This window comes from Xyrauchen texanus, chromosome 37 (assembly GCF_025860055.1).
Source record: "Xyrauchen texanus isolate HMW12.3.18 chromosome 37, RBS_HiC_50CHRs, whole genome shotgun sequence".
NCBI classification, from domain to species: domain Eukaryota; kingdom Metazoa; phylum Chordata; class Actinopteri; order Cypriniformes; family Catostomidae; genus Xyrauchen; species Xyrauchen texanus.
Window position 1 is genome coordinate 19,064,315 of NC_068312.1, and position 72,089 is coordinate 19,136,403.

The following is a 72,089-nucleotide window of genomic DNA, read 5'->3' on the forward strand; positions in this document are numbered from 1 at the left end:
CCAGGCCGATTCTTAAGATCTCCAGTTGATTGGAACATGTTATTTATTGCACTGATGGTGGAAATGGGCACTATCAATGCTTTGGCTATTTTCTTATATCCATGTGGCACGGGTGTCCGGGGTCGCGGCTGCGGCTGGAGCGGCCTCCTGGCTGAGGAGGCTCCGGATGGCGTGCCGGTCCTCTGCTTGAGCCCGCATGATTTCAAAAAAACGGCGATCCTGGTCTTGCCGGAGCTCAAGCAGGGATTGTTGGTGGCTCTGGTGGAGTGTCGCGAGGGACTGGAGGACTTCAGCCAGCTGGGAGGACTCTATGGGGCGACTCTGTTCCATTATTAATTCCCCCGGGTTTCGGCACCAGTGTGGAACTCTCACGGGAAGCAGGACAGGAAACGAAGGTTTCAACAAAAAAGGTAAGGCTTTAATGGCCGTATGTCTCACAATAATTTACACAGAAGTTCACACAAGACACAAGCGCACTGGGTTGGCTTGCACGGTCGTCTTCCCTCTGCTCTGAGGCTGCTGGCTTTTTAACCGCTCTCCTCGCTCTACTGCAATTAGAGACAGGTGTTAGTCATAATTTGGCCCAGGTGTGAGCGCCCTTACCGCTTCTCTCTCCCGGACGGGCGCTTGACCACGCCCCCGCTGCCACAATCCACTTCCCATTTTGTGAAGCTCAACAATGTTGTGCCTCACATCAGAACTATATTATTTTGTGTAACTCACTGTGATTGAAGATTAAGGGAATTTGGCTTGAGTGTTACCTCATATTTATACCCCTGTGAAACAGGAAGTCATGGCTAAACAATTTCATGTTTCTAGTCACCCAGCTGCACTAACAAATGTAAAATATTAATGGGAATATACTTCAGATATATTTTACTCATAAGAATTTCTATGTTTGCCAATAATTGAAACCAATGTGTTTTGGAGATATATTTATATTTTAAATATTTATTTAATAATGAGATATTTCCCCTCTATCAATTGTTTTTACTTGAACTAAAGGTTAATTTTTTTATTATTAATTTTTTTATGAATGATCAAAAGGATAAACGATGCAGTTTTTTTTCACAGCCTTTTTTTGCACAAATTTACCAAGGGTGCCAATATTTTTGGCCACTACCTCGCATGCTTGAATTAAATCTCAGTCGTGCACATAGGAGGGCAGTAGAGCGCTTTATCGGTCATGTAAATTCAATAATAATAATAGATGCTTCGGAAAAATCCCTAAAAAATGACATGACTGGGATGCTTACAGAAAATTTTATTATCTTTTATATTAAGCTTTTAGAGTATATAGTATGTAAAGTATATTAAGTTTAGGGTACATTTCTTAGGGTTTGTTGGCCTTTGTATCGGTTCCAAACAGCCGGTCAACCAACATTAATAAAATATAAACGTTTGAAACGTATCATTTACAAGTCAAGAAATCTCGTAGTTTGGCCGCGTTGCCCCAGTATAAGCACGATCTGTCATCTTCGCGCGATAAAACCCTTTAGTAGAGGCTTCTGGGAACTCGAGGCCAGAGCAGAAGCGACCGCCCTTTTCCGACGAGCGGAGGAAAAACAGCACATTGATCGCTACAGGCCTCCGACGCGTATAAACAACCGCACTAAACATCAGATCACCACCCGGGGTAAGTTTTCCGGGGCGTGATGTTCTCGGTGTCCCCTATTGTTTAAACGAAAATGAAAATGTCTGATTAAAAGTGCATTTTAATGCGCGATTTGATGACGTAACGACAATGCTCCAAAAACAAATGGCGAGTGCGTTACCTGCCACAGGCCTAGCTTGCAAGTAACTTGAACCTGATTGGCACACGATACAGCTTTTACCGTTTGTGCATGTCTGTTGGATCTCTGTACAGTACTGTCGGGCTGTTGGAATCCGTGGCTTTTGCAGCAGTTTATCTCGCACGGTGCAAAGCTGCACATCTTGCGTAGAGAATCTGCCTGCAGAAATGCGCGCTTATTCGGCATGCAGCTTACAAATGCCCGCTACTCTATGGATCTGCTGGAATAGGGGCCATTATAAAGTATGTTGGTCATTTTCTTAAACTATTCTCTATGTTCAAGGAAATATGCAATATGTCTCTGAGAGATGGTTCGATTGGCTTTCAAAATGCGTTGACAGCCAGCCAATTTAGCCCAATTCTTTGCTGCAGCGTAACGTTAAATATTTTTTCTGGTTTTTAAAAGTTAAGCTCAATCTACAGCATTTGTTGCATACTGTTGATAACCTCATAATAATAATAATAATAATAATCGTGCATAGTCTATATATAAAAAAGTAAAATCGCTGTTAAAGTAAGGGATTTACTATATAAGTGAACGGGGCTAGTCCATAAACATTAAAATACACACTGTTGAAAACAGTATACGCAAGATGTAAAAATAATACGTGCTGGCATGGTTTTAGTGTGATAAAATTGCTTTCTAAATGTAAAGTTATATCTAATATTACACCTTTGTTGTCATGACGACATTTCAAACAGAGTTTATTTAAATGTTTATGGACTGGCCACATTAATTTACACTGCCTGGCCAAAGAAAAAAGAAAACAAAAAGTCACCGTTTGGATTTAAGGCAGCGTTATGATCTGGGGTTTCTTCAGTTGGTCAGTTTTAGGCTCAGCAACATTATACGGCAATAAGATGAAATCAGCTGACTACCTGAATGTACTGAATGACCCAGGATATGCCATCAATGGATTGTTTATTCCATGACAGCATGGGTGTATTCCAGCATGAAAATTCCAAGATTCATCTGGTTCAAAATAGTGGTTCAGGGAGCATGAGGAATCATTTTCACACATGAATTGGCCACCACAGAGTCCTGACCTTGACCCCATTGAATATCTATGAGAATATCTATGAGACTACCACCCTGGAGTTTGAGTTCAAATCCAGGGCATGCTGAGTGACTCCAGCCACGTCTCCTAAGCAATCAAATTGGCCTGGTAGCTAGGGAGGGTAGAGTCACATGGGGTAACGTTGTGGTCACTATAATGTGGTTTGCTCTCGGTGGAGCACGTGGTGAGTTGTGTGTGGATGCAGCGGAAAGGCCTCCACACGCGCCAGGTGTCCGCGGTAACTCGCTCAACAAGCCACTTGATAAGATGCGCTGATTGACGTCTCAGACACGGAAGCAACTGAGATTTGTCCTCTCGGATTGAGGCGAGTCACTACACCACCACAAGGACTTGGAGTGGGCATTCCAAATTGGGGAGGAAAAGGAGAGCGAGAAAAAAACAAGATCTCGGCCGAAAATGAATGCAGCTCTGGATGGAAATAAATGTTTTGACATTGCATAAGGTTGTCGATACAATGCCACAACGAATGCATGCCGTCCAACGGAATATTAGAGTATGCTATTTTTTTTGGTCAGGCAATATACATTGTAAATGTCTTACTGTAACTATGATTTGTGCTTTTATATATAAGCATGGGAAGAGTCAATTATTTTTTGTGGTAATCAATGTTATGCCACAAATGCTGTTAATAAAGCCTAAATAGTTTTGATCCCTAAGTTTTGAAGCTTCTGATCTAGAGGAACTTTTATTTAGCCTGACGTCTGAGTCACATATATTTTTATTCCGATTATGCCAATATTTACAAGCTTGGATAATCTATATTGGGACATATATTAGATTCTATTTTACATTAGTCATATTTGGTAGTCTTATTTTCTTAATCCATAATTTTTTTTCCCTATAGGATTTGCATGAGCAAGGAAAGGGCTGAACCATGTCTGTTGATGGTGGTGTTGATTTTGATGACTGTGGGCACGAGTTTCCTGCCCATTATAAAGTCATGCTTGACAAACTGAATGAGCAACGACGGCTGGATCAGTTCACAGACATCACTCTCATTGTGGATGGTAAGATTACCAGTGTCTGGACATCTCACTCCAATGCCTTTCTGAGTTTAGCATTTTTATACAGTTAAATATACAATTGAAAAAACTGGATGTTGCTGATGATTGTGATTACTTTAACAGGACATCAGTTTAGGGCCCACAAAGCTGTACTTGCAGCCTGTAGTCAGTTTTTCCACAAGTTTTTCCAGGATTTCACTCAAGAGCCTCTAGTGGAGATTGAGGGTATGTAACAACGAATACAAGCATCTGTGGAATTACATAATTTAGGAATAAGTATAGGAAGAGTTTCCCCACTTAATCTTTATATCTGTTGTATTGAACAGGGGTAAGCAACTCTGCCTTCTGCCATCTGATGGAGTTCACTTACACGGCCACATTAGCTGTAAATGGTGAGGCAGAAGTCTGTGATGTCTGGAGAGCTGCAGAGTACCTTCAAATGCAGGAAGCAATCAAGGCCTTGAATAAAAGGTTACTTACATATGGTAGTTTTTGAAAGTTTACTTCTGCCTGATTTTATCTTAAAGGTTCAATACAAGTCAAGCTCAATCAACAGCATTTGTGGTATTATGTTGATGATAGGGCTGTGTCAATACAGTCAAATATCGATATACTGTATCACAATACTTTTTCTCATGATAATGTATTGATTCTTAGATCCATGTATCGTAATATATATAGTAATATTTTCAGTGCAGTCAGAGATGCTTCTAATAGGCACGAAAGAGATTGAAACTGATTCTGCAGCATTTGCTGTTTCTCTCACGGACATGCTGGACCTCTCTCACGCGTTTGTATCTAGGGCCGCACAAAAATACTGATTTTATACTTAATCTTCATTTGTGCGATCCCAGTGTCAATTTTTTAAATGCCAAGATCACTCTTTTTTTTTTTTGATCTGCAATCCCCTACAATCATATGTGCGTAAATACTTCCCATATGCTTAAAAAAAAAAATCTGTGACTTGCCACTGGCTGGTATTATTTTTTTATATTTACCTCACCAGTGTTTGAGTGGTGTAGTGGCGAAGAAGTTCAGCACCGAGATCTTTTCACTGTGTGCTGAGATTTAAAGTTTTGACTATTTATGAGTGATGTGAGTCCAAAGACTAGATCCAAGCAAACATTTGTCTCTTTTAATATAATTTTTTTTCTCTGCAGTCAGTTATTTATCAAAGCAACAAAAAGAACATTTAATTCTAATCACACATAGCCTGAATGATGTAAAGAAGAGATTTGACCAAACAAACATTACTGTCAAAGTCCCTGCTACATTTCTTAAAGAGACAGTACCATTTTAGCACTTGTTCTACATAATCAAATTAAATAATTTATGTAATAAATGGACTATATTTTCAAAAAAGCTAAAATGTCAGGCCTGGGTAGCTCAGCGAGTACTGACGCTGACTACCACAACTGGGGTCGTGAGTTTGAATCCAGGGTGTGCTGAGGGACTCCAGCCAGGTTTCCTAAGCTACTAAATTGGCCCGGTTGCTAGGGAGGGTAGAGTCACATGGAATAACCTCCTCGTTGTTGCTATAAAGTGGTTCTCTCTCTTGGTGGGGCGTGTGGTGAGTTGTGCATGGATGCCGCGGAGAATATCGTGAATATTGCCTCCACATGTGCTAGGTCTCCACGTTACCATGCTCAACAAGCCATGTGATATGATGTAAGGATTGACGGCTTCGAATGCGGAGGCAACAGATTCATCCTCCACCACCCGGATTGAGGCGAATCACTATGCCACCACGAGGACTTGGAGCACATTGGGAATTCCGAAAAGGGGAGAAAAAACAAAAAGAGAGACCTTATTCACGCTAGTGCTATCTTTGACAACGACAACGAGGCTGAAAGGGATATACTTTCCATATCTGATTTTCCACAACTCTGTGGAGTTGTTTGTATTCGGAATGTCCTTGAAAATATATTTTGTCAATGTTTTGCTGTGGAACACTTCGAAAACTTTTTAAACTGCAGTACAGCCCATTGAGGAGACTAAGTCTATGCCTCACAGCCACAATGTCATTCCCATTAAAAATCAAAGAAGGCGCTAGCGTGAATGAGGTCTACAAGGTAACTCGCTGAAAGATCATTTCTTTCATATTGTATGTAAACAAAATGGACATTATAACTGAAATATACCCAAATTAATTGAAATTAAAAGCAAGATCAAAATCGAATCATGATATCGTGATATATCGCTATATACCATATATATATATCGAATCGTGACGTGTATTGCTATATGTATCATATTGTGAGGTGGCTGGCAATACCCAGCCCAAATTGATTACCACAAAAAAAAATTATTAATCTTTTCTTTAAAAAGGCAAAAATCAAGGTTACAGTGAGGCACTTTCAATGAAAGTGAATGTGGCCAAGATTTGGAAGGTTTATAAAAGCACTTTAATTTTTCTGTAAATCTCATGTATTATTTGAGCTGTAATGTTGTTTTAAATCATAACTTTTTCAATCATTTTTGGTTTTACGGCATTACATCATCGTGGTAAAGAGGCACAAAGTCTATTTCTTGATCATTCACTCTCTCTGTTCCTATGTGGTTGAATGAGTTTCCAACCTCCACACAACCTCCATACTATCTCAGCAATCAAAAACAAACACATTTGTTCCGTGAGCACTAAACTAATCCACAGTTCCACACTAAATGCACTTACAAACAAAAGAAATTATAATTGAAAAAAATGATTTCTTCAGCACTAGTATCCATATTACTCCAACAACTTTTAGAACATAGCAGTGGGATACTGCAGATATTGTTGACTTTTGTATGTTACATTGCGTATGTTCCTTAGTTGTAAGTTGCTTTCGATGAAAGCATCTGCTAATTTTATAACAGAGTTGTAAAAGGAGGAAGTCAAAATGATTTGTTTTGTTGTAATCAATATTATGCCACAAATGCTGTCGATTGAACCCAGAATATTCCTTTAAAAGGATAGTTTGCCCAGAAATTAAAATGCTGTTATCGTTTAAGCACCTTCATATTATTCCAAACTATCCCATTAAATAATGCAACATTTTAACAATTTTCTATTTCTCCCATTCAGAAGGAATGGTACATCATCACTGGACTCATCCCAGGCCTTGGAAGGAAAGAGCAAGGCTAAGAAGAGGAAGATTGCAGAGACCTTCAATGTGATCACTGAGGCTCTTCCTTCGGTGGAATCAGTTGAAATTGAAGTAGAGGTTGGTGAGGAACAGATCGAGGTGGTGGAAAGTGGCCTGGTGGAAGTAGTAGATGCTGCCAGGAGTACCGAACCCTCCTCAGATGACTCAGCTTTGGCTTTGTTGGCCGACATCACCAGCAAGTACCAACAGGGAGAGCAGACACTCCATGTGGTGAAAAATGATGATGATGAGACGGTTGTTGTGGAGGAAGAGGCTGTGATAGCCTCCAAAACCCTTGAGAATATTGAAGTGGTAGAGGTCCAAATTTCTCAGCTTGACAACCTTTTCCGCTGTGACAAGTGCGACCGCTCTTTCAAACTTTATTACCATCTGAAACAGCACATGAAGACTCACACGGCTACCCCGGACAGGGGCTTCGTCTGTAGGCACTGTGGCAAAGCGTATGCCCGAGAAGGAGCTCTTAAGCAGCACCTGAATAATTACCATTATGAGGCAGAGGAGCAGTCCCGGAGGCAGAAGAAGAAAGTGCATGTCTGCGATTACTGTGAAAAGCAATTTGATCACTTTGGACACTTCAAAGAGCATTTGAGGAAGCACACAGGTGTGTGGTGAGCAATGGAGATATTATGAAGATGAAGATGTTGAAATGTTTTATGTTGAAATACTACTGTTTGTTTGAGCATCCCAACACAGCAACATCTGGAATGGCATGAGGGTGACTAAATGATGAGACAATATTCGTTTTTGGATTAACTATTCCTTTAAAAGTTATGCAGCTGTAGCACAAGCAAACGTCCATTTTTGACACATGAAATAATAATGCAAGTTGAAAGTTTCTTCATATCTTAACTATCAATCTTAACTATCAATGTTTGTATAGGTGAAAAACCCTTTGAATGTCCAGAATGCCATGAACGTTTCGCAAGGAACAGTACACTGAAGTGCCACATGTCGGCCTGTCAAAATGGCTCTGGAGCCAAAAAAGGGCGAAAGAAGCTCTATGAATGTCAGGTAGGTTTGCACCAATAGCAGTATGGTAGTTTCCAAAAATACACTTCTATTGTACCTTCTTGATATTAATTTGTTTGTCTCTCTGGCTCTTTAGGTCTGTAGTAGTGTGTTTAACAGTTGGGAGCAGTTCAAGGATCACTTGGTCACCCACACGGGTGAGAAACCCAACCACTGTACCATTTGTGATCAGTGGTTCACACAACCCAAAGACCTACAAACTCATCTACAAGATCTCCATGGCCTACAGGAGAAGGTTATTGTCACAGAGGAATTAATGATTTCTGACCCAGCAATTGTTTTAGCAATGGCAGATGTGGAGGACGGAGAGGAGAGGGTTATTCTGGAGGATGGGATGAGTGTGGAGCATGTTACAGTGGAACCAGTAGACGTTGTTGCTGTTGAGGAGACTATTGTGGTAGAGGAAGGGATGCAGCTACAGCCTTCTCCATCATTGGTTGGAGTGGAAGATACAGTGGTTTTACAAGTAGACGGCGAGAGATTGAAAGAACAAGCAATAGAAATTCAAATAGAACATGTGACTGTAGCCGAGCCAGCGGACTCTGAAGGTCAACAAGCGGCTGTGGACAGTTTGACTGAAGAAAAGATTGCAAATGTATGAAAGACATTTACTGCTCATTGACTCTTTGAGAATGGAATGGGGAGATGAAACTGGCCTTTTCTCCTTTCCCACCCTCTTATTATAATTCAATAATAGATGTAGAATGGCATTTGGTCAGTGTGGTGTCATCCAGCTGAAGTTGGTTCACCTGCGTTTTTGGGTTGTTGTTTTTTTCAGCTTTGCTCTTTGCCTCAGACAGCTCGCCAAGAAAGCTCTTTTACTCAAGTCTGTCATTTGACAGCATGGCCGATATGAATTTTATCACAGGTTTAGTCATGCTTTAATGTGCATTGTGGTTAAGATCAGTTGAAAGAGGTGTAATTAATTTCAAGAATATTGCACATCGCTTCGTCTGTTTATAAGATATTTCATTTTTTTAAGTTATCTTAAGGATGTACAGTGTGTTTATAGTGTGTTAGAAGCTTATTTTTGTAAAAGAATAAAAGGGCAAAATGTGTCCCCAAATCATCCAGCTATTCTGGCTTGTTTCGAACCTTTCTCATTCAGTCAGTGCCCATTTACAAGGGTATTCTTTCTGATGTTTCACTTTCAGTCAGAAGCAGGAAGTCTTGAATGTACGTGCTTGCTATTGAGCTGTAAAGAGCAATAAAATATTGTATGAAATGTTTGTGTCACCACCTTAGATTTTCTTAATTATAAAGCTTATGTTTAGTTCAGTAGTGCCATTTAATGTGAACTTGAATGTGAACGTCAAGAACCAAGTGCACTGTCAGCCATGGATTAAAAGGTCACTAGTGCTCCATCGTTTGCAGAATGCTGGTGGTACCATTTACATTTGTAAAATTGATACTTAGAAAATCAATCCTGTTTTTAATCGACTTGCCGGTTTAAATAAGGTTAAAAGAATATTACAGATTCAATACAAGTTAAGCTCAATCGACAGCATTTGTGACAATGTTGATTATAACAAAAATGTATTTTGAATCGTCCATTCTTTTCTTTACAAAATAAAAATTGAGTGTACATTGAGGCACTTACAATGGAGCTGGGGGCCAATTTTTGGAGGGTTTAGAAATGTGAAGCTTATAAATTTATAAAAGCACTTACATTAATTCTTCTATTAAAACTCATGTATTAATTTAGCTGCAAGTTGTTTAAATTGCCATTTTCACTATAATTCATTATAGGGTTTGTTGACATATATGAAAATATACTATAACTTTACAAAGAAAAGGTTAGTAAGTGAGTTTATTACTCTAAAATCATCTTTACATGTATATTGTTTATGTCTTGTGGCTATGCGTTTGAAATGGGGAATATTTTAAAGTTCAAAAACTGGCCCCAATTGACTTCCATAATTAAAGCCTCACTGGAACCCGGATTTTTTTCAAGAAAAGTAGGGAGTCCAAATAAATTTGTTGTAATTTTACAACATTTGCAACATAATGCCACAAAAGCTGTCGATAGAGCTTAACTTGCACTGAATCCAGAATAATCCTTAAAATAATAAAAAGAGCAGTGAGCAGGAACATGGATGGTTCAAAATTGTATTCACTTAAAAAATATTGTAGCATACTTTTAAGATTTACACATTCTAATTTTATAACAAATATCCATCTAATTGAATTGTGTAATGTTATACAGATTTTTTTTTCTCTATTAAAGATTACTAGTTTATGGAATTTTGTTGTAAAATTTAAATACGTAAATATTTTATTATTATTTTATGTTTAGTGTTTACTTTGTGCAGAAATGTCCTGCAGGATTACCATGGTAGCCTATTGGTTTAAGACAGACTTTAGGTCCACCCCCAAACCACTGTGATTGGTTAGAAGAACTATCCGTCACTTGGCCTCCCTGTTGCTCTGATGGTGCCTTGAGTCCTCACGCATCAAACTCCAAACACATTCATGGTGAATAGGAAGCCAACAAGACCCTCGGCGTTAAAAAAACAAACAAATTGTTTGCAAAAAAATACGCACAAATAATTAAATGAGATCGATGAGTTCCACTTAAGAAAGGTAAGAAAATGTATCGTGTTGTTATTTTTGTAATCTTCATTTCTCATATAGAGACTGTCATTACCATTTAAATAATAAATCATGAAACACTTCACATGTTTAAAAATAAAACGGCTTCTAAATATTTGTTTAGATATTAATCTACATGTCTTGATGTTGATTTACCTGACATTACTTCCAGCACAAGTTGTTATTATGGAAGCGTATGGGGTCGTTCACACCGCTGTTGTTCAATAGTTTTTCTATGGAAATATGCGCTAGATGGACAGTTGCTGTTTTTTCAGCGTCTCGCAAATGAGCGTCGCGTTCTGCTCTATTCGTGGCGCTGCGTTCTATCAAATAGTCTCTGGTCAAGTTTTTTTAGCGCAAGGACGTGTTCGGTCTGAACGGCCCCTAACCCGTGTAAACTATAACTCATCTACAACGCGGAGATGAGCGTCATCTCATTAAAACTTCGAGGCTGTGGTATAGCGTTAAATGTTGGTCAAAACAGCGCAAGCGCATAAACACAGCAAGTGAATTACAACAGTGAGCACCATGACACAGCTCTTACGTAAAATGTAAACCTGCAGACCTCGAGCACTACAAATATGATTGTGCACACAAATTAACAACTCGCGAGCAGAAATGATTGTGCACAGAAATTAACAACTCGCGAGTAGAAATAACAAAACCGCGAGTCATGATATGTCTCACACACGCGCTCAGATCTGAACACACGAGCGAGTTATTTTCAGCACACACGCGAGACATGAAAGAATAGGGCCGGATGAGCGGTCATTATAAAGCCTTTTTATTGACGACGATCATTATCGGTCATAATGTTGCTACTGACAAATCAGTATCAAACATTTCAGAGAGCCGTGTAATAAGAATCTTAATGTACATTTGATTTCCCAACCTGGCCATATTCTGCTGCACCTGTCCTGCTGTGCTTTCCCAGCCCCAAGGGTCTCAGGGCCTGACCGGGTTCCTCTCTGAACTTGCATTTCATCTCCACGGTGTCATGCACAACGATCCACCAACATAATCTCATTAGTGTCTGTATATGGTACAAACATAATCAGTGAAATTGTAGTTATATAGGAACCATAGACATTTTTGTCAAAATATTTATATTTTAATAATCTATCGTTTTATTTGTATTTCTGACTATACTAAAGGAATAGTTCACCCAAAAATGAAAATTCTCATAATTTACTCACCCTCATGCCATCCCGGATGTGTATGAGTTTCTTTCTGCTGCTGAACACAAAGATTTTTATAAGAATATCTCAGATCTGCTGGTCCTCATAATGCAAATGAATTCTGAAGAACTCTGAAGCTCCAAAAAGCACATAACAACCACTTAAAAGTAATCCATACAGCTCCAGTGGTTAAATCCATGTCTTCAGAAGTGATATGATAGGTGTGGGTGAGAAACAGATCAATATTTAAGCCCTTTTTTTTTACTATAAAACTCCACCTTTGACCAGCCCCAACCAGTAGGTGTCAAAATACACAAAAAATGTGAATCGCCAAAAAACTAAAGAAAAAGAGTTGGATATATATAAAAAATGTTTACTTAAATATTGATTTGTTTTTCACCCATACCTATCATATCACTTCTAAAGACATGGATTTAACAACTTTATGCTGACTTTATTTGCTTTTTAGAGATTCAAAGTTCTGGCCAACATTCACTTGTAACATATGGACCTACAGCTGAAATATTAATCTAAAAAGATTTGTTTGTGTTCTCCAGAAGAAAGAAAGTCACACATGTTTTAACCAAGGGGCCACTGATGTCCCATGTGAGAGGTGTTTATCTGTAGATAGAACAGGCCAAGATCCGTGGACAGGATTCATGGTTACTATTTATGTCCCATAGGGTATGGATTGAGTCACAGTTGTAGCTGGTACCATGTCCTAAATACTGCCCATAAGATCAATGCTAATGGAGCTGTACCAGAGAGGACCTAAACTGGTATGACTTTCTTACTTATGCAGATCAAAAAAGGAGATGTTTTAATGAATATCGTCACCTTGTTCACCAGTGTTGGGGAGTAGTTAACTAATGCCTTGTCCACACTAATATGTTTTGAAAATGCATCTTTTTCTATCCATATTGGCCTTAATTCCACACTGAGACAGCGTTTTTTTGTCTGTGAAAATTGAGCTTTTTGAAAACACACTACAAAATGGATACATTTTAAAACGCCATTTTCACGTTGTAGTGTGGACTATGATAACGGATATATCTGAAGATGATGTATTTGTTGTCATGTGACGCAGTCATGTGATCAATCCAACCAAAACAATCAAGATGGCGGCTCCTGTTATTGTGGCGCTGTGCACTTGATACTTACTATGATATTGTTTTTAAAAAATAATTGTTACTTTGTACAACCATCACATTGCGTTCCTTCAAAGGCGAACTGAAGTTTACTCAGAATTGGACAATTGCGTTGCAGACTGTACATGCAACAGGGATTTTCCGCATGCGCAGTAACAATGATTTAAGAGTTTTCATATGTTTCAGTGTGGATGGAGAAGTTTTGAAATGAAAACCCCGGTTTCAAATATATATATGGATTAATGTAGACGTAGCCTAAGTAAGAGATAATGCACAGTCAGCCCGACATAAAACCCGACAGGGTGATCAGGAGGGGTTTATTTTGCAATAACAACTAACTGACTATACATTATCCTGCTTATTACACGGCTACTAACAAAATAAATAAATAAATACATCGACATAAAATATTGATTCGCATTGAAATTTTGTAATTTGAGAACAAAGAAATCGTCGAGTTCTGCTGGTGTTTATTTTTTGAAAATGACCACCTGACTCCTCAATATTCAACCTGTTATAAGTCTATTTGTTAACATTGATTTGCATTGAAATTGTGTAATTATGTCAGAACAAATAAATCACTTAACAACTGAAATCCACCTCCGGTTTGCATTGAAGTTCTTTTGATGTTTTACTTTGTAAAATGGACTCCTCAATATTTAGGATGAGCGGTCTGAGATATCTTAATCTCCAGATGTGTGGTCTGAGATATCTTAATCCCTGGATGTGTGGTCTGAGTTATCTTAATCCCTGGATGTGTGGTCTGAGATATTTTAATCCCTGGATGTGTGGTCTGAGATATCTTAATCCCTGGATGTGTGATCTGAGTTATCTTAATCCCTGGATGTGTGGTCTGAGTTATCTTAATCCCTGGATGTGTGGTCTGAGATATTTTAATCCCCAGATGTGTGGTCTGAGATATCTTAATCCCTGGATGTGTGGTCTGAGATATCTTAATCCCTGGATGTGTGGTCTGAGATATCTTAATCCCTGGATGTGTGGTCTGAGATATCTTAATCCCTGGATGTGCGGTCTGAGATATCTTAATCCCTGGATGTGTGGTCTGAGATATCTTAATCCCTGGATGTGCGGTCTGAGATATCTTAATCCCTGGATGTGCGGTCTGAGATACCTTAATCCCTGGATATGTGGTCTGAGATATCTTAATCCCCAGATGTGTGGTCTGAGATATCTTAATCCCCGGATGTGTGGTCTGAGATATCTTAATCCATGGAGGTGTGGTCTGAGATATCTTAATCCCTGGATGTGCGGTCTGAGATATCTTAATCCCTGGATGTGCATTCTGAGATATCTTAATCCCCGGATGTGCGGTCTGAGATATCTTAATCCCCGGATGCGTGCTCTGAGATATCTTAATCCATGGATGTGTGGTCTGAGATATCTTAATCCCCGGATGTGCGGTTGTTACAGAGCAATATCTGACCACTGGATTTGGCCATTGACCAATCAGAATAGAGTATTCCAAAGAGCAATGTATTATAATTTGCTACACTACAAACACTAATAATGTAGCTTTTCCACTTACAAGCTTCAACAAATAGCGCTGTAGCGTCACAGAATGCTACATTTGTTACATTGTGTTTGCCAATGCGGCAAAGAAGCAGAGGATTAATAAAACACGCTAGGCTACATTGAAACTTCATGGCCTTGAGTTGATCAGATAGCTAATTGTACAGTCTGATTGCTCCAACCACATTGGGAGGCAGTTTGACTCACATGGATGCAAGTTAGCCAGGTGTAAAAGCATTTGACATCTTCTGGTTTTCTGGTTGAGATAGAAACACATGTATTATGCAGACACACATCTATGCACTTGAAAGGATTGTTTTTGTATTCCTGCTTGCTTTACTCTTTAAAAGAGAAGTATGTCAGCAGTTGAATCTTTGCAAGTGGGTAAATAATGACCAAATTTTCATTTGGGTGAACTCTCACTTTAAAGACACTTCTTCACATGACAACAGGGTTGTTTTGTCACAGTTTCTAACACTGGGAGTTTACACAGTAAGAATAAAACCAGGTTCAGTTTGGGTCTATTACATATGTCAAAGAACCCTGTTGCAAAACCAAGCTCAGCAGCTAACATCAGCATCTCCACCTGTGAGGAACACATTTTAACACTGGTGTCTGTGCAGGTGTGAAGATATTGCATCAAATCAACACTCCTGGTGTTCTTTGTACACATGCTTTTTGCACACGTTCATATTTCATCGGCAAGTAATTGCTCTTTTGGAGTGCAATCTCTATAAATCATTAAAAATATATTATTATGGTATTAATATTATTTCCATTAATCAGACATTGGTAAAAAGTGTGGGAACCCTGTTGAATTTATTATTGACTTTTGTTGATAGATTGATGTTTATGAACAAATTAACTACCATGAGGCTGCTGTGTTGTGAGTGGTTGCCATGGCATTGCTGTTGCTAAATGTGTTCTGGATGGTTGCTAGGATGTTGCTTACTGGCCCAAGTTGAAAGAACTCACGTGTTATAAGTCTCTGTTACATTCTGGTCCCTATGGCCCATATCCCACCATAATTATTGTTGGCGATTCCTGAGAAACACTGTTGATATTCAAGCTCTACTGCCAAAACAAACACACCCTCCCTTCTGTGCTCCTTTGGAAGTTCCGCCCCCCAAATTCATGCTCGTGGGACTGTTTTATGCACACCAGATACAGACACTCACATTTCTCCTGCTACTAAATCTAACATCAAAACAACAGCACATATGGGTTCTGTAAAACAGCTAAATTTATGTTACCCAACTATCGATAAGAAAAAGAGCAACTTCTGCATCCATCTTCGAGCCTTTTACCTCTCTGAGGTCTCTCCACTGCTGAAAAGCCTCACCGATGTTGATGCGGTTCCTAGCCCTCGACTTATCATAATCCTTCTATTTAAATTTAGATTCGTCTGACATTTTTCTCTTGATCTGAGCCATTTGTCCTTTTTGGAGTTTAGAAATTTCACATCAGCCAGATATGCAGTCACTCTTCTAATTAATTTCCCTCTTGCGATATTTGCAGAATTTGACAAAAAGTGTATAGGATTAGAATTACTGAGTGCACCTTTAAGTAAAAATGTATGTCTGATTGCTAGGAAAAATAATAGCCACATGATTATACAGTACTGTGTGTCTGATTCATGTAGCACAAATGGTGCAGGACAAGTTACGTGCCAAAGTTCAGTATTTATGTTTAGGTGTTTAAGCAATAGTAATAGTGATGCTTGCCTTAGCAAGCAGCATTACTTCTGATATGATTCAGATCAGTAGGTTAATAGTACCAGAACAATGTTTATAATCATTTAGGAGTCTATAAATGTTTTGCTGTCAGTAAAATTGGATATATTCTGCTATTGCAGCATGCGTCATAATATTGGATGTACAGCATGGTGTAATGAGTGTGTAATGAAGGTTTTATGTGTGCTCTGTGGCTCTAGAGAGTGAAGTGAATGCACTCTTATATTCTGCTCTTTAGGGATCTCCAACTCCATCAGCAAACTCATCCTAATTATATCCTGAAACACATGAATTCACATTCTCAATGACATCTCAAACGCGCAGTAAGAAATGAAATAAAAATGTATAGATATATTTGTATTAGATAAAATTTCATTTTTACTTTTATATTTTTAGTAAAGGTGCACTCAGTAACTTTGTGTCATCTTGGATTTACTGCAACACCTAGTGGTGTGGATGCAGCATCATTCAAAATCAATAGTTTTCAGTTACAGATGCCTTTGTAGAAATTCACTATTCACAATCAGCCATGATTAATTTAATCCAAGAGTGAAAGTGTCCAATAACAAAATGTTACTGAGATTAAGTGAGTAGTATTCAGATGGTCATGCAATTTTTAAAATGACAGCCCCCATTTGGGCACCCCTGCCGCATGTGGAATAAAACAACATTTATAAGGTTACTGATATGACTAGAGTCCTCATCTCATATGAGTGCTCATGATTTTATACATATGTTTCAAAAATAAAAATAAATATTATTTAGGAGTAAAACATTTTAATGTGGAAAAAATTATTGCGTGCACCTTTAAGTAAATAATTTTAGAAACACTTTACAATAAAGTGCCATTTGTTAACATTAGTTAACATGAACTAACAATGAACAACACTTTTACAGCATTTATTAATGTTTGTTAATGTTAATTACGACATTATCTAATACATTTTTAAAATCTGTATTGTATTGTATCTATCAAAATTTTATTTATTAACATTAGTTAATCCAACATGAACTAACATTAACAAACAATGAACACTTGTAATTTTATAAGCTAACAGTAACAAAGCTGCCATCCCTCAGTTACAAGTTGGAGATTTAAGGACCACAAAACAAATGGCAGAAATTAGGATCTGTATACACACTAATCCAGCAGAAGAGAGTGTGACCGGGAAGCAAAGAAAACCCCCCACAGATGAACAAATTCGACGGAGTGGCTGAGTTCCATGCAGGGCCCTATTTCTGACTGACCAAACAGTCAAAGATGTTAAATGAGTGGAAGCACCGTAGTAGAGGCCAGCACCAGATAGGGTAGCGTGGAGTCTCATTATAGCACCCAGGCAACAATCACAGCCCTTTCCCCTCTCTTTACTATGATCGTTGGTCTATTTTTATCATTGTTTGAGACAACACTGCAATTAAATCAGGCATATCTGATGAGGATCGCTAAGATGCAGTATTGAGAGGAAGGGAAATCTCTCTGTGTACCTGGTCACTTAGATGCAGACGACCCTTAACATCTGCTTGTTTGCACTTGGATAATTGTGTAACCTTGATCTGAGACGTGGCGATAAAAAGCTTGTTTTGCCAATTGACGCAGATGTTGAGGGACAACATTTGAAGGTGTGAGGGGTTGCACTTGTGTTTTTGTCTGTGTTGAAATAATTCATTTGAATCTATGCGAGTAAAGCTTTTTAAGTTGGCCTTTTATTGTGAATTTAGTTTTATTAAAAAATAATTTTATTTTAATCAATTTTCAATCTTTTTTTTTATTATTCACAACATATTAATGGAAAACCTGGAAATAAGAGAACATTTCTAATTTCCATGGAAATTACTAAAATCTTAAAAGATCATGGAAAATGCTATAGTGAATAAACTCAATAAAACTGAATTCGCTAAGAAGTTGTTCTTTTTGAGTGGAATAAAATGATTTAAAAACAAATCCTTATTTAGTCATTACAAACAACCAGAAAACTGGAAAATTTAAGTGTGGTAATCCGGTTGATATATCAATATAATTGACTTATTTGTTGGTAGATTGTTATTTATGAGTCCTTGTAGATGTTACATATTGATCAAGGGGAATAATTTTAGGTGAGAAAAATAGAGCAGCTGAAGTCAGATCAATAGATCAAGCCAGCTGCAGTTTCTCTATCTGCTTAGTTTTCCCACATACAGTGCATATGAAAAGTATTCACAGCACTTCACTTTTTCCATATTTTGTTATGTTACAGCCTTATTCCAAAATGGATTAAATTCATTATTTTCCTCAAAGGTCTACAAACAATACCCCATAATGACAACGTGAAAGAAGTTTGTTTGAAATCTTTGAAAATTTATAAAAAATACAAAACAAAAACAAAAATCACATGTACATAAATTATTCACAGCCTTTGCTCAATACTTTGTTGAAGCATCTTTGGGACCAATTACAGCCTCAAGTCTTTTTGTGTATGATGCTACAAGCTTGGCACACCTATTTTTGGGCAGTTTCTCCCATTCTTCTTTGCAGGACCTCTCAAGCTCCATCAGGTTGGATGAGGAGCGTCGGTGCACAGCCATTTTCAGATCTCTTTGCTGCATTCATTTTCCCCTTGATCCTGACTAGTCTCCCAGTTCCTGCCGCTGAAAAACATCCCCACAGCATGATGCTGCCACCACCACCACTGTAGTGATGGTATTGGCCAGTTGATGAGAGGTGCCTGGTTTCCTCCAGACATGATGCTTGCCATTCAGGCCAAAGAGTTCAATCTTTGTTTCATCAGACCAGAGAATTTTGTTTCTCATGGTCTGAGAGTCCTTCAGGTGCCTTTTGGCAAACACCAGGCAGGAGGTCATGTGCCTTTTACTGAGGAGTGACTTCTGTCTTGCCACTCTACCATACAGGCCTGATTGGTGGAGTGCTGCAGAGATGGTTGTTCTTCTGGAAGGTTCTCCTCTCTCCACAGATAAATGCTGGAGCTCTGTCAGTGTGACCATCGGGTTTTTGGTCACCTCCCTGACTAAGGCCCTTCTCCTCCAGTCACTCAGTTTGGCTGGGCAGCCAGCTCTAGGAAGAGTCCTGGTGGTTCCAAACTTCTTCAATTTATGGATGATGGAGGCCATTGTGCTCATTGGGACCTTCAATTTAGAAATTTTCCCCAGATCTGTGCCTCGATACAATCCTGTCTCAGAGGTCTACAGACAATTCCTTGGACTTGATGGCTCGGTTTGTGTTCTGACATGCACTGTTAACTGTGGGACCTTATATAGACAGGTGTGTGCCTTTCCAAATCATGTCCAATCAACTGAATTTATACAAGTGGACTCCAATCAAATTGTAGTAATATCTCAAGGATGATCAGTGGAAACGGGATGCACCTGAGTTCAATTATGAGTGTCATGGCAAAGGCTGTGAATACTTATGTAAATGTTATTTTTTATTTTTTATAAATTTCCAAAGATTTCAAACAAACTTCTTTCACGTTGTCATTATGGGGTATTGTTTGTAGAATTTTGAGGAAAATAATTAATTTAATCAATTTTGGAATAAGGCTGTAACATAACAAACTGTGGAAAAAGTGAAACGCTGTGAATTTTTTCCGGATACACTTTACTCTTCCAATGGTTTACATTGCGAATATAAATCTTGCATATTGTTTCACATCATCAGGTTGTGCCTTAGTTGCAGGTCTACTACCATGAGCCAGTCCCCCAGTGGCCTGTAGCAGGATGACTTCCGTCTACCCAGCTGGGGAGGTCTCGGTCGGGGTTTCGGCTGTGGCCACGGGTCCCCAGCGTTATGCACGATGGAGCCGACTGGACAGCTCCAACATCTGCACAGACAACGAGGGGACCCAGTCATGCCGACTCACTCCACTGGAGAAGCTCAATTTGGACATGTGCCAAGATGAGAATATGGTGAGAGAGCTCACGGTGGGCTGCCGCATTGGCTTCTACAAGATTTGCGGTGAGATTGGATGCGGCAACTTCTCTCGTGTCAAGCTAGGCATCCACGCTCTGACGAAAGGTGTGTGCTGATTACTGGTGTGGTATAATTGATTGTTAGAACATTTTACACTTTTGACAAGAGTCATGTTAAATCACCCCAAAATCTAAAGTATTAAATTAAAATGAAAGTTATTTTGTAATTTCCATTATTGTCATTGGTGATTCTCATTCGATTATCATTACTGTAATGAAATCAAATTACTGTAATAGTGTAAGAAATTACTGTAATACAATTTAAATCAAAGGCAGTACAACATACAACCATGAAGTATAAATACTAATTTAATGATGTATAAATATTCCAATTTAAAAAGTATATCATTGCATTACATTACATACATTACATTTACGTTTGGAATAATGTACAGATTTTGCTGTTTTGGAAGGAAATTGGTATTTTATTTACCAAAGTGGCATTCAACTGATCACAAAGTATAGTCAGGACATTACTGATGTAAAGTACAGCACCATCAATATTTGAAAAAAGTCATTTTTGATCAAATCTAGACAGACCCCATTTCCAGCTGTAATCACTCAAACGCCTTATCCTCGAGTAATCATGCTAAATTGCTAATTTGGTCCTAGAAAATCACTTGCCATTATATCAAACACAGCTGAAAGCTATTTGGTTAATTAAATGACGCTTAACATTTTCTTTATGTTTGTTTTTGAGTTGCCACAGTATGCAATAGACTGGCATGTCTTATGGTCAATATTAGGTAAAAAATTACTACAATTTTAGAAAACGCTTTCTCTAGAAACAGTCAGTCATTGTTTTGAGGAATGCTTGAAATTGCCAAAAAACTGAAGATTTCATACAGAGGTGTACACTACAGTCTTCAAGACAAAAAAAACTTTCTCTAACAAGGACAGAAAGAGATGTGGAAGGCCAGATGTACAACTAAATAAGAGGATAAGTACATCAGAGTCTCTAGTTTGTGAAATAGATGCCTCACATGTCCTCAGCTGACAGCTTCATTGAATTCTACTCGCTCAACACCAGTTTCATGTACTACAGTAAAGACAAGACTCAGGGGTGCAGGCCTTATGGGAAGAATTGCAACGAAAAAGCCACTTTTGAAACAAACACAAAGAAATGGTTAGATTGGGCAAAGAAACACAGACATTGGACAACAGATAATTGGAAAAGATTGTTATGGAACTTAAACCCATTGAACTTTTGTGGGATCAGCTAGACTGTAAGGTGCATGAGAAGTGCCCGACAAGACAGTCACATCTATGGCAAAAGCTACAGGAAGTGTGGGGTGAAATGTCACCTGAGTATCTGGACAAACTGACAGCTAGAATGGCAAGGATCTACAAAGATGTCATTGCTGCATATGGAGGAGTTTTTTATGAGAAATCTTTGAAGTAGTTTAAGAAGTTCTGAAATTTATTTTCCAAATTGTAATGATAATTTTTCACATTATTAATGTCCTGACCATACATTGTGATCCATTAAATCAGTTGAATAAAAGTACCAATTTCTTTCCATAAGAACAAAATCTGTACATTATTCCAAAATTTTGGCCAGCAGTTTAAGTATATATATATATATATATATATATATATATATATATATATATATATATATATTAGCCTCGGAGACCTAATTTCTTTTTTAGGAAGCCACTTATTAAAATATTGTTTTTAAGCATATTTTGTTATGGAGAAAACAATGAAAACAAGGGCAGTCTATAGGAAGACTACACATTTAAGCACATTTTGCTTTGAGAGGACTATTGTGTGATTTTAGCAAGCCATGACATTCAATATACCCCCCACCCCCAAGACTGTTGTTTTGATACACAATTCTTTCTTTTTTTTTAACCATAAAAATAGATATTGTTTAATTGCTGTAAACAAACATTACAATTATGCTACACTGGGTCTCTAAGGGTTAGAAAAAATATAATCCTTTTCATTTCTGTGAAAATAATATTCCCTTTTTAGACATGTTCTTTGCAGAGAGATTTGTGAGATTCACCTGACTGTACTTAGGGGTTTGTGTTATTGTGTTGATCAATATGTGCCTTGACAGTCAGGATAACATTAATAGTGTAGTAAGCATGCCCTCAGTCAGAGTCAAGCTGGATATGGATGCATATGGATCAATTGTAGGTGTCACATTTCTGTTGCATCAAAGATATACATTTACATTTAGCAGACACTTTTATCCAAAGCGACTTACAGAGCACTTGTTACAGGAAGATTCCCCCTGGAGCAACCTGGAGTTAAGTGCCTTGCTCAAGGACAATGGTAGTGGCTGTGGGGATTGATCTGACAACCTTCTGCTTAACAGTTTAGTGCTTTAGCCCACTACACCACCATCACTCCTAGATAGGTGTGCATTTACAAGGCTACATATTTGTAGAGCCGCAGCAGATCTTGAAGTGAGGGTTTAGAATGACATTCCATATCGCATGGCATGCCATAGCTGATATCTTAGGACAAAACTGCTCAGACGTCTTATTATTATAGATTGTTGTCTAGACTAAGCCATGTGTATATACGTGTATACTAAAACATTCACATACAGTATACAAAAACAATAAATGCTTACGTAAGCCCTGTCAAATTACAGAGAATGCATTAAAAGGATAGTTCACCAGACATTCTGTCATCATTTACTCCCCCCTTTTTGTTCCAAACCTATTTGACTTTCTTTCTTCCATTGAACACAAAAGGAGATGGTAGATAGTCACCATTTGCTTTCATTGCATCTTTTTTCCACACAATGAAAGTGAATGGTGACTGAAGCTAGCATTCTACTTAACATCTCCTTTTGTGTTACACGGAAGACAATTAGTCATGCTGGTTTGAAACAAAATGATGTGTGTAAAATGATGACAAAAGTTTCATTTTTTAGGGTAGTATCCCTTTAAGTCCCAAGGACAAAAGAAGAGGAATATTTCACAGTTGAGTAACTGAAGTACAGCTGTTTATGGTGTCATCCACAGACAAAGTAGCCATCAAGATCTTGGACAAGACCAAGCTTGATCAGAAGACCCAAAGTCTGCTCTCCCAGGAGATATCCAGCATGGAAAAGCTGCACCATCCAAATATCATCCGTCTGTATGAGGTGGTGGAGACTCTGACCCATATGCACCTGGTCATGGAGTATGCAAGCGGAGGGGAGCTCTATACAAAGATCAGCACTGAGGGGAAGCTTTCCGACATCGACAGCAAGATTGTCTTCTCTCAAGTTCTCTCAGCTGTGAAGCATATGGTGAGTTTTTCTGGAAGCAAATTATGTGTGTTGAGACTGTGGCCCCAAAAAGTACGCTTCGGCCACATTTCATACCCTAACAAATGTATGAATGTCTTTGAATTATAACTAAATTTCAAGCCAAATGTCATATGCTGTATGTCAACTTTGTGAACAATTTACATTGTTTTGTTAATGTGACAAACTACACTTTTGGTTGCTCTGTTAGGAAACTTGTGTGAACTTGAAGACCAGTAGGTTACGTAATTTTTTTCTCAATAAATACGTTTTATCTCTGAAGAAATGAATTGTAATTTTAAAACATATAAATAAAATCATGAGCACTACTCACTTGAGATGGAGACTCCAGTCATATCAGTAACCTTATCAAATCTGTTTCAGCTTACATGAAGAGGGTCCCCTCATGGGGACTGCCATGTTAGAATCACATAACCATTTACATTTACATTTATGCATTTGGCAGATGCTTTTATTCAAAGCGAATTACAGTGCACTTATTACAGGGACAATCCCCCCGGAGCAACCTGTAGTTATGTGCCTTGCTCAAGGACATGGGGATCGAACCAGCAACCTTCTGTTTAACAGTTTAGTGCTTTAGACCACTACACCACCAAATTCCCAGGCCTATTTCTCTTCCCAGTCCACCTCTGGTGTATAGTTATGCTGAGATTTCTAAATAATATTGAGCATTTTGATTAATCTGTTAATAAATCAGACTTGTATATCAAAATATCTTAAATGTATTGTTTACTTTCCCTTTATGCAGCATGACAACAACATCATCCACAGGGACCTGAAAGCAGAGAATGTTTTTTACACCTGTAGCACCTGTGTTAAAGTGGGAGACTTTGGCTTCAGCACCGTCAGCCGTCGTGACGAGACCCTCAATACCTTCTGTGGTTCTCCCCCTTATGTCGCCCCTGAGCTCTTCAGAGACAAGCACTACATAGGCGCTTGCGTGGACATCTGGGCATTAGGCGTCCTACTATTCTTCATGGTGACTGGCACCATGCCTTTCCGTGCCGAAATGGTAGCCAAGCTAAAGCACTGTATCCTGGATGGGGTGTACACAGTGCTTGCCTGGGTACCAGAACCTTGCCAGAAACTAATCCGGGGCATTCTGCAACCCCAACCAGCTGACCGCTACAGTGTAGAACAGATGATGGGCTGTGAGTGGCTGCTGCCAGTGGAGTTTCCCAAAGCCATGGAGCCCTTTAAATTGGACCCACTCCACCTGGCTGTGACTAGGTCAGGGCAGCTAGAGGAGCATGAAATAGAAGTGAGGAATGACCTGAAGACACTTGGCATCACCGCTGACCACATTCGTAACAACCAGGGCAAAGACTGCAGGAGCTCCATCACTGGGGTCTATCGTATTCTCTTACACTGGGCACACAAAAGACAAGCGGTAGAGAGCATGCCAGTTTTTACCCTTGTAGTGAATGGAACTGATGCTAAAAAGGACTGTTTGAAGGCATACAGGAGCCTTAGACATACATCTAATCTCTGCACCATTTTGTGATGCTAAAAATTGGAAAATCTTTAATAAGGAATGAATGTCTCACTGGAACTATGTTTTAGCTTGTTTTGTTTGATACACCTCTTTTGTTATCTTTTTTAAATTGAAAATGAGATCAGTGAATGCCTCTAATAAAGTAGTCTGTTTTAATCAAAAAAGTATGTATGATTGCTTTTGTTTTGATGTCACGACTGTCTCATTTCGTGTTCATTTTTGTAATAAAGTTCTTTGGACTTTATTGTTTGACATTGTATAAAAATGAGGGGAAAATAAAGCTCTTTGGACTTTATTGTTTGACGTTGTATGAAAATGTGGGGAAAAAAACACAAAGAGAAATGTTAATTTTGTGAAAAGTGATGATGAAATTGTGATTATTCATCACCATACCCATGATATAAGGAGACTCCCTTGAATAATTAATAATGTAGCATATGAGTAAAAATGCAGGCAGACGTGAGTAGAAGGACAGTGGGCGTTTTCCAAGCGGCTGTTTTGGGCACTGCGGGAGGGGGACGGCATTCGAAGGGTTGTGAATCCAAACGAAAGTAAGAACATTATTTTATTCACGAAGAGGCCTTTTACTAGTCTTTTTTTTTTTTTTTTTTACAAGTCTGCGAAAGGTAGCCTACATTTATCCAGTACTTTCATGCTCCCTTCAGAGTGCCCACATCAAGAGATCTGTCCTTCGAAATGAGTAGGGCATAGGGATGATCACTTTCCATTGGAATTCGCCAAATGTTTGATAATAGACATCCATTTAAAAAGACGGCAAGCCAGAATATCTATGGGGCCGCCGCGTTTGTCTGTAGGTTCGTTTCCTTGGTAGAAGGGCTGTTACATGAAACATTAAACTGCATCTCCCAGGGATCTTTGCGAAGAAGACGTGCCCTGACGTGCAGCGCTGACTCGCACATACGGAATGACGCAATTTTTGCCTTGTTGGAGGGTGATTTCACCAGGAAAAGGATTTCAAGACAAAGAGAGAAGTGACTTCCTATTTCGTGTAAATGTCAACGTGTTTTGTTTCGGTAGAAGACAAAAAGAGGTAAGCGTTTATTTTTTTGATCACAATTTAGTTATTGCTAGGCTGTCAAACGGCCAACCTGCCACAAGCTTGACCAGATATATTATTTAATTGATGTCATGTATTTCACGTATATACTTATTGATATGGTTCTGTTGCGATTATTTTATTATTATTATTTCCTCATATGTAAACACAGCGTCGCATATTCGAATTTAGAATGACTGACTGTTTTTGATCAAGTTGCAAATTAGATCACATAGGCGATAGTGTAACAAGCATCGTTGTTACATTACTAGTAGCCTTATTTTTAGATGCTTTGACCAATGAACAGCTCAGTGTTACAATTAGTCCTTCCTCCTGATTTTTATCGACTTCAGAACTATTGATCACACTTGGATGGAAGTGTTTTATGTTTGTAACAAATATTGTTATATACGGTGGATTGTTAATCCTGTAATTTTCAGAAGTTGTTTTTGTGAAATCATGTAATGTGATTAGTGGGCGGGGCTGAACTGAACTTGCTCAAGCTGCCACTGCGCAAAATCACTGCTGATACCCTGCTGCATGTGTTCTGTCTTTTGATTTGTGCTTAGTATATTTCAATTTCTTTCAGATGTCAGTAAGTGAGGATATGGATAATGCAGACCTGCTTGGTCTAATTTTCCCAGATGAAGACCCAGAATCCGATGATGATCTGTTCCTGGCAGAGGGGAATAACTTGCTGGATGATTTGCTTTCAGAGCAAGATGTATGTCATCTTTACTTTAAGTGCACTTAAAAAGCATGCACCTACATATAGATAGTTATCATAGTATTTAAACTTCATTTATTGCGATTAGATAGATATTCACAAATGCTTTTATTATTGCAGATGCTGAGTGCAATGGATACAGAGGACTTTCTCTCCAGTCTTCTGAGTGACAAAGAGTATGGTCTGTCTGACAACTGCCTGTCTCACTCTCCTCAAGGCAGTGATAGTGGCATCTCAGAGGACACCGCACCCCCATACTGTCAGAGTCCACATGATGGCAGTGAGACAGACACCATACCCAGTCCAGGTTTCGATACCTTGCCATATTCCGAGTGTGTGACGGAGAGCTACGAGGCACAGGTGGTCCAGACAGACCACTGCTACACCCTTCCGCAGTACACTGATGCACTGCTGAGTGTCCGCTCGGAGAACCCTGATTCAGATGTCTTTATAGATTTTGGTAAGTGAGTGTCATTTGTGTAGGGGCCAGGGTCTTAAACACATTGACATTTAGGAGAAGCCAACATTCTGATTCCCCCCAAGATTCTAATTAGTTATAATGTGAGAAGGGATTCTTAAACTATAACATTACTTGGTAGGGACATATTAAACATAGTAGATTATGGAATTAATACAGTAGTTGCAAATTGTTTTTATTTTTGTAAATATATTCTTTAGAGGGGTGTGGTCAAATGACAGGGTTGATTTAAAAGGATAGTTCACCCTCATGCCATCCCAGATGTGTATGATTTTCTTTCATCTGCTGAACACAAACAAAGATTTTTAGGAGAATATTTCAGCTCTGTAGGTCCATACAATGCTAGTGAATGGTGGCCAGAACTTTGAAGCTCCAAAAAACACACAAAAGCAGCATAAAAGTAGTTAATGTGACTCGTGTTTCAATATATGTCTTCAGAAGCAATATGAAAGATGTGGGCTAGAAGCAGATCAATATTTAAGTCCTTTCTTACTATAAATTCTCCTCCCTACCCAGTAGATAGGTTATGTGATAAGCACAAATAACGCGAATCGCCAAAAACAAAAGAAGGACGTGGAAGTAAAAGTGGAGTATAGTCTAGTAAAAAAGGACTTAAGTATTGATCTGTTTCTTATCCACACCTTTCAAATAACTTCTGCAATCATGGATTTAACCACTGGAGTCTTATGGATTACTTTTATGCTGCCTTTATGTGCTTTTGGAGCTTCAACATGTTGGTATTCATTTTGGTACAAATACACATGTGGGTTGGCATGAGGGTGAGAAAATGAGGAGATAAGTTTCATTTGGTGAACTATCCCTTTAAGAACTGTATCTAAGTTTTATTTTCTCCTTTCAGATGATTTGGATGTTAATATGACAGAGGACTTCTCCAATGAGCTGCCCTGCTCACTCACAATTGAAGATTCAACAGAAAGCAGTAAACTAGACAACCAGGTAAATCATAATAAATAAATAAATAAAATCAAGATAACAGCAGCTCGATTTTACCATGACAACAATATCAGACATGTGATTGTGAATTTTATGTCTCCAGTTCCAGTTTAAAGAGATCATTTTGACAGATGAGGAGAAAAGGCTTTTGGCAAAAGAAGGTGCTACAATTCCAAGTCAAATGCCGCTTACAAAGGTAAATACATTTGCATTCCTCTCTGTTTTCTGATCCATTATGATTTCATATTGAGATGTCTATTTGTTTCATAAAATGCATCTATCCTGAATGTTACATTTATTAGATGAACATAATATGACCATATTGAAGGAAACGCTGTGTTTCTTTAGGCAGAGGAGCGGACCCTAAAGAGAGTGAGGAGGAAGATCCGTAACAAGCAGTCTGCTCAGGAGAGTCGCAAGAAGAAGAAAGTTTATGTTGATGGTCTAGAGAACAGGTAAGCACCAACAGCATGCATTCTGTTGAAACTAATGACAATCAAAATGTGTTGTGTTGTCATTTTCTTTTGTTTAAATTACCTTTGATTTAAATAAATGCATTGTGTGTTCCACAGGGTTGCAGTCTGCACAGCTCACAACCAGGAATTACAAAAGAAAGTTGAGATGCTACAGAAACAAAACATGTAAGCTTTCATCTTATGTAATTGTACACCAAGTATATTCAGTTGACTCTTCACAACATCCATTTATTAATCAATTAACATTAGTAAAGGTTTTAATTAGGACTGGGTAGAAGTATTGCTTTTCTGATGTATCGCAATCTTCATTTGAATGATCCTGATAAAGATTCTTAAATCCTAAGGTCGATCTTTTACTCTGTGGCAACCTCTACAAAGTGAGTAAATCACTCGCATATGTGACCAGATTTTGTGTTATGCGACAAAAAAGATCTGTGATTAGCCACTTTCTGGTAAACTATCCAGTTTCACTTACGAGTGATTTAGTAGCATATTGATGAATAAGTTCTGCACCGAGATTCTTTCACTGCATTTTGAGAGTAAAAGTTTTGTCCAAAGACAAGATCCACGCAATCCATTTGTCATTGAATAATGTCTCTTTTAATGTCCCTTTCTATCAGTTGTTGATAAAAACAACAAAAAAAATAAACATTTTAATTCTAATTACACATAGCACTCTCGTTAAAATGCGTTCACTGGCTGATGCCGGTAATCTTAAAAAGACAGTACAGATTTGTGTAAATACATGTTTATTTTGAACATTCATAATTGGTAGTATTTACATGTTACAAAAATACATATGCAATATAATATATGCAATGTCAAGATATTTATTGATGGAATAGACTGAATTTGAAAATTTTTCAAAAGCTAAAATATGACCAATATGATGAAAAACCAATGAAAATATAATCTGTAAAATTTATATTTTAGAATTGTGCCTAGAAGGTAAGAAGGTGCCTTTTATAATTAACAGCATTAGCTGTGAGATAAATAATTTCAAATGTACGTAAAATGGACATTGTAAAACAAAACATATTGAATCCAAATCAGATTCGTATTAAGAGCTTGTGAATCGAATCAATAACTCTGTATCAATACCCAGTCCTAGTTATAATAATCCTTAATCACTATAAAACATTTTTTATTTGTTTTTGTATCTTAAGGTCACTTATTGAACAGCTAAGAAAACTACAGGCTTTGGTGAAAATGTCCACAATGAAAACCACCACAACTAGCACTTGTATTATGGTGCGTATCTGTCGCTGTGGTGTTTTTATCCATGAAATGAAATGTAAAGTACAAGGAGAAAACTTTCTGTTTTAAATCAATAAAACAGCAGAGATAATAGGATGTGTTCCTTAATTTGTTTTGTTTGTTTTCGCTTTTCCAGGTATTCCTGCTTTCTTTCTGTCTGATTGTATTTCCCTCAGTCAATCCTTTTGGCAGCAGTGGACAGAAAGATCTGTATATGTCATCAACAGGTGAGCACCGAATTTGTTTGTGTTCCCATTATGTAATGAGGGAATGTTGTTCTGCTGCTTCTTGTACATGCTTTGTTGTACTTTATTGTTCTACTCTACTGTATTTTTCTTACACATACATTGACGGCAGATTCTATTGTCTCTCTTCATTGCTGGCAAGTGATTACAATTGTGATATTCCTACTATTTTTAGATAACCATTATGTAAAATATACTGTTTTATTTTACTGCCCTGCAAAGGCAAAACACAGTCCCAACTTGTCAAAACTGAATTAAGTCTCCTAGACTATGGTCTGTCCTGTTACTTACGTAGTTTGGCTGAACTATGCTCAGATTCTGAGAAAACAGATTTATTATGACCCTGTTTACACCTGGTATTAAGATGCATCTCGATCACATGTGGTCAGGCGAGACACATCGCTGTTTACACCTGGTCGCATAAATGCATCTCCTGTGACTACTTGTGTTCGGATGTCAAGGGGAGGGTCTCTGATTTCATTCTGACATACATAAATCAAAATCACTATGTCAGTGTGTTTCGGTATGACATTAAAGCACACCAAAGTCAGAAAATGCAAAGAAAGCATGGAAAAAAACGGCACACTGATTCTCACAGATGCATCTGAATTTTAATTAGAGCACAAACGCAACATTTTGAGCTGAATTATCCTTTATTCTAGTGGATAACCTGTTTTAAGCTGAGCTTCAGATGTTCATGCTTCTCATTTGTGTCACTGCATGTTGATTTCAAACACACTGAAGAAAATCCTTGAAGTTCTCATGCTTGTTTATGTATCTACTTTTTACATTTTCTGATTGGATAGTTATTTCCTGTAAAAACCACTTGTAACTGACAAAGTTTACACGTTTGTTTTAGAGCAGCAGTTGATTGATGGGTGAGGGGTGGTGTTCACTACTGTTTGGGATGCATTCTGGATGATTAGCATTTACACATCAGATGCGATGTGGTCACATGTGTTTTTGACTACCTTCGTATGCAGGTTTTGAGATCCGATCACAAAGCGTTTGACCCAGTTTACACCTGTATTAAGCACTGGCCACTTGTGATCGGATCACCCGAAACGCATCTTAATACCAGCTTTAAATGGGGTCTAAGTTATTATTCAAGTATGGCTGGACAATCCAAAACACTTTGAACCCGTTTTCTTTGCATTTTGACTTTTAAGGGCAGTGCACTACTACTTGGTAAACAACATGGCTTTCTGCTCTGTTCTAGGGATGTCCCGAGCCCTGCGGTCTTATCCAGCCATCGGAAAAGATGACGTTGTATCAACCCCTGCTAAAGAATTGCCAGATCAGGAGGTCCTCCTAGTGGCCACAGTTGAAAGTAACAAGGTGCTGCTGTCAGGCGGTCAGAACCACACACCTGACTACCAGCAGGTCGAGCAGTCTGACTCAGAGTCTGGGGTCAACAGCAACTCATCCGCTGACTTCCCCAGTCCTGCCCAGTCAGATCTCAAAGCAGAAAGAGCTCTCTCAGAGTCCCACCGTAACTCCGCAGCAGCTCCTGTAATCTACGATGGGCAGGGCAAAACCAAGGAGAGCTGGATGGAGCAGAAACCCACATCCATTATTATACAGCAGCACCGCTCTGATGAAATGTAGGAAAGCACATAAAAGTTCTTCATAACCTTATTAGAGCCATTTTAATCTTGTAGCATCTCAGACTGACCATTTTGTTAGTCATTTTTACATAGATCTACTGTTATGATTTAATAGCACTTTCTTTGCACCCAGTCATATACAATATATGAATGTCATTGTCCGTTTTCATCTGCACAAATTATGATACTCTTTCAATGGAAAGATGAAGTAATTTGATCATCTAGAAATCTGCATTGTAACCATAATGAGTTTTGGTACATTCAGGAAATGTATTCTTGTGTACATTACTTCACACGTTGTAGGGCATTAGGAGGTCAATTAGATTATTGTTTTCCCTTGTAGAAAGGGAACCATTGGCTTAGAGATTTAACTACTGAAAAAAAAAAACTTTTTTTGTTTTTTTGTTAAAGGTATTTTTTTATTTTTTTACTCTCATTGTACATTATTTGTGGCTTAAAACCCCTTCAATTAAACTGCTGTACATTTGGGCTTAAAATGTAACTTTTAGAGAGGGTAAAGTGTTGCAAATATTCACAGAATAATAATAATAATTTAGTTTTTATGTGTATGTAAATATACATTATATAAAATAAATGTAATGATCTGCTGTGTCAGAGACACATTTTTATGTAATTTTCAATGATGGTATATTATTATGTCTCTTTTGAGGTTTATTATATTTCTGTCTTTTTTTATTTACCAGTTGATTTCTTTCAATCTGTGATATCATAGTATGATGCACTGATGTATATGTAAACATGGAATGTCCATAAGCTTTTATTTCTGTCTTGATTATGTTACTGAGCACACTGATCGAAAAGCATCAGTTTACTATGAATGCCATGATCCATTTTGAATTTTTCGACATGCATCACACAATAAAAAGTGACCGTACAAAGAAATAAGAAAGAATGAACAAAAAATATTAAATAAAATGATTGAATAATTCATAATTTAATGACTGATGATTCTCAGTACAGTATGATGATACATGTGATGACACTAATTAAAAAAATCACCTATGGGATTCTTAGAAAGTGAGCTAAAAAAATCTTACATTGGGAATTGGTATCATGATGTTATTATGTCCTCATTATGCTGCTCTAGATATTCAATAACCCCATAGTACATGCAGTTAACCAGTCTAACTTAAATGCAACTGATTTGACTCAAATACAAAACTGTGATGTAAATCTGTACCTATTTCTGATACCCTCTCAAGCACTTGTTGGAATGCAGAGCACACAAAACAAATGTCATGAACTATGAAGCTCATTCATTATTATATATAATTGTTTAGTATCATTTAAATATTTAAAACAAATATTTGTCAATACCGGAGAATAAACTAGAAGAGTTTAATTAAAATTTAGGTATCGTAATTTGGGGTTGTTGATGAAAGGATTGTTATTTCCATCTTGTACCAGCAGATGGCGCCACAACACTAAAATCTATTCAGCACTGGGATAATTATTCCTGTAACGTGTCGCTATTACAGTAACAGTAAGACTTGATCTGTCCACTGTCAATCATCAGTTGTACAGTTTTACTGTAGTATCATTTATCAAGACCCACCGGGTTTAATTACACTTGCATTCATTCGCGGTCTTACATGAGCAAATAATCACCAATGCTATTTGAGATGATGAACATAGCACTGATTAAAAACGTTTATATATATATGTGTGTGTGTGTGTGTAGCGTTTAATGTTAAAATGTAATTTCCACAGAGTACTGTTAAATAAAATACAGAATTTGGGATATGCTTGAAATAATGCTGTGGTGGGATTTTAATTACAATTTAATTTTTACACACACTGTTGAGCATTGTATGTAAATTAAATAAACTAGCGAGATGGTGAAAAAAAAATTAAACAAGGCTAAAAGTTCCCTTCCACTCTGCAATCCTTGATAGAGGACTAAAGAATAAAATGGACCAATAACAACTTCACACCGTTAGCTGTGCCATAAGAAAGAGCACGCGCCGTACTTTGTGTTGACGGAGTGGTATTTAAATACCCACGTGGGCAGTTTACAGGCAAGGCGCTTGCATCGGAGTGATTTGCATACGCCCGTGCCCTTAGCCAATCAGAAACGGGAATAAGCTGAAAACACATCCATTGCCGAGAAACTCCGCTGGTCGCCTTTATAAAGCAGCGACCGCCTGACTGCACATCACACTCAAAGCTCACAGCAGAGTACAGACGAACTAAACGATATCGTTACTTCACGTGGACTTAAACAATGACTTTTGAGGAACTTACTGGACAAGACAACACAGCTGCCGCTGGAAATAGGTGGGTTCTGTTTAATGCCACCTTCTCTGTTAACGTTTTTAACAAATGCTACATAAAGTCTATGGTCTAATGCGCTGGTTTTGTTGTCCAGAATGCAGAGTGCTGGAACAGCACTAGAGGAGCTCCTGGTCTCGGCTAAAAAGCAGGACTGTCTTACCGTGGGGGTGTATGAGTCCGCACAAGTCATGAATGTGTAAGTATCTGACATTTATAGTTTCAAAGCTAACTATGTTTGTACTAATGTTGCCTAGTGTATGCATGTTGAACCTGTCTCTGATTGTTCTCGGTTCTGTGTGACCTCAGTGACCCGGACAGTGTGGCTTTCTGCGTCCTGGCCACAGATGAACAATATGAATGTGACATCGCCCTCCAGATCCACTTCACCCTCATCCAAGCCTTCTGCTTTGACAATGACATCAACATTGTTCGTGTGAAGGATATTGATCGTCTTGCTGACATCGTGGGCTGCGACCAGGATGAGGAACCTAAGGATGCACATTGCATACTTGTAACGGTGAGCACGCTATCTACACCTACACTGCATCTACACCTACGTCTACACCTCGTTCACACCTACATGGCATCTAGCCTAAATGTGGTATTAATGTTGCCTCTTCTCTTTCTCCTTAGAGCCCCAACACTGACTCTTTGAAAGACTCCGCTCTTGAGACACTGGGTATGTTTTGTGAGGAGAGTCACAATGTCTATGAATGGCTGCCTACTATTACTCTGCCAGAACGCTGATAGGGGATCATTTTGGCATGTTCACATGAATGAAGCACAAATTCAAGTCGAAGACTCTGGGTGTGAAGACTTGCATCCTGAAGGGTCCACAGCTGCAGAGCTAAAAGCTTTGACATATTGTCTGGATTACCCTGAAATGAGAAGAGAAGTGGACTGTCCCAGCATACTGTTGGTCGAGCATGGGAAAGTCAAGCCTTCTGTGCCACCCAAGGTGGTAGCATGGAGACAATAGAGGACTGGTTGACCGTGAGAGCACGATTATGACATGAGGTGGAAAGCCTTAAAATAAGGAATGCAAAGATGGATTTTAAAGAGGAATTAAGTTTAAGTGACATTTTGAGGAACGTATTGTTTTGAGGTCGAATGGACACTTGGGAAGTTGTTTGAAAACATATTACACAGACATTGGTTTAACTTGTCTTGTAACATTGGCTGTTGTATGAAGTACTTAATTTTTGTCAAATATTCACAATGCAATGTTAAATTGTGGCAAAGCTGCATAAAGATAGCTTTGAAATAAATGCTTCAAAATGTAATCATGGTATGTTTCTTTTTAAATCTGTTGAGATATTGGCATGCAACAATGTGCTTATTTTCCCCCAATTGCAAAAACTGTTACAAAGTAGGGAGGTCATGTCAGTTCAATAACCGAGTTGGCATGGAAGATGGAGAGCGAAGTGTTGCGATATAGCAGCTCTAGTGAAGCTGGCATCTCTCCAGGTGCTGCCTGACCTTTCACAATCAGCTGCAGTCTTTAAACAGCTTGCTCATTTGAAGTCCCCTTTGCAAATGTAGACTGACTTCTGTCATGTGTGGGTTTTGCACCCTCCATTTGGAGCAGAGGCAGAGTAGAGCCAGATGGGCTAAATGACTAATTGAGCTCAACTCCGCAAACACATGCTGAAGGTTACATTTACCATTTCAAGACTTGTGTTTTTCACTACTGTTGAATGAAAATTTAGTTTGCATGTAAGAATGCTCTGGGACCAATATGTGGGAGTTATTTTTCTGTGTTTTTCTTTGCCAACAGAAGAAGGTGATTTCTACTAAGCCGATGTGTGGTTTACAAGAGAAAGGGTTTCGGCCTACCCATAAAACAGATACTCATTTGTGGTGTGTTTGATCTTTCATCTCTAGTTAAGCTGTCCAGTCATCATTGATCTTCACAATAAGTTACATCACTGAAAAGTTTTAACAGCAGATACATGTACCAGGTGTTGTGCATCATTGGCATATGCCCAAAGCAAAAATCAGAACTTGAAAGAGCATTTCAGTATGGAAAGACTTTGTAGGGAGTACTTAAAAGGCAACGGACCAGAGAGCATTGCTGCAAAGCGCATGAATGCACATAGTGACACACACCTGCTCTTGAAAGAACAGCAGGCGGTTAACAAAGGAGTTTCGTAATAACAATCTGACCTTCTCTTATTGATTTTTGAAACTAAGTAACATTAATTACTGAATAATTATATGCAGACATATTGCAATGAAATCAAGAAACTGGGTCAATATCTGTGGAGGCATTATGGAGATCCCCTCATGGTCATTCTAGTAACAAACACCAACAAGCCTTGTCTTTGAAAGAACAATTTACAGTAGTATTCTGACCTTACCTTTTCAAATTTGTCCTAATGCAAATATAGAAATCTTAATTATGACAAATGGGAATATTAACAGTGCAATGGAGCATCTTAATTACATGAAATAGAAAGCAATTATCGGTGACACTGGCAGATACATTCTTGTATGTTCATTAACAAAAAAGGGAATTCTGTCATTTTTTACTCACCCTTATGTTGTTCCAAACCAGTGTGACTTTCTTTATTCTATGGAAGACAATAGGAGATATTAGGCAGAATGTTAGTCTCGGTTACCATTCACTTTCATTGTATGGGGAAAAAAGATGCAATGAATGTGATTGGTAACTGAGGCTAACATTGTACATCTCCTTTGCAAAACATCTCCTTTTTTGTTCCACAAAGACAGAAAGTTATATGGTGAACTACATGAGGGTGAGTAAATGATGACAACATTTTCAGTTTTGGCTGAACTATCCCTTTATATCTCAAATTGCATGTTAGGAGTTAACGGCCTGTTGTCATTTTCATAACAAGCGCCATAATTCTCAGAATTCAGATAATTATCTTAAAACAGGAGGAAAGACTTTCAGATTAGTTGCTAACAGCATGAGTGACCTGGTTAACCCGTCTGTGGAGGTACTTGTTTGTGAATTAAATAAATTGAAATGGGATAATGTAGTTTTTCTATTTTATTGTCGAGTTTATTTGCCAAACCGTTTTTACAGTTTGTTGGACGTGACAGTGTCTAATCAACACAATCTTCCATGTCATTCCATATGATGTCTTTGCATTCCTTTTGCTGGGTATTTGGTCCTTGCAGTGGCATTGCATTTACAGAATGATTCAAGTAACGTTTGTCACCTGCTCAACGGAGAGCGCACTGCATGTGACTGCATGCGACAGGCCCTCACATGATCATTTCCGCCCAAAGCGTATGGTTTTTCTCAGAGACCCAGAGACCTTCTTTGAAAACCACACAGTGAGGTTGAAATTTTTCAGGAAATGGCAGTGAAAAATGTCACCAAACTTCCCTGTGCACAAAGCAGTAATTAGTAGTTTCAAAGTTACAGCCCTTAAAAACTGACCACTGTGCAAACTGCAGTGACGTTTTGCTCCCCACTGACATTTAGAGTCTTTTCATTTGTGTTCACAGGTGCACAAGGCTTCAAAACACAGAAAAAAAGTATCTGTGAAAATCACTTTGCAGCTGGCATGCTGTCTGTGTTGCACATATGTGCCCCTCCTTACTAGCTGCAGCACTACCTGCAGCTAGTGACTCAATCCAGACAGTAGTACTGGCATCTGTTACGACTAAACTCACCAGTCGCAGACATAGTGTTCTCTTGATCTAATGACTAAGGAACAATAATATCTGCTAATATGACATTAGAATTTTGGTTGGACGTTAGATTTTCTTTGCAGATCATTCTGAAACTGCTGCCTTTAACTTAATATGACTGTAATCTGATGCCATTTAGAATCTAATTTTGTCTAGTCAGTTTGGTAGATTAATGCTATGAATTCAGGGCTTGTATGTGCATGAATATGCATGAAGCACTTAAAGGTATTCAGTTGAGAAATAGTAAAAATAAAATAAAACAGTAATCAATGGAAAAATAAAAATATATTTAGAGAAATATTGTATATGATGTAGACTATACATAGTATATGGTATGCACAGTATGCATATATACAGTATATATACACAATTGTATATTATGTATATAGTCTACCTTAGTCTTTCTTAAAAGTTTATACAAACTTAATTATTTTAATTAATGCATATTTTGCATTTGTGCACTTGGCATATTCACACACTGTCTTAAGATGTTAATGTAATGCTAACTGTTCTGTGAATAAGCCTTGATGTACATCTACATGCATGCTTAATAGTATTGTGGCACTGATAAACAGATAAACTGTATGTTCTTGTTGTTGAATAAGCAGTACCATTACATTCCAAAGGAGTCCGTTGTCACTCACTTGGATTACGACTGGCTGCTCTTTATGTAACCTGTACTGATCTGAAAGGACATGAACTAACAGGCCCAGAATAGCATTGTAGGGTGCAAACACTGCATTCAGGCCAAAGCTTTGTAGGTATGAGTACAGCCCTTTGGAGTGTGATGCCAGGATACTCAAGGGTCACATGCTGCTCAGATTGTTCGGCATTCCTTTGCATTGACCTACTATTAAGGCAGAACTGAAGGGTGAAAGAGAGCGTCAACATTCCAGACATTTTTAGGTTCTTCTTCAGTCATATGTCTGCGCAATGCTGTCATTGTAAGTGTAGTCTATTGTCTCAAATTTGGCATAGTTATTGTTAAAAGGCAGTGCCTAAATATGTCAAAATAAGTATGTGTGCTATTTCAGAATGCAAAGCTGACATCCATTAAATATCTGAATTAAATAACAACTGGAGAACTGTACGGACATGATCGGTCTGTACAGACATGAAATGCAGTAGGTATGTCATGATAACAGCAGTATGTGGCTCTTCACATGCCTGACATGTCTGAAAGTCTGTGGCAGATACCACTGCAGGTACAACAGGGGATTGCCAAATGCTGACCACATATGGAGTATAAAGAACAAACCACTCACAAAGCTGTCATACAGAAATGCAAGAAATGTCTTCAGGGTTTTCATGATAAATCTGAGGCCTAGAAATAGAAGTATGAGATGAAATACCTGAGCTGTTACTATTCAGTGACTACAGTTCTCAGACATGAGGTCTTTGCATGTTGAGCTACTGTATTATAATTTTAAAGCATAAGTTTGTCATTTTTCGCTGTTAAAACATTTGATCCCATATCAGCTTAATATGCAGTGACAACAATAAGTGAACCATTCAGAGGTTGATTTTCCGTGGCACATTCAATATTGCAGCCTGACACAGCAACATTGACCCAACCAATCGCGTGAGTTTGGGAAGAGACTATCTGTTTGTTGACCATCGGAAGATCATTTTTTTGCAATTGCGTTTGTTGATGCTAGTGGTGCAGAAATTATACATGTCAACTCTAAATTGTAATTCTTACTAGAATAAATTATTACAGCACTATCACCCTTTTGGCAGAATGCTTGCTTGAGAGAGAGAGAGAGAGAGAGAGAGAGAGAACAAGAGAAAGGGTTGGATAAATTTGGTCCAGGAGTTATTTGCAGCTGTGGTGCCAAAAGTAGCCTGACATACTCTATCAAGCACAGTCTAAAACACTGTATGTGCAGTCATTAATACCTCCACTTCACTAAGAAAAATGCCAGCACACAGGAACAGTCCCAGTAGATCAGATGAAGGGAATATTTGAAGTTAACTATATTACAGTATCAGTAACTGATTTCAAGTCTGCTCGATACAGTGAATCAGTTTAAAGTACCTCTTCAATTCACTAGGGATAGTTCCCTAATTCAAAAGGATAAGAGAGATCAGTCTTAGTGCAAGAAGACTATAAGTTTAACAGGATTACTCAAGGGCATCAAAGGAGTCTAGAAGCATCACTGAATCTATGGCTCTTTATGATGGTCTAAGCTCCATAGGCTCATAAATGCACCTGCCTGTCATCAAAGGCATTTGCGACATATCAAAGAAACAATAGAAAGATAAACGCAGAGAAACCTATTAACAGCCAGGCCATTGCAGTGTGTTCAACCAAATGACATGATGAATAGTTCAAAACAGAAAGAAGACTTACAGGTGAGTTACATTCTCTTGATTTTTTTTAATCAGTTTTCAGGGCCTTTTAACAAAATTGCCCTGCTGAAGTTTTCTTGACAGTTGCAGGTCAGGGTCATCAAATGATGCCTTTGACATGTCCAAACAAACATAGTAAACACAGTGAAACACTCATTGCATGTTCTCTCCCTCTCAAATGGCCTGCCAACAATGTCAGACTGATATGGACATTGCTCTAGTGTGGAGAGAAAGGCTCCCCTCTCTTGAGTTACAGCTTATAATCTTCTTGTTTGTCCTGTAAACACAAAACCTCAAATAAGCAAATTATTGGGACCTCATTAAACCTTATTTTAACTTCAACTATTGAAATGCCCTTTAATTAGTAGCTGGCCAACCTGGGAAAAACAAAACAAAAAGCAAAGCAAAACAAAACAAAACAAGATGTGAAACAAAACACATGCAATACAATCTGAGTTTTTTTTTCTCTGTGCAAAGCAAGCCATAAATAATGAATATGAGGTATCACGGAGGATGTGTAATTGAATAAGTAGTATAGTTTATTGGACCATCACAAGCAAAGGATGAAATTTGCTGGAATATACCCACAGCATATACATACCTTTTGCATGCATAATATATTTTAGCAGAAAGTTACTTTTTTAATAAGGTTGGATTATAATATATCTGATGCAAGACCCTGCCTTCAGTAGTACATATTATATTTCACTCGATCTCATCATTCCTGCTTCCTCAAAGCATGCTGTATCCCTGACAACAAGGATTCGCCCCTACTACATTCCTGTTGCCTTCACAAGGCTCTCTTCCCATCAAAGAGCAAAACACAGCCCACTGTTGTTTTGTGGAGCCATGCTACTGAAGGAAAACAAACCTAAGCTCTGCTTGTTTTGATGATGTTGCTTAATCTGTGTGGATGAGAGATGGTAGTAGGAGGGGCTGTAGGCTGAGTTCTAGTGAATCTTTGGCCAATCAAAAGCCTGGATTCAAAGCCATGCTGATGTACTGGTTGTTGCTGGTGGTAACAGAGATCTCATTGGTTGATCTGGGATCGCTCAATTGTTTTGAGAGTCAAAGAGAAGGGACTTTTGAGAAGAGTTATTATTGTTTTGATCAAAAGAGGTGTTTTGATTAAGCTTGTTTTTATTTGGCATCTAAAGGGGTGAACAGAGTTTATGATCCATTTGATGATGTCATATGTGTTTATCATTTTCCTTGAAAATTCCAGTGATCATCCAATGGTAGAACAGACATATTTGATGTGCCAGATAAACAAGGTTGTGTGCCACAGGTTAAATTTCAATATTGATTTTGGATGTCTCTTTCATTCTCAGCCTCAAATGTGTCTCCAAAAGATGCCACTTTAAACCACTTTAATATGGAACTTGTTATACCTTTGGGACACAAAGAACTACAAATAACGACATTCCTATTAGGGTTCAGGAGACTGAACAAAAATTATTGTTCCTGCCAAAGTTGAAAGGTAATTTAAACTTAAACTCTGTCTTGTTTTTGAGAGAAAATGCAAACTGAAGATGGCTGAATGGGATGTCTTCACCCTGAAACATACTGTTGCTTTGGAAACAGACTGAGCTGTTGGCCAATCAGAGGTTGAGGACAACTTTGACTGTACCCCTTGCAGAACATATCCTGCAGTATTGTAGCAAACATATTTATGAGTGTTGTAAGAAAAAAACATGAACACTGAAGCACAAAGAGAATTAGAGGAAATTGTCCAGTAAATGGTAAAGTTTTAAACACATGTGATAGGAATCACTATTGTGTTTTAAGACCATTTCTGAACTTTTATTATTGTACATGTTTGGATTTTCACTTAAATATATATTATGTTTTAATTTCTAGTTATAAGATTTATATAAATGTTATTCAATTTGAAATGTTTAATGCAGCTGCAACATTAGTTTCTGTTATAAAAGGCAATATGAAAGACTCACTTTTTACTTAAATTTGTGCTATATTTTTATTTCTAGTTTTATTATTTTATATTTGCTTTATTTAATCTAGAAATATTTGTAAATTGTTTTATTTGAATTATTTTTCATATTGAAGCTGCAATATTAGCCTAAACTGTTAAACGTGTTTACACAATGCATTATGAAAGACATACAGCTAATATTTCAGATTTTTACTGAAGAGTTTGTTTTATTTAAACTTTTAGTTTTATATTTTATTTCATTTAATCTAAAAATAAAATATGATACATTGTTGCTATTTGTATTATATATTTCAAATTTTTCATATTGCAACTGCAAAATTTGCCATTAATCATGTTTACAAAAGATATTATGAAAGACTCAAAAGAAGAAATCTATATGACTCGCAGTTAAGAGTCATTCAAGAATTTCATTGCATTTAGGTAATATACTTGACACTGAGTAAACTACAGGCTGTAACAATGATGCTAACAACAACAACAACAACAAAGAAGCAGCAGTAAAACTAATTTTATTCTCTCAATATCTGTCCAGATTACGCAATAGCGTAGTAAACACCTACTGCTGCACTATTGCATGTTGTTGTGCAGACGCAGGTGCTTTCATAAGTGTGTGTGAATGGGGGTGTGGCCACACATGCTACTTGTGTAAACAGCCACGAGCCAGCTAAAAGCACCCAGCACACACAGGAAGCAGCTGGCAGAACTGCACCTACTAAGACTGTGCAACACCGTGCATCTCAAAGGGATAGAAAAAAAGAGAGAGTTAATACAGATGGCAGAGAGTAGATGTACATTATGAGAGGAAGAAGAAAGGTGAACAAGTTACACTGTGGTAATCAGATTTCCCATAGGAAGAAAAAAAAATCACAAATTAGACCTTTTTAATATCTCAACTGTATCCATTAATGAGATTAAATGGAGAGCAAATGTTGACTTTTAAGTCTCCTGCTTCTCAGATGTTTTTCCTGAGAACCCCCCAATTGATACTAATTATGACATAACTAAAAATCCATTAAGTCTCGTGAGCTTTAGAAAAGAAATCTCTGAGCAATGAAATCTTACTCCAGGTTGGTTTAGCTGCACCCTAGTTACTAGGTAGAATTGAAACTGCAGCATCGTAGTGGGGGATACTCTCATGAAGCAGAGAGGGGTGGGCCAGACTCCCCTTTCTTCATGCACAGCTGAGGTCTTTCCTCCAGAGCTAATGGAAGGAGCACAAAGGCTGTGCCTGAGGGTCTACATTTGGCTGTAATGTCTCCAAATTAAAGAGCCACCTTGTGTTTCTGTGATGGAGGGGTGGGCTGAGAGGAATCTTTGGACTCCTTTAAAGGATGGTTAAAGTTTGTGGAAGTAGCAGTAGACTACTTCCACAAGTAGCAGTAGACCAGAGATTCTAATGGCCTCACCTGCATATTCTAAGTTCAAGTCACACAAATCCATTTTTTTTTTTAAAACGTAGGGTACAAAGGGGCTCTGAGGTGTAAAAGGCTAAATGGATTTATTTTTATCCCAAAACACTAATTAGCAACAAAAACTACCACAGTACTTTCCTAAACACCTGTTTATCACTATGGACTGCACAATTTTCCTGTTCCATGAGATCTTTGCATATGGTGTCAAAATATTTATTTTGAGGAAATTGTATCTAATTTCTACTATTTTTTTAAATGTTGCAAATTTATGTAGCTTATGAATCTCCCTGAAATTGACACATTGTTTAGGTCTTCAAATCAAACATGTTTCAATAACTGTCCAATAAGTGATAGGATAGGCTTTGTGTCACTATTCACTGTTGTCTGCCCCATGTTTCTCCACTGTCATCTGTTCCCAGACTACACTTCCCATAATTCTCTGCCCTCATTACTGCAACCTGTCCTTGATTGTTTCCCACCTGTGTCTCATTCACCTCATTAGTCTTTGTATATTTAAAGCCCTGTTGTCTGCTCATTCCAGGTCAGTTGTTGTATGTGTTTAGACCACCTGTGTTTGACCAGTACCCTTTGTTGTTTTGTTCCTGTTTTTCCCATGGTGGATGTTTTATTTCATACTTGTTTATTTTTCATTAAAATCCATAGCCACACCTAGATCCAGCTCTCTTGACTTCCTCAGCGTCACACTTTGGGGTTGAAAGTCCCCCTGTCGCAGGGGCTAAAGACCCCCATTGAACACATTTGTATTTTTTAAAGTGGGCTCTCATTGACTCATAATAGAGATTTGTTTAGAATACTTGAGATGTAATAAATTGTGTTTAATGTATTTGAAATAAACAGGAAATGGGTGACTTTTCAGAATTAGTTATTTTGATTAAGCATCATCTTAATTTGTCACCCAAAAATGATCTGCATTAGTTGACAAATTGTGCCCTATAACAAATGACCCAGTACTATATCTACATGATATCGCTTTAAACCCCCTAGGGGCCTTTTACCCCAAGTGAGGGAGCCTTTTACCGCAGGTGTGGTGTAAAAGGCTGCCTCACCACCTTCTTTTGAAAACTACATTTTAATCGAAACAATCTTCTGTTATTATTTCTTTTCATACAAATTATTTTGCTCCATTAATTTTCAATAAAAATATGATACATTTTGTGACCATAAAAAAGCCAAATTTCCTTACATTTTTTAAATAAACAAAAATATAAAACTTGTCAGACCACGTGTCCTACTGCATCCACAATGAGCAGGAAGTGGGAAAGAGATACTCAGAGTTTTAGCTGACCATGACAATGTCTGATTTATTCAGGATTATAAAATAGATTGACAGAGTTGACATAAAATGAGGACAGAACTTTGATAGGTAGTTTTTTCATTTTTTTTAAATATTATTTAAAGTTTATATTATGTATCCTTTCATATTTATGAATTTGTTGCATTTTAAAACACTTTGATTAACAGTGTTTAACTTCTGTCACAGTTTAACATTGTGACCTCCTGCTGAGGGCAGGTTAAGTTACATGTTACAAATTATAAGGACATTATTTAAAAACAATAAGAAATACATGTACCGACACATCCTTTATACAAATTTTTTTTAATTATTTTTTATTATTAATTTTTTTATTGATTTTTTCTCCCGTTTCCTCCACAATTTGGCATGCCCAATTCCCAATGCGCTCTCAGTCCTCAGTACAGCAACTACCCATCTGCATCCATATCTGCTGCTCTATGTCACTCTTCATATCAGGCTTTCTGCATTACCCAGTTTAAAGCACTCTCCTCCTCTCTTTGCACTCGTTCACCTTTTTCCCTTCCACCTTTCATGGCATTTGGAGGTCCCCAGGAGAAGCAGATGGGAATGCGGTTCTACTAACATTAGTCTGGAGCCTGAGGGAGATAATTCCCATTCAGGCCCACAGGCAGACTCACTGAAGGCTCTTCAAAACAACAAAGAAAGACCTAAAATTGCTTTCTGGTTCTCCATTAGGCACATCAAAAGCAGAACATGTCTTTGTCACCTCAGATTTCACCTGTTTGCATCCTAAACACTCATGCACTCAAAAGGAGTGTTGAATTTTATGTGTTTTGGTTTTTAGGTGCAAGACTGACGTCTATTCAGTGCACAAAAACACACATTATCTTTTCTATCATAGTAGGACATAGTAGACGTTTCTTTCTTTCTTTCTTTCTTTCTTTCTTTCTTTCTTTCTTTGCCATCATAATGTATTGCTGGAGGCACTTCCTAAGTTTATCCGGTGCTATTCATGTCAAATATCATCAGCGCTTTTCCAAAGTTCACGGATACACCAATTTCCAAACCACATGCCCCCAGTGTTACTTAACCCAACAGTAATATAAATGTATCTGTGGTTGGGCCTTTTATTGGCATGTATCAGTTTAATAGTTGTTGCAAACTGTTGCTGAAAAGGTGTACATTAACGTGAATTTGGGTCCAGTGAGGGGCCTCTTGACCCCTTCAGCTCTATTATTCCTAATGAGTGGCAGTCTGAGGGAGCTAACAGCTGTGCTCTCTCTCTGTCGATCTCTTTCTGATTCCCTCCTCCTCTCCCCTGTTCCTCGACAGCTGCCCTTGCCTCAGGCCTTAGTGGCTTTGGCTCAGAAAGATTAGAGAGATGTTAGCACATGTGCATTGGCTCCAAAAAGAGACAATGCATAGACCCCACCACAAGCAAAGTGGGGCAGCCAGGCTCCAGGCACCCATCCTGTACTCATCCAGAGCATTGCTCCATCCAGAGATGCATAACACAAAAGACAAAAGGAGTCAGGCAGACTGGCCTATATAGAGGGGCGAATTCACTAAACAATTGTTTCACTTTTGCACAGTATTTCAACACAGCATCATATTCACTGGCCAGAGCTAAATGCACTGAAAGACTGGTGCACTGTGTATTAACCATTTCTGCATATTAACCCTTGCTTGGTCTTGTGGGTCATTTTGACCCATTCTTAAAATGGTTCTAAATGGGTTTGAAAGTTCTGTAAGGAACCAAAAAAAATCTGTTATCTGTTATTCTACCATTAATTCTGACTTGTGACCAAATGTCATGACATCATGTCGCAAGAGCCAATTAGGTTTATGATGATTTGATTTAATGTGAGAGTGAATACCGTCTTAAATTATGTCCTGGTCATCATAAAATGGATTATGTGCCTTAGAAGACTTGGAAAATGACACATGGACTACTTTTTGATGCATTATTAAGCATTAAAGTGTGTCACTATGTATTGCTATAGTATTGAATTCAGTCATTCAGTTACTTTCTTTTGTATTCTGCAGAAGAAAGAAAGTCTTACATGTTTGTAACAACATGAGGGTGAGTAAATTATATAATTTCCATTTTTGGGTAAACTATCCTTTTAAAGAGCCGATTCAGTATCTGGATTGCAGTGGTGGAGCGATACTGTACACTCCCAGTAAAGTGAGCTACATCATGATGATCTGCTACATCCGTCACCACCTAGCACTCAGATCTGACCCACAAGAGCATGAATTGCTCTGTGCAAATTGTGTTCAGCATTTCTTTTTGGTTGTGTTTTTTTCAAAGTTTGCGTCATTTTCTGATTTGCTGAATTCCTTAAGTGAATGGAGAGCTAAAACAAGCTCAGCATGAGCAGACAGCATGTGAAAAGAAACAATGCTATAAGCGGGTGCAATTCCTGCTAAGCGAATTCCCCCAAGAGAGAGAATGGTTGATGCATCAAGCCCTGGTGTATGGGACAGTGGCAGCTGCTGCTCCTGCACAGGAAATCTGACTCTGGTTTCTTTCACAAACACATGGCTGGCTGGACAAACAGGAGTGTATACAGTGGTTTGGGAGGGGGAGAGAAGCGTGCATGGAGTTACGACGGAAGAAAGGGCATGCTTTGGCCCAAATAGCTGCTTTGCTAATGAACAGAATGAGCTGGAACACAGAGTGACACTTTCACCACTCAAAGAGAGAGAGAGAGAGAGAAAGAAAAACATCATGTGACTCCATTGAGGCTACACAAAAGAGGCTCAGTGGAAGGGCCTACATCTGACATTAATGTGACTCATACAGTTGCGTTGATTTTCTGTAGAAGGGCAAATATGCCCCATTCTATTTTCTTTTGCAAATTAAGAAAGAACAAAAAACTGGCCTTATCAAAAAGCCAACATGGGGTCATTAAGTATGAAATACTTCTGGGTTATTAGGGCCAATACATTTGACAACTAGCATTTCATTAAACTTGTTAAAGGAAATGTTCACCCAAAAGTTTGTGGAACACAAAGGTGATGTTTTAATTAATATCATAGGCCGTCTTTTCAAAACGATTGCGATGGAATTGCGTAGCGCTAAAAACAAGCAAGTTAATGCATGCCACTGTGAACAAGTTTCTCTCATAGCTCTCATGAACATGCTATGGGTGTCAAATTTGCCCTGAAGAATTACTTAAAATCCAGATTGTTCTCACAAAGACAAAGAAAAACTGACTTTTCTTTCTAAGTCGCATGAGTCGCATGGACTACTGTACTTCATGATACTTTTGGGTCCTTTTTAAGCTTTAAAGACACTATCCACTGCCATTGTATTGAAAGATGGTTTGTGATATTCATTCATTACTTTTGCTTTCTGCATAAGAAAGAAACTTAAACAGGTTTTGAACCACATGGGGGTGAGTAAATTATGACTACATTTTCATTTTGAGTGAACCTTTCCTTTAAACAAAAAGCCAAGGATTTTTTTTAAATGTAGCTAAAGGTCTCCACTACACTATAAAGAGGATAAAGGACTTTAAATGCAAAAACCTTAAGTGTCCCTCATAACCTGAAATCATCAATATTATAAAGACAAAAATATATAAGTAATATTGCTATATCATTCTACATTACATCATCAATTTATTGTCATAATGTGTTCTGACTTCTAAAAATAAGTCTTTGCAATAGCTGTAACACCACCACACACTTTGCTTGACTGCTCTCACTCAATTGCTTTGTGCTTTGTGTGGTAATTAGACACGTTTATAAGTTTGTAAGACTGTGCAGTGATTAAATTACAATCACACCCTCTGTGGGGGCATGTGCGGGGGCAGATGGTTATGCATGACCCAGAATGACGGAGCCGTTGTGTGAGCTGCTGGGTCAGCCCTCATCTCAACAAAAGATTCATTTGGATGAAAACTAATACCCATCAGTCTTGCAAAATGTTGCCTAGATTATATGCTCTTTTGTTAGAAAGTGTGTATTGTAACGTCCTCATGAGCAAAGTGTGCATGCTCAATTATGGTTGAAAAATTATTAAACCGGGTATTTAAAATAGAAATATATGCATTAGGCCATTTTGATTGTGGTAGTTTTGTGCAGGCTTATTTATTATTATGTATTATTATAAAGTATATTTTTTATGCTAACATCTTTATTTTTAAATTCAGCCTGATCTCATTAATATACATAGCTATTTGTACGTTAATATTTGTAACAATTAAACTTACATGTTTGTACGACTGGATAGACACTAAAACGTACAATAAGGACATTTGAAAGCATTTAAAACGTAAACAATTTTACATATTTCAGCTTTAGAACATCAAATATTGACGAGTCCATCAAAACTATATTTTAATACACAAATTGATTATAAATATATTTGTTCATTTTTACTGTTTTATAGATATTTTAGATCCCTTAAACCTACCCCAACCTCTAAACATAACAACATTTCAACAATATAAAACATGTAACAAGAAGATGAATGTACAGCAATAATTTTTCTTACTATACATCCTGCTCCTAAACCTAACCATAACCATTTATTAAGCATATAAAACACACAACAGGCAGATCAACTTAATATAAAATAATTTATTCAGAAAAATTGCAAAATTCAGTACAAAAGTAGTCCAAAGGACGATGCGCTGCATCCGCTGTGCTCCCTGACGGCATACAATAGCATTGTGTGAGGTGGAGAGTAGAATTAAAAAATGTTTTCGCTGTAAATCTTCTCCTGATGCACTCCATAACAATGCTCATTCAAACATTTACATTGCAGAACACGGCATGTCGCAAACAGTCACGAGACACTTGAGAGCCAGTAAGCATTTGACATCACTGCCATTAAACCGCTGGTCGTAATGTTTCAGGTGGCCATTTTGAAATTTGAAAACGAAACCAATGCTTGTTGACTTTTTTTATTTTATTATTATGATATTTAACAGTGGAATACATAGTCAGAAAGCAAGTACAATCAAGCAATCATGTTTACAAGACCTTATTCATCTAACATATTCCAACATAAATACATCAGCAATCTTCTTAACAGACATTTTTATTTTCAAAAGTAGAGATGTCTTGTTAGCATTTTTGTTATTCTTTAGGGAAACTAATGAGTCATAAAACATTTCTAAGACAGTGGAAAATAGTCTAATGTTTGGCATATTTGTATCTATATTTTGCTTTATGTATATGATATTTCCCAAATAAGGCTAGAATTTGGGTTGACGGTTACGGTTCGACTGCGCTACCGCAGATGGAGATGGACATCATTGAATAAAAGGCTTGAATTTTGTCTGTTCTTCACAGAAAGCAGTCTGAAGGTTTGGATTATAGCTAACAAATGTATGGATTAATTTTATTATTGTTTTATTTAGTTTTTTGGCATATTCTGAAATCTCATTTTGTGTCCTACGGCAAACAGAAATACAATTTCTGAATTACAGATTTTTATTCATTTTAACATTTTAAAGTTTAGTCTTGGTTAAAGTTATGCAATCCTTCAAAATGTCATATAGGGCAGCAGTAATCACAAAGAACTGAATGAAACCATTAAAATGTTATATTATAATGTCAACTGCATTAAATGTAATCTCATTGATAATAAATTAAGTGTAATTAACTGATTAAATCTATGAATTATTCAATATTAATCCATTCAAACAGTACACATTAACATTTGTACGTTTATATAATATGTAAAATGATGATGTTTAGGATGTCAATCCGTCACTATTTGACTTTTCGTGTCTATGCAAACTTAAGAGAATGTACGTTTGCTAGAAACAAACATAATGTAAGAATACATACACATTCTCACAGGATCATGTTGCTAAATTAACTTATTCTAATTTCTTTCTGACTTTATCTTTTCTATGTATGTTCTTTTGCTCGGAGGGCATTATGTTTGAGTTAGCCCAGTCATCATGAGATCACTGCCTAACCCACAGTGACACAATCTGTGTGTCTGCCACATTTACAATTAATGAGTCACCGCCACAGTTCAACGCACTAATAATTCAAATGATGTTTGAATCCATTGCAAAGATTTCTTACAACGTTCAGTCAGAACAAGACTTTTTGCCTCTGTATCATAGTGATGTTTTGACATCACGAGTTACAAAATAAAATGGTCTTGCTTCCAGTATGCAATTCAACTACTACACAGAAACTTGATTTTGATTGGTCAATCACAGCATTCTGCCATCAGACATCTTTGCAGAATGAACATCAAACTGTATCAGTTTGATGTTTCCTCTGCAACCAGTGTTGCAGAGGAAACCAATTTTCTACATTGCTGTGCTGGTTTCACGTTTCTTGTAACATTCCTCAGGTTCTTTCTTAAAATGATAAAATAACAGTTATGATTCAAATGTAATTTTTAGAAGTTTAAAAAAATGTCTAGCCTGTTTGTTGACATAACCTGGCTTCAATTTAGTTAATAAGGGGAACTCTTACATCAAAGCACGAATTAGATGAGTTAGACTTTTTTAAAAGGAAATCAAATGTTTGATGTTACAGTAAATCCAAAAGGCTGAGTTTAAAGCTCCCTCAAATAACATAAGTGGTAATTTCCTTCCTTGCTGTTCACAGAAAACCTGTATACTTTTTTTCCCAGACACCTGCATGGGGCTGTACAGAGCTTGTTCTTCTTGTGGTTACTCATTGTGAGAGGGACTTCACTGCTATGTTTCAACAGAAAGAGTCATGCTCGCTACACCTGTGGAAACAGTTCTGAACTGAGTGTGGTAAAACGCTGAGATCTTCAGAAACTTCTGCAGGCTGCAGCAGTAACAAACAAGGGGTTGTTTGGTGAATACTATCATTGGAAATTTTCTGCTATCAAATCAGAGATAAGCAGGTCTTGTTTCTCCTCATCAGTAAATAGCTGAGTGTGAGTGATTACATCATCTTGAGGGTATGTTTTTATTAGAGTGGAATGTGACTAAAGGTCCTTAGATGACCCTAAGATCATCAGCCTGTGATGGGATATACATTGGGGTCCAAAAGTCTGAGATCACATTTCAAACCTGGAATCTACACACACACACTCATGTAAGCTTTGATACATCATTTTCTATGTCATATGAATGTTTTGAGAAGTACTAAGGAAAAACATTTCTAAAAAGACACTTCTGTTTATTATATTTAAGTGTTGTGTCGAGCAGGGCGGGGCAGAGCGGCATCTGGGCAGAGCAAGGGGAAGATGAGTGATGAATGAGTTCCACCTGTGTGCCATACCAGTCTCATGTTCGAGTGAGGGGTGGCAGGAGTATTTAAGGAGAGGAGATAGCGGCAGACAGGAAAGCGAGACACACTAAGCTGTCTGTGTGTGTTATTTGTTTGACGTAGCTGGCTGAAAAGAAGTGTGTGTGTTTTATGTGGGGCTGGAAAGCACCCCACTATGTTGTACACTGAAAAGTGTGATTAAAGTGTCTTTGTTAAGCCGGTCTCAGCTTCCTCCTTTTCCACGAAATGTTAAACGTGTGCCTGTGGAAATTTCATACACTAGTACTTACTACAGTTTGGCCTCTGAGTGAAACAAAATTGCTCCTTGTATTGTACTAATTGAGACCTTTCCAATTATATATTACACATGGCTATCTCATCTTTGATATGGTTTTGCCAACTCTGAATATAATCGCTGTGATAACACATTTGCAAATGATTACAACAAACAGTTCTTATTTGTCAGCAAACTGAAAAGCATTATTTAAGAATTGGTAAGTTAAGCTATTTGCATTGTAGTCCAGATTCTAGACTATTTTTGTATATGATTGGTTTTGATTATATGTCGTTGTCTCTCTATGTCTCTGTGTTTCTTCCACAAATTCTATTACTGATGCTATAATTTACTTTGAAGTCAAGGTCATGTGTTCAATGGAACAACTCACTCTACATCAGGACAGTTTGGCCTCTAGCAGCTGTCAAGTGACTGTGGAATGAACTATGACCTGTCACACAAACCCCAAGGTGTTTCACTGCCGCAACCTGTGCAGCAACCTGTTGTTTACCTGTGACACATGCTGCTGATCTTTATCACCTCTCCATGACAGATGCATTAAGCTGGAGACAAAGGGCACACTTCTGACATCCCAAACGAAGACAATTTGTTTAGCCGAGTGGCTGTTAGTTGTCTGTGCACTGCATCTGCTCTGTTTACAATCATAACAGCACACAGCACTCTTTGAGTGATAGACATCAGAGCGAGTATGTACCTGCCAATAGTACCTGATGATGTCACAAGGGCTTTCTTTTAGTGCACTAAAACAATGTAGTACTGTGTGTGCATATACAATGAAAAACATGCACTGACCTGAGTTAGAAAACTTTCTTCCAGTCCAGCACAATTTATATTTGAGTTGGCAATCAGGAACACACTCTTTCAAAGTAGAATAGTAGTCGTGTCCATAATTTTTTTTTTCCAACACATTCATCTCCACCTCAATAGACAGCATAATTATTCATATGTATTAAAACCATTTTAAATATAGAAGTACAAACACCCTTATTACATAAATCTAATAAAAACCCTACAAAGTAGAAACCTCATAGATGTACATTTTACATTATATAGTGCATGAGTCACATGGACTACAGTTATGGTACTTTTTGATACTTATTTATTTATTTCATTATTTTTAATACAATTTGGAGCTTGATTTCCAGAAATTGGCCAACCACTTTCTTTACATGAAAAAAAAAAAAAATAATGAAATGAGGATGGGTAAATGATGACATGATTTATATTTTTAGTGAACTATTCCTTTAAGAGGTGCACATTAAGTGACTCAAAGATCAGTGAGCACGTGTAACTTTTTGTCTTTGCTCTCTTTCCCTCAGTGTTCCTCACCAGGGAACTGTGAATATTCTTTCGAACAATATCTATTTTTCTCATGCAGTTATTAGTCCATCAGGAGAAACTGAAAGACAGTGAGACCCCGGTGTGGCATAATCTCTCAGTTTGCTGATAACACATGCACCTCTTGGTCCACTGTTTGCTGTAGGGTCAGAAATTATCCAAGCACCTGGGCAGAAATGGCACCGAAGGTGACAGAAATGCCCCGAATGTTTAAGTGTGGGCAAAAACTCTATTCTTTTTACAGTATTTTCATGAGCTGTAATGCACTGGGTATGTATTCTTTCTACAGTATACTGTATATATATATATATATATATATATATATATATATACAGTATCTCACAGAAGTCAGTACACCCCTCATATTTTTGTAAATATTTGATTATATCTTTTCAGGTGACAACACTGAAGAAATGACACTTTGCTACAATGTAAAGTAGTGAGTGTGCAGCTTGTATAACAGTGTAAATTTGCTGTCCCCTCAAAATAACTCAACACACAGCCATTCATGTCTAAACATCTGGCAACAAATGTGAGTACACCCTTAAGTGAAAATGTCCAAATTGGGCTCAATGTATCAATATTTTGTGTGGCCACCATTAATTTACAGCACTGCTTTAATCCTCTTGGGCATGGAGTTCACCAGAGCTTCACAGGTTGCCACTGGAGTCCTCTTCCACTTCTCCATGACAACATCATGGAGCTGGTGGATGTTAGAGACCTTGTGCTCCTCCACCTTCCGTTTGAGGATGCCCCACAGATGCTCAATAGGGTTTAGGTCTGGAGACATGCTTGGCCAGTCCATCACCTTCACCCTCAGCTTCTTTAGCAAGGCAGTGGCGGTGTGTTTGGGGTCGTTATCATGCTGGAATACTGCCCTGCGGCCCAGTCTCCGAAGGGGGGGATCATGCTCTCCTTCAGTATTTCACAGTACATGCTGGCATTCATGGTTCACTCAATGAACTGTAGCTCCCCAGTGCCGGCAGCACTCATGCAGCCCCAGACCATGACACTCCCACCACCATGCTTGACTGTAGGCTTGACACACTTGTCTTTGTACTCCTCACCTGGTTTCCACCACAGACGCTTGACACCATCTGAACCAAATAAGTTTATCTTGGTCTCATCAGACCACAGGACATGGTTCCAGTAATCCGTCTTCAGGAAACTGTTTGCAGGCTTTCTTGTGCATCATCTTTAGAAGAGGCTTCCTTCTGGGACGACAGCCATGAAAAACCAATTTAATGCAGTGTGCGGCGTATGGTCTGAGCACTGACAGGCTGACCCCCCACCCCTTCAACCTCTGCAGTAATGCTGGCAGCACTCATACGTCTATTTCCCAAAGACAACCTCTGGATATGACACTGAGCACGTGCACTCAACGTCTTTGGTCGAGCATGGCGAGGCCTGTTCTGAGTGGAACCTGTCCTGTTAAACCACTGTATGGTCTTGGCCACCGTGCTGCAGCTCAGTGTCAGGGTCTTGGCAATCTTCTTATAGCCTAGGCCCTCGTTATGTAGAGCAACAATTCTTTTTTTCAGATCCTCAGAGTTCTTTGCAATGAGGTGCCATGTTGAACTTCCAGTGACCAGTTTGAGGGAATGTGAGAGCGATGACACCAAATTTAACACACCTGCTCCCCATTCACACCTGAGACCTTGTGACACTAATGAGTCATATGACACCAGGGAGGGAAAATGGCTAATTGGGCCCAATTTGGACATTTTCACTTAGGGGTTTACTCACTTTTGTTGCCAGCTGTTTAGACATTAATGGCTGTGTGTTGAGTTATTTTGAGGGGACAGCAAATTTACACTGTTATACAAGCTGTACACTCACTACTTTACATTGTAGCATAGTGTCATTTCTTCAGTGTTGTCACATGAAAAGATATAATCAAATATTTACAAAAATGTGAGGGGTGTACCCTTTACATATAACAAATGAATCACAAAAGCCTTTTTGCCGTTTTGTTTAAAAAGTCTTTTAAATATGTGATGGTTAGCTTACTATGCAAGAATACATTTAGCATCAGTATAGAATGGTACGTTGACAAAAACATAAGTACTGTCATTAATTACCACTTTATTGCAAATTTACATATGACATACAGTATATATAACAGAAACCTTTGGTGTTTTGTTTAAAACATCTTTAAAATAGTCGACTGTTCTAAGATTACACAACACACTCTCACAGCAAAATTGTAAGGATTTGTATGACATTTCTAAATTTGGCTAATTCGTATGCTATCGTGACTACATTCGTTTGAATTCCTATGACTTTCACTATTGACAATGACGTCACTGGACATTGTTTCCATCTAATATACGGCAATTACTTGCTTCTGTCATTCACAACAGCTTCCCATCAAGAGGTTTAGGTAAGGGCATAATATTAATAAGTACGTCTTTAATGCCTTACTTCCACATTAGACATCTGCGAATTTGCATGTGATGAAGTCCTATGAGTTTATGGGAACAAAATATTACATTAGTACATTAGCATCAGTATCGGATGGTACATTGACCAAAAATAAGTAATGTCATTATTTACCACTTTATTGTGAACTTTATATCACAAATATACACTGGTGGCCAAAAGTTTGGAATACATATTGTTGTATGTACATATTTTCCTGTCGAGCACATCTTGTCGAGCACATCTCACGCACTTTACAGTCTAGCTGATCCCACAAAAGTTCAATGGGGTTAAGATCCATAACACTCTTTTCCAATTATCTGTTTTCTTTTTGATTTCTGTTTCAAAGGTGGCTTTTTCTTTGCAGTTCTTCCCATAATGCCTGCACCCCTGAATCTTTACTGTAGTACAAGAAACTGGTGTTGAGCAGATATAATTCAATGAAGCTGTCAGCTGAGGACATGTGAGGCGTCTATTTCTCAAACTAGAAACTCTGATGTACTTATCCTCTTGTTTAGTTGTACATCTGGCCTTCCACATCTCTTTATATCCTTGTTAGAGCCAGAATCACAGTCTTTGTAGACTGTAGTGTACTCATTTGTATGAAATCTTCAGTTTTTTTTGCAATTTCAAGGATTGTATAGCCTACATTCCTCAAAAAAAATATTCACTGAAGAGTGTCTAGAGAAAGTTGTTTCTTTTTTGCCATTTTTGACCTATTATTGACCTTAAGACATTGCATACTGTCTTTGTGTTTGTTTTTGAGTTGCCACAATGTTAAACTTCATTTAATGAATCAAATAGCTTTCAGCTGTGTTTGATATAATGTCAAGTGATTTTCTAGTACCAAATTAGCAATTTAGCATGATTACTCAAGGATAAGGTGTTGGAGTGATGGCTGCTGGAAATGGGGTCTGTCTAAATTTGATCAAAAATGACTTTTTTCAAATAGTGATGGTGCTGTATTTTACATCAGTAATATCCTGACTATACTTTGTGATCAGTTGAATGCCACTTTGGTGAATTATAGTTCCAAATTCTTTCCAAAACAGCTAAATCTGAACATTATTCCAAACTTTTGGCTGCCAGTGTATCAAAAAAATCTTTAGTGTTTTGTTTAAATCATTTTTAAGATAATTCATGATTACTAACTGTGCAAAGAGTACATCTAGCATCAGTATCGGTTAGATTGCCCAAACACAAACTGTCATTCTTTATCACTTTATTATCATAGAATTTTTATTTTTGGGTGAACTTTCTATTTAAAATCAATTGAAAACATTGTACACTGACTGACTGACTGTCTGCAATCCTCATTGTGGTGTGAGGTAAATTCAGAGAGTGGTGTGAGGCATAGCGAGGCAGAGAGAGAGAGAGAGTGTGAGAGAGAGATGTGTGAACAGTGAGCTGCAGGTGAGGGTTAATGAGATTTATCAGCGCTTGACGGGAAGTGCTGCCTGTTTTTGCACAGGGCTAGAGGTATCACAGCAGTGCTAGGAAAGTCCAACGCTCTTGAAGGGATCTGACTCACCATGCTGTCATAGCATTACACAAACACAAAAAGAAAGCAAGGGAGAGAGAGATAAAGGCAAAGAAAGAAGATGCTGGGCAGAGAGAGAATATCTGAAGTCCATACAAAGAGCAGAAACTTAACTTGAATGAAGCTATTATCAGTCTTTCTTTAGTGTTTGCCCATCCAACTGAATATCTATACATCAACCCATAATTTGAGACATAAATGTCATAAAACATTGGTCTTTGAAGTTTTTTGAGAAGAAAAGATAACTTCAGATCCACAGCAATCTCTTTGATCACACCTTTGAAGACCTTTTCTGTAAGAGGAGATGATTGAGGTGCTTAAATTGCAGATCCAATGTAATTACTGTTAAAGGCAAAGCTTTGTATAAAAGCTTTTGTGCCTGCAAGAAGGGACATTTTAAACACTAGAGCGCATGAGCGTCAGCTTCAAACAATTTTTTGATATCAGTGGCAGAGATATGACTTATCACATCACTGCCCCCTTCAGCATATCGCAACGCTGTTTTGTGGCCCATTCTGCATAACACGGCGGCTCATTTCAGTTTATCACGGCCCATTCAGCCCGTTAAATGGCCGGCCTGGTTCTCCCGATGGCTAGTCCGCCCCTTATCGGCCCCAAAGGGCGTCGGCCCACTGGGAAACTGATTGCATGATCCGAAACACCTAGCCTACAGTTAATACAAACTCATACTCAAAAGGGCTTACAAATGTTTAGCAGTCAAATTGTCATCTTTGTAAATAAATACATAGGTACAATTTATATTTGCCTACAAGAGTAATTTAAGCAAGTTTATGCCTTTAGAAACATACAGTACATCAGTATGTGAAGTAAAAAGAAGAGTGTATTCACATCCAACAGCACTTAAACAGTTGCTGGATCAACGCATGAAGCATCAATGCATACATAATAAATTTGAATATTCTAATAGTATGCAGATGTACTTCATAATTTAGTTAGCGATTAATTTATATGAAAAAAATAGTTTGCCTCATTCTACAGTGACACTGTGACGTGTTAGCTGACCACTGATACACTGTAAATGTCAGCACCTTTGTCCAGCCTCAGCCAACTTGACATGATAAGACATATGCTAACCTTCCCAAAGGACTGTTAGTGGTTCCGATGACCGTTTCTTACTGTCTGCCCTTGCCCGTATTCTGTGTTTAAGAGCCCTGGCAGCTGGCTTGTGTGCATGAAATTTGAAATGGACAGGTAGAGCCTCACATTTGTGTATGAGTCGACTCTCCTGTTACCAGCTGCACGTGACAGCTGCTGTAAAAGTGTTCCAGTTTCATGTGGGTTTATCACAGTTTATAAGGAACGTGCTGGACAGCACACTTGGCCCCTGTTCTGGGTATTCAAGAAAGACAATTAAAACGCTAAACACCATGGCTGCATGCTATAGTATATATGAATAAATACTTATAGTTTCAAAGTTAAGAGAATTGCAGGTAAACAATACACAAAGGCTCTTTAACTCTTTGAAAAAGAGATTGTCGCTACTCTCAAAGTTGCAGTGTTACAGATTTGCTGCAGGTAATGATAGTTATCTTATCAGATGTCACAATGATGTTTAGAGAATTCATATACAGTGGTTTATTCATACCAAGCAAACAACACCACTGTCTGAACCTGTCACGATTCACTGTTGTCTGCCCTATGTTTTGCCTCTGTCATCTGTTCCCCATGGACTATCCTTCCCATTATCCCCTGCTCTGATCACCTCCCGCTGTTCTCTATTGTTCCTCACCTGTGTTTAATTTTCTCATTAGTCTTTGTGTATATAATGCCCTGATTTCTGTTCAGTCTTGGTCAGATGTTGAATGTGTTTAGACCTACCATGTTTTGCCCGTGCCCTTCGTGGATGTTTTCTCCTGTTTATGTTATTGTTTCCCATCGTGGATGTTTGATTTGCTCCCGTGTCTACCTGTTATTTGTACTTGTTTATCATTTATCCAGCTCTCTTGACTTCCTTCAAACGTTACATAACCAGAGGAGGAGAGATGATGATAAAGGCACATTTATAGATTTGTGATAATAAAGGCACGATAAAAGGCAGTTTTTATACATACAGCCAAACATTGAACTCCACATAAACCAAGATCTAACTGATATGGGCACATTACTCATACATACAATTCTTTATCTTAACACTGCTTATATGCAGGGTAAGTCTACGTGCTTTCCAAAAAAGCCTGGCACTGAATCATAATGTATAAAGATTGATATAACATGTCTGTAGAGGAAGAACATTTCTGGTTATGATTTGGCTATGCTTCTCTAAACAGGCAAACACGGAAAAGAAAGAAAGGAGATAAGATTGTACTAAGCCAGTGGTTCTCAACTGTCGCAAACCTCAGGTGTCTCAAATCTCCTGTCCTTAAAGGGGCCACGTCCAATTTATGACTAGAGTTAAATTACATGACATTGTAACTTGGCTACAAAGCAAATGTAACTAACAATAAATTGTGTAGAGTTAGTATAGCAAAACAAATATTCAAAACAGCATCCCATACCTTGGTGTTGACATCAAAGGCCTTGCGTCCAATCAAACTGAGGTGGCTTTCACACTGGGCACGCTTGCTGCGGTTCGATTTCGAGTGTGATTGTTCCCTGTGCCCCCCGCAACGTTAGTCTGGTTTCACTCTCACTTGATTCTATCGAACCCCAGTCCATTTGCATTCATCTAACGTCATCACAAACACGCATGGAGAACACAAAGCGACTCATCGTACTTTTTATTTTTTTGGTTATTTTGGTGCCAAAATGCACAACAGACTGAACAACAACTGCGTATATGTGCGCTTCATGGTGTAAATCATCAGATGTCCAGGGGAAGGTGGCTTGCTGCTGCTGCTGCTTGCAAACGCCATATTTTGAGGAGACAGCTGATTGCAAGGAATTAATTTGCATCTTTGTTTACACTGCACGCTTACTCACGCTCATGTCCAAGGTGAAGTTATCGCCACTGTCATCTCCTATTATACCCTATATATATAACCCATTATTAGGGGTGGACTGGGAAGAGAAATCGGCCCGGGAGTTTACATAGAAACTGGCCCAAAAATTGCTGAGCAGGGGATGGTGTTCTCTTTTCTGCATATCGCTACCCCCTTTGGCATATAGCAGCGACGTTTTATGGCCCATTCTGCATAACGCGGTGGCCCATTTCAGCTTATCGTGGCCCATTCGGCCCATTTCGCGGCTGTCCCACTGGCCCGCCCGATTCTCCCGATGGCCAGTTCGGCCAGCCGGGAAAATGCAGGGTATGCCAGATTACCAATCCAGCCCTGCCTATGATACATATATAGTATTTATTAGATAGATAGATAGACAGACAGACAGACAGACAGACAGACATTCACATTCACGCAAATCGCGCTAGAGTTCCATTGCAACCGAACTCAGACCACGTCCTACAGGTAGTCTCGGGTTCAGTACCATGGTGCGCTCACCGGTCCGCATGACAGCTTTCGCTTTGCCAATTTTTCATGCGAACCATGCTCTGTTTCGAACTAAACTGCCAGTGTGAATGCACCCTTAATGTTATTTTGGAACCAATTCAACTGTCACTTAGTAGAAGCTAGCAATATTACAAGTTCTATCTAAACTAACAAGGATAAACATGGCTTGTGCAAAGCGATACACAAAAATAAATAAATTTTTTTTTGATGATGGTGATATTAATAAACGTCACTGCTTGATTTGAAGGACTTGATGAGCAGTGTAAAATATGGGGCCTGAAGGGAAGAATCACTGCACTAAACATCACATTTGAGCTTTAAAAGTTTGTTTCACTCCTATTACCGAAGTGTCTTTTGTCAGGAACTCTGAAGTCTATTTGGTTGTGTAAGGTTGTATAACGTGTCCTCTGCCTCTCCAAGTGCCACTCCGCTGAGCAGGAAATACGGTCTAGCACAAGTTGTTTACACTATAGAGGAAAAGAAGATGGGGTGAAAGACATTAAGGGGAGAATGATGGTAAAGGAAGATATAATTAAAGAAACTTAATGATGAATCCTTAAAAAATGTAAATGTTTAATGCAGGAGAGTACTACTGTACTCTATTATAGCATTTATAATTTTTTTCATAATTTGTATGCATCCAGCTTTTGTAACAAAGGGAGTGGGGGGCAGGGTACAATTAAAATGTAACTATGTAGAACATATAAAAATGCATTTGTCTCACTGCAGGACCTTTTAAAATAAACTTCTTTAAAGCAAAATGGAGATTAAAATGGTGAAAACTACAAAAAGCAGTGACTAGTTGCAGCATCTAAAATATACACTTTCCCGAAACATTAATATATATTCCAACCTAAAAATGTATGTTGATAATCAAAATAATAATGAACATGTTATGAGTTGACTAAATGCTAGAGCGCGACCATGTTTTAAATAGTTTACTGTTGCCAGTGTTAGAATCAACATTTTTACATCATATGGTTTTGCAGTATCCATGGTTTCCACAAAATTCTTACTCTTCCTATGTTAGACAGATGAGTGCCTTAGTCATGAATAACAAGACATATTTATTTTCAATATTAATTGTAGTAAACAATCCCACACAAATATCCCACTCTACAAATTATCTCTCAACAGCCATTATTACCTCATACCATTAAATGTGATTTTGCACGTTCTCTCTATAGTCCAAGGCAGTAGCCGAATTAAATGATATGAGCACTGTGACTTTGTAAAACTAAGTAATGGATATTCAAGCCATTTGTATGTGCTCTTCAAACAAACTGGCCTTTTTTCAGTTATGTTTGTATAAGACAAGCCTTAGCATTATGTGAAAGAGCCGTGGGAAGAAAACTATTTCAAGATTTCATTATTTTACAATACATTATTTTATATACCATGATTTTGTGTCTTAGTTGTTCTTTGAAACTTGTTGACAAAGAAAGATGACAGTAAGTGGGGAACAACATGGTGTTTATTTATAAGTAGGAAAATGAGTTTTCATAATTTTATGTAAGTATCCAATTTACTCAAATAGTTTATGATTTAATCTTCTAACAGCCAGCTCTTAAAAAGCAGAAAAAGGGCACTAAAGGAACATTTATATTTCATCTACTTTTCGATTCTCACTGACAATTACAGAGTTCAAGCAAATTCTGCTAAAAAAAAACATGTGTTTCAAGGTTTTCAGCAGATTTGACTATTTTGTCTGGATTTTCACTTGATGCCTCTGAATGGTTTTTATATCTGAGGTTCAGTCTTGGAATCAATAATAGTGTGTTCGTCTGTACATTGAATGTATGAGAGAGAAAGAGAGAGAGAGAGAGAGAGAGAGAGAGAGAGAGAGAGAGAGAGAGAGCGAGAATAAGAGTATAAGAGTATAATCAGTGTTACAGTCCTACTATAGCCATATTTAAACAAATATTCCTCTGTTTCAGCCTCATGCCTCATTCATTGAGAAGCCCACATAGAGTTTTCACTGTTTTCGCTGCTGGCACTCCTTCATAAATACTGACGTAAAAAGTCAGTATTTATGAAGGAGAGTGGGCATTGAGTGGACCTTTTCATCTCCACTGAGGATTCTTCTGTAGACGCATTCAGGGGGTGCAATTTTTGTTATGTGTGGAGATAAGAGGCATTTTGGGTAACCTTATTCTCATCTACGCAAAAGAGCCAGCAGTGACGGAGATATGCCCACACATACTTACACAAACACACACAAATACACAACATGCATAGAGGGGATCCCTTCAGCTGTGTGACTGTATACCTTGCTTGAATAATTCATACTATACTGCCTTTTGTTTGCAACAGCACAATGCCTTGCTTTTTCTGTGTGGTTTGCTTGTGTGTGCCTGACCACTAATGTGCACAATGGTTCATGTCACTAGTATTCACTAGCTACTACTACCTCTACTACTAATCTTCTACTAACACACATATGTCTAGAAGGACACACACAGAGCAGACTAAAGAACTGCTTATTTGTACTTGTCCACAATGTGTTCCACAGTATACTGTATACAGTGCACAGATATACATTGTACACTGTAATTATACTATACAGCAGTGGTTCTCATAGTTTTCCTTCAGGACCCAGATTTTACATTGGACATCAAGCATAAAACCAACACAGTATAAAATATAGCAAACTTTAGAAGTGCAATACACCAGTCTAACACATGGAACAAATACTAGGCCAAATATTGTATCAGAATTTAGGTATATTAGCCATTTTACCAAGTGATGGGTGAATTTGTGCCAAATTAGCTTAAGAGTTTGATTGGACGCAACCATTGACATCAACAACAAATTATATGGGAAGTGTTTTCTCCTCCCTTTTAAAAGTTGATCACTGATTTATTTGCTCTCCTAACTATTTGGATGGTTATTTGGTACTGTGAGATGCATTTTATTATTTTGCTGTCTGTGACCCTGTCAGAACAGACCTGTAACCCACCATTTTAGAATCACATATTTAGCATACACATTAATACGTACATCCTAATGCACCCACACAGATGTTCTGATGGCCTTCCGCACTCATAAACAAAACAAGAAGACCTCAGGATTTTATTATTCCCGCGGCCTCCATCGGCTTCCTTAAGGATTCCATTAGGATTATTTGCTTGAAGCAGTCCTATTATGTTGTTGCCAAGGAGAATCTGTCATAATCCCACGCTTTCCTCCCCAGCGACAGCCGTCCATAAACCCAGGAATCACAAGCTGCCGCAAATTAAATAACATAAGTAGGACTTGGCTGTTTTGATTCTCACTCTATTTCTAACCAGAGTACTCCCTCCCCATACAGGTAGATGATATTAGTGCCCAGCTGTGGAGATTAGCATTGCATCAACAGCTGCTAATCTGTCATCTGGATTATGAGTTACATACTAGAGTGGTTAACAAACAGAAAACAAAGACAAAAGCTGCCCTCTGCCCTTCCCCCTTTCCATTACATCCAGCAAATCAGGAGACATTTGACATATACACTAAAGTGAATAACAATATATTGTTTTTTGTGAAGGATAGCATTTCTTGAAGACTACATTGTCCACTCTTCAACTAAAGTGATGTAACTTGTTTTCTAGATAAAAAAAATATAAAAATATGATGTAGCAATTAACAAACCATTTCAAATTAATTTGATCTTGGCTTTGTTTTTTGAGCCACAACCCCTCTGGATACTGTAAAAGTAAGAAGTGAGCATTTCAGGGAGTTTTTCTAGCATAGCATCTGTTGATGGATGAAAACGAATCGGTTTCCTAACGTAACCTCGGTTCTCTCTAGATGAGGGAACGAGTATTGCGTAAGCTAGCTTACGCTACGGGAAAGATTCATCTTTTCTGAGATATTGAAGCCCAGAAATTATCCTTAATTTTGTATCATTTGTCAACGCAGTGCAGCAACTGCAGACCTTGAGCGGGCTAGCTAGCGAGCTCATTGGTTGCTCTGTGGCAACTGCTGCAGCCTATAGACGAACTTGGGCGAATTCGCGTCCAATGAGAGGCGTCCGCGCGCTTACTGCATCAAAGCCCGCCAAAATGGGCGTGGCTAGAGTGCATATAAGCGTAGTTCGTAGGCTGGAACCCTGGTTTTCATTGAATGAAGCGAAAGTCGCTCGTGGCGTGAGCACGGCGGTGAGAGTTCTCTTCTGACGCAAGAGGTCTATCTCTGCTCTGCCGAATATGCGCCATAACTTCTGGACTGTTTGAGCGTACAGGGACCATTCCCATGGAGGAATATTGTCTCTGGACAGTCTGTCTGGGCCGTCGTTCAGGTGGCCTGGCACGTGCGTCGCCCTCAGCGAGCGCAGGTGGCACTGGGACCAACTCAGTATGCGTTTCGTCAGATGGAAGAGGTTCCTGGATCTGACACCGCGCTGACGGTTTAGGTAGGATACCACAGATCTGTTGTCCGAACGGACCAGGACGTGGTGACCCTGAATGACCGGGAGAAAGCGCACAAGCGCTTACTCGACCGCTATCATTTCCATACAATTTATGTGAAGGAGCTTTTCCTGAACTGACCATAGGCCAAAAAACCGGAGAGCCCTCGCAGACCGCGCCCCAACCCGTGTTGGACGCGTCTGTCGAGATGACTTTTCGGCGAGATACAGCTCCCCAGTCCCAGGCAGAGAGCGCAGATGATGTGGCGGTCTCTGGCGCTGAGAGGGGCGCGGCATGAAGCGCAAGCGGTGCGAGGCATCTTAAAAAAAGACGCTCGTTACTCTTTTGTGAAGTTCGTTAAGAACTAGCTTGCTCTAAAAAAGGATACGTCGCCGGATGGCGTAGCTCGCAGGATGGCTGAAGGTGGCGGAGACGGCCGGCTTCTTCGAGCGCTGTCCAAGCTTGCTAGATGCCCCTCGAACGGCGACGCGGCTTCCAGTTCAGAGATGCGAAGAGCTTCGCTGAAGAGATGAAAATCAGGGTTCCAGCCTACGAACTACGCTTATATGCACTCTAGCCACGCCCATTTTGGCGGGCTTTGATGCAGTAAGCGCGCGGACGCCTCTCATTGGACGCGAGTTCGCCCAAGTTCGTCTATAGGCAATACTCGCTAGCTAGCCCCCTCAAGGTCTGCAGTTGCTGCACTGCGTTGACAAATGATACAAAATTAAGGATAATTTTTTGGCTTCAATATCTCAGAAAAGATGAATCTTTCCCGTAGCGTAAGCTAGCTTACGCAATACGAGAGAACCTCTCGTAAGAGAACATACATTATTGATTCATTACATAATGTGTAAATTGGCGATGCATATTCACTGTGAGAGTCACAGATAATTCAGACTGAGTGTGCACAAAGTTAATACAATCTTATCAAACCAAAATGATCTGGCAAGGATCTTAACAAAGTTTTAGGTAAAGCAGAGTGAGTCCTTCAGCAAGAGTTCAAATGGACATCACACATACTAAAAGCCTCAATACTTAGGATTAAAAGTTCAAGGTCAAGAACAAAGAAGGTCTGTTCATGCTGTGGCACAGGCTGCTCAGAATATGTTTTTCAGCCTGTGGACTAATCAAGGGAGCAGCAAATCCCCTCATGTAAACAAAAGATGATGATGCCCCCAGTTGTTCTGAAATGAACTGTTCTGTTTAAAGAACAGATGTGCCATAAACAATAAATATTACAAAATATACAATGAAATGCAAAAAAGTAAAAATCATAAATTTTTTTGTCATGTTTTTTTTTTCCTATATGTATTTTTTCCAGGAAAAATATCTAAACATCTTTAAAATAAGATAAATGGACCCGAGAAGACATTAAGATTTGTTGTTAGATTTTTTGTTTGTTCCAAATTTGTTAGATTTACTGTATATGGAGGCCGGAATTAGAAGGTAATTCTAACTTCTTAACTTTATTTCTCATAATTGTAAGATTGTGAGAAATAAAGTTGCAACTGCATTATATAAAGTCACAATTTTTTCAATTTATATAACACAATTGCAATTCTTGCAATTTCAACTTTATTCCTTTAAATGTGAGATATAAAGTCACAACTGTGATTTTAAACTCACAATTCTGAAATACAAGTCACAATTCTGAAAAATAAAAGAGATAAAGACTTACAATTGCAAGTTAATATCTCACAATTGCGACATTATACTTAATTTCAAATTGCTTCTTCACTATTTGGAATTTCAACTTAATTTCTCACAGTTTCAACTTTATTTCTTGCAATTGCAACTTTAACTCACAACTCCAGGATAAAGTCACAATTGCAAGATATACATTTCCAATTCCAAGAAGTAAAGCACCAATTGTAAGATATAAAGCCACAATTGTGAGATATTAACTCAAAACTGGATGGGCGGATCGATCCTAAAGTATTGATACTTCCAATACTGATGTATCAAATATATCGATCCTCACACAAAATTGAATTATTCTTCTGTTTCAGCCTCATGCCTCATTCATTGAGAAGCCCAAATAGAAAAAAAACCAGGGATATTATATGATTACCATGAACATAAACAATAATCATAAGCTTCAAAGTGAAATAAAAAGGATTAGGCTATATTAGCAAATATTTGTGCAGAATGGGATCTATTTTTTCTTCTGCTCATCTTAACATGCATGAATGCTGAAAGACACAAGCAGACAAGCGTTTCCACCGTCACAATGCTCATTCAAATAAAGGGATCAGTGCTTTGTAGAGGTAATAATATAAAATCAGAGAAACAGCTTCTGGAGTAAATTCAAGCTAAAATAACAACATATCTAAAGGTGACATTTCTTATAATGTGTTTGTGCGTAATTGTTGTTAATAAATAATAAAATAGTTAACCATGGTTTTACTAAAGTTATATTGTAGTAACCATGTTTTTTTTTTTTTTTTTTGGGGTGAACCATAGTTTTACTACAGTAATATTGTGTGGTAACTATGGTTTAACAAAATATCATGGTTAAAATAGCTACTGTAGTGAAACCATGGATAATTTTTGTATGGGTATACAAAACAGAAGTCTAATAATTTTCGGTTCATAAAAGTGGTATCGCATCTCCCTATATCCATTTTATACATAGTAATTATAATTATCTAGTTATTATATTAACTCACAAATGTGATTTTATTTATCTCAGTTGAGGGTTTGTATCTTTTTTAAGGCACCATTGATCTATGCTTTAAACTTTAGGTAAGAAGATCTGATCTCAATGTGAAATTGGAAAGAATAGGTTGATGTTTATTTAGTTAATATCCATCTGTGCTTCCCTAAATCAGAAACACTGCCCCCAGTTGCCAAATCTGTAAGTGTTGAGCATATGGGGACGTGTGAAATGTCCACAGAGGGACACCAAAAGAGAGTTGTGAAGTGAGTTGTTTTAGCTGTACAGCATGTAATACAGTAAAGAGGAATGCATATTTTATAAAGTGTATTCTCCAAAACTCTACCCTGTAACTCCTAAATCACACTCATCACTGATTGTACGATAGCGATTACTTACTGGTTTCAATGCCAATACAAACCTGGGATTCCCACGCAACACATTCCAGTCGTGCCAGAATGGAAGTTAATCACACTTAAGACAATACAAAAATGTCTGATGGGAGATGGTGCTTGTCAGTATATCAACACAATGTGGCCATTCCTAGCTTACAGCAACTCTCTGAAAAAAAACATCCTTAATATCTTGTAGAATTGAGGTGGCCAGTTTATAGTAAAAAGGGACACATTTGAACAATTGTGAGAAAAAACATATTTGATATTTCAACGACATTCTAAAAACTACTGAAGGCACATACTTGACCTTTATGGCCAAAATGAATAGATTTTCAATGATAATCTTTTTGAGCTATGTGTTCATTATGTATAAGTTAAGGTATGTGAGTGATCTTCTGACAGTCATTGTGGTAGTGAGATGGGTAAAGCCCACAGGATATTCCCCTGGACTGGTCAGTTCCAGCATCAGTGCTGCTAAATTTGGAGGCATGAGTTTTCCAATCCCTGAGATGACGGCTTCCATCCTTCTTGCATTCCAGCATTGAGCTGTCAGAATGCTGAACATAACTGGTGGAACAAATTAAGCACCTTGCTTATAATTGTTGTGTGCTGTGTCATATTATAATTGGGATAGTATCTAATATCTATAATGGACCCTTTTCACAGATGTGTTATAGCATGTAAATGTAACAAACTTTTTCATATTTCCAATGTAAAAAATATTTGGAGTTAATTTATATTAGAGTAAGTTTTAAAAATAGAGTTACCACAGCTGTGATGAGGCTTCTAACCCAGCTAGGTTACACTTTATTTTTATGTGTCCTTGTTACAGTGTAATTACACAAGTAATTACTGATTATTACTAATTAACAACATGTACTTATTATAGCTTTAGGGATAGGGTAAGGGTTTGGTTCAGGGTTAGGGTTAGTTCCTTGTAATTACACATAATTGACTGTTATTACTATAGTGTATACATGTAATATGTGTAACAAGAACACATTAAAATAAAGTGTTACCAAAATTAAATTGGTTCTGGTCTCCCATTCACCGCCATTCAAGTTTACCCAACAATGATTCTACTTCCGCTCTGCAAACCCAGATATGTGAAAAGGATTCATACCCCTTGACAAGAGGTACACACAGGTCACATTGAACTAGCCCTCTTTTTTGAACATAGAACATTAATATAAAAGCTCAAAGTATGAATTTGCTTAACAAATTTCTAAATGTAAGGGTTTGGATAACATTGATAAACCTGTACCTAAAAAAATGCAGTCAAGGTAGGCCTATACATCCCCTCATTTGTCTGGAAAGGTGAAATCATTCACCTGCACCTTGTATTAACAGAGGCGTTGGCCCGACACAAATTCTTCATCTTTAAAGGTATTTTCATATAAGGTAGAACTAAAATATAACACATATTAATGAATGAAACATGTTTTAAATATGGCATTTAAAGGAATGTTCCAGGTTCAGTAAAGGTTTTGACAGAATTTGTGGGATAATGTTGATTACCACAAAAATTTATTTCAACTTGACCCTCCTTTTTTATACAGGGGGTTTAAACACAGAAATGTGAAGTTTATAATTTTATAAAAGCTCTTACATTAATTATTCTGTTAAAACTTGTGTGTTATTAGAGATGTAAAGTTGTTTAAATTGTCATTTTAGGCTTTGTTGGCATTACATCATCATGGTAACAAAGTTGTAAAATTGGCAATAACTTAACACAGAAAAGGTTAGTAAGTAATTATATGACACTAATATTATGTTTACACATGTATTGTTTATGTCTTGAGGCTATACTTTTGAAAAGGTGAATATTTTCATGTTCAAAAATTGTCCGCCATTCACTTCCATTTTAAATGTTTCACTGTTACCAAGATTTTTGCTTTTGTTAAAGAAAAGGGTCAAAATAAATGTATGTGGTACTCAACATTATGCCACAAATGCTGTTGATTGAACTTAACTTGCATTTAACCAGGAACATCTTTAACCCTTTCCAAAGAAGCAACTACAGAGAGATTAAAAGATTACCCAAATCAAAAACAGATAAAAGCTACACTTGCTAATCTTGACAAGAAATCGTATACTATCAAGTATGTGTCTTTCAAATAACACTCCTCAAGTCACCTTCACTTACAGTACAGTTATATGAATACAAATTAGAGTTTCACCAAGCTAAATACTGTTCTATGACACTTCGATTTGCACAAACATACATCTCTTTGTTGTGAGCTAGTGATCTCTTTATACACTTAGAAGGAAGAGTGATTACAGGGCACACATGGGTGCAGCTGTCCTTTCACCTGTTGTATATATAAGGTGATCTGTAATGTTTTAAACAAACGTCTACTCTGGAGGTCTCTAGTGTGACATACTGACCTATGTTCAGTTTGCAATTTGATTTTGATTTGATTTGAGCATGGCAAGCTCTCACCACAGTGAATACAGTTAGCTTTGTTCAAACACATGCAGAACAATTAAATGAACTAAACATGTAAACACGTCTGGTGTAATAATAACAATACATTGTAACCATTATTATAATACTATAGCACACTGATATTTGTGTATTGTGTTTGCGATATGCAGAAGTCTACTTGTTCTTAAAACTGATGTGTATAATTTATGGTTTGCTAGTGTTTTGCAAAAGTAAAGATTGTTTTCCAACAGGTTTCCCGAACACTCATTTCGTCTTCCATTGTTTGGACAAACGGAGAGTCCCAATACTGGTATAATAAATTGTGCTTCTTTACCTCAGATTATGCATTCTCGAGATGATTGACAGGCAATGTCTGTATCTAAAAGCTAATTATCTCTTTTACCTGTAAGACAGGACTTCCTTTCTACATCCATTGACTGTTGGGCACTAGAGTTTCAAGGCTGGGCATTCCACTTTCTCCCATTCATTTTATTAGAAGTGGCCCATCTCTGAACATAGTAAAATTTCAGTACTTTCCAAAGCAGCTATTAATCGCGATTAACTATGTAAAGTAATGCGATTAATTGTGATTATATATTTTAATTGAATAGCAGCACTAATTAAGGTACACACTGTTTCAAAAGTACAGCCCCAAAATGTAAACATTATATGTGTTAACATGATTTTAGTGAGATAAAATAAGGGCTTTACTGGCATTACGATGTAGATTGTATGTAGACTGGGACCCAGATCATAGTATTCATGACAACGAAGTTGTGATATTGGATATAACTTTACACATATGAGGTAAGTTAGTGATTTTATCACACAGAAATCATGTTAGCATTGATAGTGTAAACATCTTGTGAATATTCATTTGAAACTCTCTTTAAAAGTTTATGGACTGGCCCCATTCACTTAAGTAAGTACCTTAATGTAATGGTGATTTATGTTTATATTTAACAAGGGATGACTCAAAAATATTTGAGTGGTAATCAACATTATGCCATTGATTGTTCTCTCTCTCTCTCTCTCTCTCTCTCTCTCTCTCTCTCTCTCTCTCTCTTTGTCTGTTTCTTTATCTTTCCTCAAAACAGTCTAGTGTCACAGCTGCCTGGCTACCTTCACCATCTCAACCCCAGTATTTCCAGGCAGGAGCTCTTCTGTATGGAGTATCTCTGATGTCAGAGTGTTTGCTGTGTAAGCAGTGTG

The 72,089-nt window shown here is 37.9% G+C and overlaps 4 protein-coding genes across 10 annotated transcripts; all 4 read left to right on the forward strand.

The window, feature by feature from the left end:
• The first annotated feature begins 1,530 nt into the window (after positions 1-1,530).
• On the forward strand, positions 1,531-9,271 carry LOC127630958 (zinc finger protein 131-like). 3 transcript variants are annotated; one of them, XM_052108864.1, is made up of 7 exons: positions 1,531-1,636; positions 3,716-3,878; positions 3,999-4,100; positions 4,202-4,346; positions 6,940-7,622; positions 7,902-8,032; positions 8,127-9,271. In XM_052108864.1, exons 2-7 carry the CDS (start codon positions 3,746-3,748, stop codon positions 8,649-8,651), a joined length of 1,719 nt encoding a protein of 572 aa, XP_051964824.1. In that variant the 5' UTR covers positions 1,531-1,636; positions 3,716-3,745; the 3' UTR covers positions 8,652-9,271. The 3 variants fall into 3 exon arrangements, with proteins under 3 accessions (XP_051964824.1, XP_051964822.1, XP_051964825.1); XM_052108862.1 differs by lacking the exon at positions 1,531-1,636 and adding an exon at positions 1,651-2,035; XM_052108865.1 differs by lacking the exon at positions 1,531-1,636 and adding an exon at positions 1,651-2,035 and having other exon boundaries at positions 6,943-7,622.
• A 1,222-nt stretch (positions 9,272-10,493) lies between these two features.
• Positions 10,494-25,226, forward strand: LOC127631042 (serine/threonine-protein kinase NIM1-like). 5 transcript variants are annotated; one of them, XM_052108994.1, is made up of 5 exons: positions 10,494-10,633; positions 12,504-12,599; positions 19,884-20,240; positions 23,182-23,450; positions 24,217-25,226. In XM_052108994.1, exons 3-5 carry the CDS (start codon positions 19,943-19,945, stop codon positions 24,970-24,972), a joined length of 1,323 nt encoding a protein of 440 aa, XP_051964954.1. In that variant the 5' UTR covers positions 10,494-10,633; positions 12,504-12,599; positions 19,884-19,942; the 3' UTR covers positions 24,973-25,226. The 5 variants fall into 5 exon arrangements, with proteins under 5 accessions (XP_051964954.1, XP_051964956.1, XP_051964952.1 ...); XM_052108996.1 differs by having other exon boundaries at positions 19,896-20,240; XM_052108992.1 differs by lacking the exon at positions 12,504-12,599.
• A 452-nt stretch (positions 25,227-25,678) lies between these two features.
• On the forward strand, positions 25,679-32,704 carry LOC127630854 (cyclic AMP-responsive element-binding protein 3-like). Its single transcript, XM_052108687.1, has 10 exons — positions 25,679-26,014; positions 26,610-26,744; positions 26,868-27,207; positions 28,085-28,182; positions 28,283-28,375; positions 28,528-28,634; positions 28,752-28,820; positions 29,822-29,906; positions 30,049-30,139; positions 31,377-32,704. The coding sequence occupies exons 1-10, from the start codon at positions 25,889-25,891 to the stop codon at positions 31,763-31,765; spliced, it is 1,533 nt and encodes a 510-aa protein (XP_051964647.1). The 5' UTR covers positions 25,679-25,888; the 3' UTR covers positions 31,766-32,704.
• A 1,219-nt stretch (positions 32,705-33,923) lies between these two features.
• On the forward strand, positions 33,924-35,415 carry LOC127630988 (growth arrest and DNA damage-inducible protein GADD45 gamma-like). Its single transcript, XM_052108918.1, has 4 exons — positions 33,924-34,062; positions 34,154-34,255; positions 34,366-34,576; positions 34,693-35,415. Exons 1-4 carry the CDS (start codon positions 34,010-34,012, stop codon positions 34,804-34,806), a joined length of 480 nt encoding a protein of 159 aa, XP_051964878.1. The 5' UTR covers positions 33,924-34,009; the 3' UTR covers positions 34,807-35,415.
• Positions 35,416-72,089: the final 36,674 nt, after the last annotated feature.

Coding starts and splice junctions, on each gene's coding strand:
- LOC127630958 (XM_052108864.1), top strand. CDS start 3,746: ATGTCTGTTGATGGTGGTGTTGATTTTGATGACTGTGGGCACGAGTTT. Junction 3,879..3,998: donor CATCACTCTCATTGTGGATG/GTAAGATTACCA, acceptor TTACTTTAACAG/GACATCAGTTTAGGGCCCAC. Junction 4,347..6,939: donor ATCAAGGCCTTGAATAAAAG/GTTACTTACATA, acceptor TCTCCCATTCAG/AAGGAATGGTACATCATCAC.
- LOC127631042 (XM_052108994.1), top strand. CDS start 19,943: ATGACTTCCGTCTACCCAGCTGGGGAGGTCTCGGTCGGGGTTTCGGCT. Junction 20,241..23,181: donor CATCCACGCTCTGACGAAAG/GTGTGTGCTGAT, acceptor TGTCATCCACAG/ACAAAGTAGCCATCAAGATC. Junction 23,451..24,216: donor TCTCAGCTGTGAAGCATATG/GTGAGTTTTTCT, acceptor CCCTTTATGCAG/CATGACAACAACATCATCCA.
- LOC127630854 (XM_052108687.1), top strand. CDS start 25,889: ATGACGCAATTTTTGCCTTGTTGGAGGGTGATTTCACCAGGAAAAGGA. Junction 26,015..26,609: donor TCGGTAGAAGACAAAAAGAG/GTAAGCGTTTAT, acceptor AATTTCTTTCAG/ATGTCAGTAAGTGAGGATAT. Junction 28,376..28,527: donor GTCAAATGCCGCTTACAAAG/GTAAATACATTT, acceptor GTGTTTCTTTAG/GCAGAGGAGCGGACCCTAAA.
- LOC127630988 (XM_052108918.1), top strand. CDS start 34,010: ATGACTTTTGAGGAACTTACTGGACAAGACAACACAGCTGCCGCTGGA. Junction 34,063..34,153: donor ACAGCTGCCGCTGGAAATAG/GTGGGTTCTGTT, acceptor TTTGTTGTCCAG/AATGCAGAGTGCTGGAACAG. Junction 34,256..34,365: donor TCCGCACAAGTCATGAATGT/GTAAGTATCTGA, acceptor GTGTGACCTCAG/TGACCCGGACAGTGTGGCTT.